This window comes from Corvus moneduloides, chromosome 23, assembly GCF_009650955.1.
Source record: "Corvus moneduloides isolate bCorMon1 chromosome 23, bCorMon1.pri, whole genome shotgun sequence".
Taxonomy (NCBI): Eukaryota; Metazoa; Chordata; class Aves; order Passeriformes; family Corvidae; genus Corvus; species Corvus moneduloides.
The window spans coordinates 3,353,650-3,414,118 of record NC_045498.1 but is presented as its reverse complement, the minus strand read 5'-3'; the positions used below and the strand labels follow the sequence as shown (position 1 = coordinate 3,414,118).

Below are 60,469 nucleotides of genomic sequence, written 5' to 3'. Positions count from 1 at the left end.
GTGGGATCTGCTCCCCGGATTGCACCCTGGGAGCAGTGGGAAGGCTCGTGGAGGAGGCAGGTCCTGCCCCTCAGAGATGCTTTGCTGGTGGTGCTGAGTACAGGGCAGGATGCCAGCACCCGTGTTTGTACACACAGTCTTCTTCCCCCTCAGCCTGCCCCTCTGCTGTGGTTTCACTTGCTCTGCTTGAAAGGCAGATGTGCAGAGTGAGAGCTCAGGTGTGTGAGCCTCTGAGAACTGAGGGAGTAATGAGGATGTACCTCAAGTATAATGGTGCAAACAACCACTAATGTAATTTTGATACCAATTACAGTAATTTGAACAAAGGAGTTGTCCTACCTTTGATTTGCTCTCCTTCTTCCTGGCTGGTTTCATTAAAACCACTTATAGAGATTTGCAGCAGTTCTGTTTGAAGTGCTGTCATCAGGATTTTCATTTTCAGTCACATCAGAAATGGTCGTACAGCAGGCTGGTTATGTTTCACAAATGGATCTGAAGCATGTGGCCATCATTCATTGTGAGAGGCATTTCAGACAGGCTGGTCCTGCTGGTCGTGTGGCTTCTGAGGTGAGTGTCCAGCATTGAGTGCCAGGGAAGAAGCTCCAGAGTGGCCACAGCAATGGCCAGTGCCTGCCCTGGTGCCAGGCTCCCTCCACAGCTTAAGGTCTTCCCAGACCTCCTTCAGCAGCTCCGAGCTGCACTGCACTGAATCCGCAACCCAAACCTTGGTTAATTTGAAGACTAAGTATGTGCCAGTCTGGTTCACACTGCTCCTGAGGAGAGCATCCCTGCACCCCAAATGGGGACCCCAAAGTGCCAATGCACCTTGTGCCTGGATTCCCAGTTTCATGGTGTTTCTTCTATTTATTAAGAGCTTTTTTCATGTTTATATCTTTGTGCTGATCACCATTTAAAATGCATTACCAAGATTTCTAACTTTCTTGGTCCTTCAATAAAAAGGCAGTGAATGCCCTTTAACAATAACAAGGGCACTGAATTGCTGTGGATTTCCATGGAGTGATGCTGCTCTGACTCTTATTCATCAGGCAAATAAGAGATGCAACTTGCATGACACACTGATGAGGAAAGACACTTCAGGACTTACTTGGTAACTCAATCACCACAAAATATTCACCAATTATCCCCCTGTCAAGGGGTGAGGGTGACAGGGAGGTCATGCAGGGTGAGTCTTTTTCATTTGTCCATGATAGAAGAGGGGAATACACTTTGCAAATTATAATTAGCAATTTAATCCAGCTGTGGCTAATTCATAGATGCATTTTGCACTCCAGGACTCAGCACTCGGGCAGACTCTAAATAAGGCACCAGCATGGTGTGTCCTGTTCCCTGAAAGCTCTCCAGTAATTACAGATTACTCACTGCTCAGCAGAGAGCAGGACAGCTTTCCATGCCTGCAGGTGCCTCTGCTCCTCCTGCCACTCTGCCAGGGCAAGATGCAGCCCTGGAGAGAGAGACTGCCAGCTGCCGGCCACACCATCCCCCAGGATAGCTGCCATGGGGATCCTGCCAGCCCTGTCCCAATGATGGAGAGAGGGATCCTCCTCAGTGGTACATCCCAGCCCTGTTCCCATCCCGGCTCAGCATTGGCCAGTGGTGGAAGGGGGTTGGGGAAAGGGCTGCAGCTCAGGGAAGCAATAAATTCTGCTCCATTCTAATGGGGCAGTCCGGGCCCAGAAATAAATTGGTGTATACATTCACAAAAATCCTGCTTGAATAAACAGAAAAGGAGGGAATGCTGGAGAGAGCATCCAATCTGCATCATAATTAGGGAAAAAAATAACAAATGGCAGAAACAACCTGTTCCCATATGCAGCTGCAGTTTGTTCCCCCTGTATCGAACAGCCATGCACCAAGCCTACCAGGAATCTTCTCTGGAAATGTATGAGTGTTTCATGCAATAAGAGCAGGAAAAGAGCCTCTTTTTATGTGTATTGCAGAATCTGCTGTAATGAAGCATCAGAGAGAATTTTGTCAACCAGACACTTACTGCTATCTCCAGCCTGGTACCAGAAGTGGGGGGCTCACTCCTGGAAGAGTCTCAATGAAGAGAGGCCACGTGGGGACAGCAATTAGGCTCTGGATCTGGGGGTTACCCTGGTGTGGGGCTGGGCCTCTGCCCTGTGCAGCGGTTCAGGTCACTGTCACAATTTGGCTACCCAGAGCAGGAAAGTGCACATTCTCAGTGTATGCATTTCAGACATTATTCAATCCCAGACTGACTAATTTATCCATAAACCTTCCTAATGAGTCTGATAGTGTAGGAATGAGAGAAAGCAGCATTGTTATCTGTAAACAGGAGCAGCTGACAGCATGTTTAATCACAGGCTGCACAACAGTGACATCGGTGGAGAACAGGATTAGATACTTCTCCAATTAGTCACACAGCAAAGGCATGAACACAGAGCCTGAGGGTCACTGAACCCAAAACCAAGAGCTCCAAATATCGGAGCCAGGGAGTCCCAGTGAGGGGAAGGCACTTGGAGCCAGGGGCAGGCTGTGCTGGAGCCCTCCCCAACACCCTGAGGGCAGCCAGCATTCGAGGAGAGCCCTGGCACTGCTGCAAAGCCAGCACTAATACTGCAGGCTCTGTGCTGCCTCGAGATCTGCAGGCTGCCTGTGCCTAACAGGATTTTGCAATCCACGGCAAACATACTAATGGGATAGAGAGGTAAAGAGTTCATCCTACTCACTTTTCTCTGCTTCTTTTCTTTTTTTCTGAGCATCTCTCTCCTGGTTTTCTCTGGCTCATCTCTTTCTGAGGTCTGCCGATTAAAAGCATTAATACAAGCCAGAAGTTATTATGTGAATCCTACTTACCACAAAGTAAATGGGATCTAGTGGGCTGCAGCCTTGGAAGCCACGGCCATTGGGTAACAAAGAGTGTTGTCAAGGCCATCAGGGTTCTCTTTCCCCAGCCCCCCATGTCTGGGGAATGTGGCTCCCGGGACTGGAGGGAGCACAGGGAGAAGGGAGCACAGCTGTGGGAGCTGCTGCTGATGTGCCACTGCATGTAAGGGAGCAGTGATGACATGAAAGGTACATTGGTGGGGGCCAGAAGCTCCGCACAAACTGTGGGGAGCTGCTGGATGTGCCAGGCACCACCAGGCAGGAGGGAACAGCCCTGGCACCAGCATAATGGGGGCTGCAGCATTACTGCTGCCACCTCTGCTTCCACAGCAGGCAAGGTTTAGGATGTGCCCTCTCTTCTTCCTGATTCCAAATCTTGGGTTAAACCAGTAGCTGCTCTGTGGTGAAGTCCAGGTGTTTTGATTTATCTCTGAGAGATCTCATTATCAGCCACAGCAGTAGACTCTAACCTTTCATGGCAGGGCCCCTTTGAATTTACTTTCTGCCCCAAGGTACAAGAGAAACCATGAGAAATCAATTTTCTTTCCTCCAAGACCCCCTAGTTTTCAAGAACTTTTAAAGGGCAGACAAACCATAACTGGGACATCTTCTACCTTTAAAAAGGTCCTTCATCATATTAGATTTTGATTAATCAGCCTTCTACCCTTCTGTCCACTGTCACTGTGGAAAGCACTGGAGACCTCCCACCAACCTCGCTCTGCAGAGGGAGAGGGAGGAAGAGAGAGGGAAAGGGAGAAGGAGAGGGAGACAGACTTCGGTGGTTGGGGGAGCCACAGCCACCTATGGGGAAGGCTCCTGTGCTAGCCTGCCCTCCTCGTCCTGCTCCAGCTCCCGTTAGCAGGGAGACACAGCATTGCGCCGGGTGCAGGATGCTCCGTGGGCACTGCCAGTTGCCAGTTCCTGCTCAACTGGTGCCACTGGCTGCCCTGTGGCTGCCTCCAAGCTTTGAGACACTTCTGGGGCTGCAAACCCCAAGACTACCTGACTTGCCCAACCAGTCACCAGGCCCTGGGTGCAATCACCAGGCTCCCAGAGGAGCCTGACACTGTAGGAGACAAGGTGCTTATCCCAGCCCAGGCCTCAGTCAGCAGGCACGGGGGCCCAGGGAGCTCTGCAGGCTCTGGGTGGCAGGAGGCAGCCTCCTCTGCCTGCCAGAAAATATACATAATTCAGGTAAAATATTAATTTAAGACTGTCTGAGCCATGGCAATAACCTAGACATTATGACAATACAGATCAATAAGCCCAGAGAGGATCCTTCACTGAAACATGCTGCAATTGTTCAAACCAAGTCTTAATTGTGACAAGAATTGATTTCTCTTTTCTAATATCCCTGAATTTTAATTAAAAAGTAGTTAAGTAGACAATGCATTTCCAGGATCATTTAGAGGCAGGACAATATCAAGGAGCACACACTTAAAATGCAGAAGTGGTGCCTTGTTAATACAATGGGACCAACCTGGGGAGTTGCTCTGTGCAAGTCAGAGATGCCCATGGCTGAGTAGGGCTCAGGGACACCAGGACCCCCAGGCCAGCAACCACAGCCAGTGCTCCATCCTGGCCTCAGTGCAGACATGGGCACGTTCCCACTTGTTCTCTCCTGCTCCCCAGGGTCCTCCATCCATCTGCATTTCACACCCTCTTGCACACACGAGTGCATCTAATAGCTGTGATTATCCAGCAGACTCCAGCGCTTTGCTTTGCCCTTGTATGTAGCACATGGCAGAGGCTGGCAGGGAGGGCTGGCAGGGAGGGCAGGCAGGGAGGGCAGGACCAGGCAGGGAGCACAGCTGCCACTGCATGAGGGGAGGGCAGTCGCTGCAGCACCAGCTGCCCCAGGAGCTCAGTAGGGTGAGCACAGCCCCCTATTCTCCATGTGCTTCTTGGAATGGTCCCAGGATGTGCCCACAGCGCAGAAGAGCCTGGTAGGAGGGAGTGCTGAAGCCCCTGTGAAGGGAGGGGGTGAACTCCTCCAGCCTTTTTTTTTTTTTTTTTTTAATTCCCGGCAGCGTCTCAGTGGCAGCAGCACAGCACAGTGAGAGTGCAAGGAGCTAGCTGTGAACCAGATATTTCTCAATCATCCTCCATTAGATGGCCCTCCACAGGCCAAAACACCTTAATCTGATTGGAAGGAGACCATTAACATCAGAGACTCCATTAAAAGAAGAAGTGGTCTTTTATCTACTAATCAAGAGTCATAAAGAAAAACATTTTGGAAGACACCCGTAAATGCTCATGAGAAGGAAGGGACTGCATACACCCTGTTCTGAGTTCCCCATGTACAGATTGTCTTGGGGATGGTTTATTATCCCATCCCATTTTGGGAGGTTTCGATCTGTTTTGTTTTGTGCCCGGGGTGGCGGCTGTCACCGCCCCACGCCCCATCCTCCCTGGCTCCGGGGCTACCGTGATGAATGGCAGCCAGGTCAAGGTTTCCAGAAGAAATTGAAGGCGAAAAGAGAGGCAGCCCCTCTCTTCCAGCGCGGGCAGTTCAACTGGACACACGCGCCAGTATCTCAGACCACAGCTCCTGCTGTTTCTGTGGGTTTTGCCTGCTTCTTTTAGGTTTTTCTTTTGCTTCGGCACTGTGACTGAGCTTGCTGGCTCGACTTCTTTTGCTGCTTGGCTGTCAGGAAGCGCAGAGCCAGTGCGTGCCTGCCAGAACCCGAGAAGACCCCACTTCCCGCCAAGGGCTGCCCCCCTTCGCATAGCCTGGACCCAGCTTCCAGCCAACACCAGTGAAAAAGTCCGGGGGCCCTTTTCCCTGCCGTGTTCCAGAGCCGGGCTGCTGCTGCCCAACCCCCGCCGTACCTCCGCCCTTGCTCCGGGTTTGTGCTATACTGTAACTTTTCACCCTCTGCCTGCGGGGAAGTCCTGCCATTCCAACTTGCTTCTCCGGAGGTTCGTACTACAGCTCCTTTTGCTATCCTGGGAGAACACTGAGACCGACTGCCGCAGGGGGCTGGTGAAAGAGCCCCTTCTCCATCGCTCCTTGCCGCCTGCGCTCGCCACCGGCCCCGGGCAGCGAGCGCGGCGGGCCCACAGCGCCCCTGCCGGCTGTGACCGGAACTGCACCGATGGGAAAGCACCTGCAGTCGAGAGAGGCTGGCGCCGGGTTTCTGGTTTTGTTTGTTGTTGCTGCCATTGTTGTTGTTTGTTTGCCTTGTTATACATACGAGTAAAGAACTGTTATTCCCTTTCTCGTATCTTTGCCTGAAAGCCCCTTAATTTCAAAGTTATAACAATTTGGAGAGAAAGAAGTCATATTCTCCATTCCAAAGGAGGCTCCTGCCTTCCTTAACAGACACCTGTTTTTCAAACCAAGACACAGATCCTCCTCTGTATCGATGAACCTACCTGCTGAGTCTTGCTAAAGGCCAGCAGTAGTGGAATTTGGAGCAGCAGCCCAAAGCAGGGAGAGGTCCAGGTTCAAGAGATCTTGTCTCTGCATTAAAAAGGGCTGGAATAGCTTTTGGCCATTCTCACAGAACATGTCTGGTATTTACTCTGCTGGTGGCTATCTAAGTGGTCAGACACTGCAGCGAATCTTCTTTCCCTAGGTCTGATTAGATTAGAGAGCAGCAGTGCTGGAGAGCTTGCTGATATTGCCAGGAAAGCAGAGCAAAGACTGAAGAAGATTCTCAGAAACATCCCTACCCACTATTCCCCCCCAGCCCTTGTTCACGCCAGTCAGAGATGCAGAAGCATCACCCTTGCAAACACAGTCCATTTATTTATATCCCTTGACTCATCAAATAAAAGTCAAACCTTAAACAGTGAGAAATGGTATCCTGGCTCTTTGAAACCCCCAACAACCACACAAGGCTGCATCCCTGCCAAAAGCCACCGTCTGCCTGCCCCTAAAACCTCTCTCCTTGGATTTGCTGGCAAATCCAGCAACCAAGTACTGAACAGCCCCAGAGGGAAGGACAGGGCTGGCTGGCAGTGTCACTGGTCTCAAGGAGGAGTGGGATAGCCCAGACAAGTTCCCTGAAGAATTTGTAGGGCTATAATACATTTTTATGCTGTTAGGCTTTTAATTCATCCAGCTTTGTTACTTTGGGTATTTTGTTCTCTAAATCAAACAGCCCCTATAGTGATAAAACCCTTCATTAACACCACTGGGCTCTTGCCTAAAACAACAGCACATGATCTCCTGCCTTTTAGTTTGATTTTGCTGTCACTTTGGACAGGATTAAAGAGAAATATCTCTACAAATTCTTCCAATATCCTTCAGCAAACATCAGCTTGGACCAAAGAGGACACAGGATGCCGCTGTTAGTAATTCTAAAGAAGCTCTTCCCTTGCAGATGTTTGGGGACCCTTGATGGCACCCCAGGCTTTGAGATACTCACCATGGGCCTGGAGCAGCTGCCAGCCAGCACCGTACTCAGGTACTTAACCAGCCTCCCTTCTTAACAGGGGCTTTTCATCCCTGTTCAAACCCTTTGCAGAGGTGCTGCATGGAGCACACAGATGAAGGAGCTGATGTACAATTTGTGACTCTTCTTGCTCAGACAGAAATTAGCATTTTGCCTTTGAAGGGGAGGAGGCAGTGCTACCTTCTGCTGCAGAACTGGGAGCCAGCAGGACCTGTCCCCACCACGTCAGCAGCCAGAGGGTCTCTCCTGCCACAATCCCTCCGAGCACCTCTCCCAGCCACGGCCATGCCAGGGACAGGACCGAGCCCTCACCACAGCAAGCCCAAAGGCCCTGGAGCTGCCTGCAGCTGCCGTCCTTACCCAGCCCTTTCTCACTCTCATCTGAGCTCACTGTGTTTTTGGCCAACAGCTTGTCTCACCTCAGCCTGCAGTGGGTATAGTTCGGATCGTGCCCTCTGTCAGTGCTGGCCTTGCCACAGTGTGCACAGGCCGGCCTGCCCACATCACCTGCCAAGAAATCCACGGGACATCTTATCCCACTTTCCATTTACTGCTGGGTTTTTGGAGCTGTTCATAATCCAACTAGCTCAAGTGTTGAAGCATCACAGTGACCTTTCCCAAACAAGCCAGAATTTTCCAGCCAGACACCTGGCTTTGTGTCAAGTTCCAGTTCCCCAGCCAGCAAGTCCCAGTGCTTGCCAGTCAGTACATTCACATCCAGTCATTAAGCTCACATCAGCTGTCGGGACGTTGTTGCAGTGCCAGGATGGCTGTGGTCAGTGCTGACAGTTCTCCAGGGCTACCCCACACCTGCAGAAAGGGTTACTTCACCAGACATCCCCAGAAGGGAATGTGGCAGTTGGTCTGGGATGGCTTCCCATCCATTCCCATCTGACAGGAAGGCATGAGGAGCATTGCCTCTGTTTTTGCTGGCCACAAATGTAACTAACTTTGGGCCGCATGCTGCTGGAGCCCTGCAGCACTGCGACCGGAGCCGAGGGAGCAGCCTGTCCCCTGCAATCGGTGTAGGGCTGTGGTTTGTGTTTTGTTTCCTCCTGTAACTCTCTGTTCCTGACCTCGCAACTGTTAACTCTCAGAATCTGACCTTAAGCCTTGCTAAATGAATTTCTCCTCTGTGTTACTGTAAGGGCTGTGCAATGCCAGGAATGATGCTCAGTCAAGGCATGCTGAAGAAGCACAGGGTCTTGGCAGGGCACACTGCATGGACCCGGAGGCACTGCCAGTGGCACAGACCCACACAACGTAACACTTCTGCCTCCCTGCAGTGACAGGGAGCAATGGCAGAAACCTCAAGGAGTTCTGCCAAGCTGAGAAGCAGCAAAGTCCACAGCTGGAACCCAGCGTTGTGCAAAGGCCACAGGAAGGAGCTGGGCCGAGCCGGACCACCAGCACGTGCCACAGGCCAGATGGCTGGGCCACGGTGGGCAGGTCAGACATGGACTGAGAGCTGGCTGCCAAAGCACATCAGCCTCATGGGACACATTCTCTGGCCCTGGCACTGCTCACCCGCCAGCCCAGGCACATCACAGTACTGATGATGTCACAGGAGGCAAGCATGAGCCTTCAGGTGGCACGTAGACTTCAGAGAGAGTGAAGTAACTGAGTATTGACTGAGATGTCCCAGGTGAGCCCTGGATGCACATTACATTCTGCTTAACTCAATAATTACCATTTATATTATCCCTTCCCACACTCTATCAAGCTAAAAGATCTGTAATTAGCTACTTGGTTTAAGTGTAACATTTTAATTAATGCATATTATGAAGTATAATTGCTTCTTAGAGATAACGTTGCCCGTTCTATCACACTGTATCCCTCTGTAATGCTTTAACCAAAATACAAGTTTGTCCCAGTGAGTGAGCAAAGGTCCTACAAATCAGGCACTGGGATGCAAAAGTTCCTCTGCAATGCCAAAAGGAAGCAACAAATGGACAAACAATTCAGTACAACCCCTCTCAGAGCTGTTCCTCCTCTGAGCTCCAGGAGGACATGCCAGGCTGCAGCTCCCACTGCCACATCATCCCCAGTCCAACGGTAGCACCACACCAGGCATCCACAAATGCATTTAACTGCTGATTTATCTTTGATTCCATTTAATTTAGTTGTTAGAAGAGTTTTCGTTTAGGACTGGTGTTTATGGAAGAGTGTCAGCACAGCAGCCCAGGGCAGTTTCAGACCAGACAAGTTCTCTTGCCATGTCATGACAACCCTGAGACACTCACACAAACATAAGATCCCTAAAACTTCCCAAACAAACACCAACCATACAGACACTTAGAGAAAAACCTTGCAAAAGGCACAATAAATTACAGAACTTTTGGCATTGGGCTGAATTAAAATGATAAACTGAAGTTTTCGCTTGCCAAAAGCTGTTTTTATGGTGCTGCAGCAGCAGATGGTCTTTCCTGGAGGTGAAGGATTTTGAAGATTTGCCAGTGCAGAGAGAACCAGAGAGTTAACATATGTATTGTACGACGTAAGAGGAGAGTACCTGGCAGTGCAGCCTGACAGGGCTGGGATGGCTGAGCCCCCACATCCCACAGAGGGCCAGGATCCTCTGCAACTCACAGCTCAGCCCAGGACCTGCTCAGAGGGTGGATTGACCCAATTACCTGCTAATTTGGGTCCCTTCATAATTCTTCAGGAGGGAAACCCAATAGCCACAGCATTCCCTTCATTCACACCAACAGCCTGTTCTGACTCTGTTTTATGAGTCATTAATTCCTAATAAGTAGAAAACTGCCTGATGGGCTTTGGACAAGAATACTGTATCAGAGACAACATACAATATAAATTTACAGCTGTAAACCAGAGTTTGAACATTGACATATCTTTAATAATGATAAATGAAGAGCTTATGGATGCAGCTAAAGTTCACATCAGAATTTTGATTCATGATCACACTGAGCTCAGGTGGAGCCATCAAGCCCAGACCCAGCATCTTGTCCCAGATATGGACACCATCACATCCCTCACCCGCACCCCAGCGACGGTCAGCCCCCCTTTCCCTCCTGTGCTGTTGGGCTGCAGACACAGGGCCTGAGCCCCCTTCCCTGCCAGCCCTGGGAAGCTGTGCCATGGGAAGCACTGAGCTATGTATCATGAGCCAGGGCTGTGACAGCTCCTCAGCCAGCCAGAGAAATGCTAATTGCGAAGCAAGTAATTAGTGGCTATAAAATATGACCAATACAATTACACTGAGGGTTTTTTCCCGTCTGTCCCGAGTCTTGGCACAGAACAGTCTTATACTTAGGTGACAAAACTGACAGGCAGCTCCAGTGAAACAGCCTGTCCTCTCCCTCTGCAGAGGCTCCCCAAGTGTTCTGCACCAATAATTACTAATCAAGTTATTTCTCTCAAGATCAAAAAAGCATTCTGCAGGTAATTTGCCCATAATAGCACAGGCCTGGTGCTGGCAAAGAGCTCCACGCCTGCAGAGCCCAGCAGGTCTGGGATGGCTCCAGTGCCAGCATCACAGACCCTTCCTGAGGGACACCCATCCCAGCTTGGGACCCCTTTGTGTCCCCATGGGCTCTGAACTGCTGCTCCATCCCCAAAAATGGCCACACAACAGCACTCAGTGCATCCCACTACCACCCAGGACCTCCAAGACATTGCGACACGTGTCATGAAGGACTGTTTTAAGGTCACTTAAAGAATCACCAGCAAAGGTGATCCCAACACAGCCAGGATCCCAACACAGTGGGCAATGGGTGGGACAGAGTGAGGAAGCAGCAGTGATTCTGAAATGTTCTGGTCCCTCCAGACTGTCAATGGGCGCAGGGATAAACAATCTGGGAAAGATGAAGGGACACAGGGGCAGCAGTGTGTCTGAGCCATGTCTCTGGAGCTGCAGCCTGCTGCCCCACACCAGACTCACCTGGTGCTCACCTGCATGGGGACATGCCCTTCTCAACACTGCTTCATCCCAGGTGTTGCTGCTGGTGTGCTCAGTGGCACTGTGATGATGTCATCCAGCTGCATTTTCTAAAACTGTTTGGAAAAAAAGCCCATGAGTCTGTAATTTTTCATTACCATACCAACCTGGAGAGCAGCTGAACCACTAATATCAAACAAACAAACAAACAAACCTCATAATAGCTCCTGTCAAGCAGAGACCAATGCTGACGGGTGACCTGTAGCAGCACAGGAGAATAATTTGTGAATTGCCATTGATTTCCAAAATCAAAACATAAATTTTGCTTCGCAATTGAAGTATCAAGGGAAGCTTTGTTTTTAGTAGGTGTTTTGTCTCCCTGTGACTTTTGGGGGGAAATAACATTCACTCCAGCCAAGCCCACAGAACCCTTGTGACACAAACTTGCTGGTTAAACTCAGGCACCTGCTTCTGGGTCTGGCCTGAGTCATTGCAGGGAGTCCTCAGAATTCTCTTCAACACTGGTGTGGCTCCCGAGTCAACCCCATGAGCACCACTAGCCACTCACACCAGCGTGGCAGGAGGGGTCCCAGCCCCCACTGTATTTTGGTGCAGAGCACCCTGCTGCCAGGGAGAATAGTGCAAGACTGCCTCTCCAAGGAGAAGCACTGAAACCTGTCATTTGGGCCCAACTAGGTGCCCACTGATGTTTTTGAAGGGCCCAACACCCTCTCCTCCACCACAGCCCCGTATGCAGCTCCAGCCCACAGTTTCACCCCAACAGCTCCTGTCTGTGACCAACAAACTCCAAGGCTCCCACCCCACCACCTTCCAGCTTGGCTCCACTTTTGGGCAGGAGTTCAGCACATCACTGCGAACCCCAAATCTCCAGAACTCGCCCTGAGCTGCTCCATCTCTTTACCAGAACATCTGCCATGCCACACACACTGCGAGTGCTCTGCGTTTCTCCCGACGGTTCCACTAACAGCATTAGTCCTGCTGCTACCAATGGAGTGTGAGGCAGGACTGAGCCTGCTGATGCCTGGCAATCTGGAAACATGAGAAACCATCTCTCTCTGTCCCAGCACACAAGAGCCACCGGGGCCTCTGAGCAACCCTGCTCAGCCCTGCAGACCCAGCAGCTGGGGATGGCTCTTCCCACAGCAGCAAACACCAGTGGTACCTGCCACTGGTCCACACTGTGCTCTGCTTGCAGCAGCTCCACGTCTGTGTTCTCCTGCATCCGCAGCCTTTTGTCATTATCTAACCCATGACAAACCCATTATGATAGTAAAGATCGGAATCATTGTGATCCCAGGCAGATGCCCAGGACTGGCCCAGAGGAGCAGCAGTGTTTTGCACAAGGCAGTAACAAATTACTGAAGGTCACCTATGATTTATCACTGCCTTGGTTTCCAGACAGTGACACTGTTTCCCCCAGGGAAGCAGCCTTGTGGGTGCCAGCGCATCTGCTCTGACTGAGCCTCTAACATGGATGATTTTGCTTATTTTATTGGATTGGAAGCATCCCCAGTAAGCATGTTGTCTCCTTGTCTGAGTGATGCGTTTGCCATACGACACTGAATTTACATCCCATCCACTGCACACAACTGCTCTGACAACTGGAAAAGGACCATATGGGGTGGGGACACACGCCAGGAACTCAGTCCCAGCAGGGATGAGTCTTTGCTGTGCTCGTGAATATGCCAGAAATGTCTGCAGGTGACAGGCCCTGCCAGAGATAAGACTATGCAGCACTGTGCCGTGCTTTCATCTTCAAAGAGCTTTAAGATGCAAAGAAATTAACGGCAGCTTGTCCTGGGCACGGCTTTTGGCTGTATGGGGGTCCGAGACACCAGGCTGGCACCACAGAGAGACTGCTGGAGCCTGTCTGCAAGTTCGAGCTGCTCTGGCAAGGAACAGACAAGAGGGCAGAGACACCCCAGAGAGCACAGCTGCCTTGGGCACAGGCTCTTGGGAGGCTCCCACTGCAGCTGCCAGTAAGAATGGCTGAAGTGGCACTTGTGCCAGTGCAGTTACCACTACTGAGACCCCACCTTGCCACATATGAGGACAGACCCCTCTGAGCCAGCCCTCCCTCTGTCAGTGCCCCCAAAATGGGCTGGGGTACACCAGCAGGGGCAGGGTCATGGTCACCCAGGGTTTGAAACACATAGCAAACAGCCCTCCACTCACTGGCATGACACCTCCAGATGCTGGAGTCAGGAGCCACGTCCCTTAGTCCCAGCAGCCGCCTGGCCTGTGCCCCTGGTCTTGGTGGGACAACAGCCTGGCCTCACCACCAGAGCCTGGCTTGTCCTTGCCACTGGCTGATTGTGGGGATTGTGGCTCCAGATATCCCTTTCATCTCATCAGAGGCTGCTGGATTTAATTCCCTGCACTTTGGTATAAAGTGAGGGTCCCATCTGGAAAGCAATTTGTGTTTCTCAGAGCAGGCAGTCAGAACATTTCCCATTAAAATGTAAATTTAGCCAAGTTTTCTGGCATCTCTTTTCCTTCCTTAAGGTCAGAAGAATATGAACTTGTATTATTTTTCCATCAATATTATCTTCCCCCTCAGTTTTGTGTTAAGGAAAAAAAGCTGCCTGATACACACCTTTAGCAAATTAAATTTGAATTGAGTCTGACAGCACAACAGGGATCCAGATTACAGGGAGATGTCCTGGCCTAACTGTAGTCATTGCCAAGTTATTTGCAGCGCATTAACCACGGAGGGCACAAGTAGAGCAAACATGGTCTCTGCACTGAATGTTCATCTCGCCAGCGTTCCCAGCTGGCTGCAGGACCAGCCTGTTCCAAACACCAGTGGCACCTTGACAGTGTCTCTCAGGAACATCCTGGATGCTAAGTTTAGTTTTACTGCAATCCCAGCCATCCTCAGCCAGGCACCACAGAGCCCCACTGACCGCTCTCTCTGCCAGCCCTGGGGCTCCCACATCAGCCAGGTGTGGTGCTTACTGCCCTGCCAGCGATCCCCATCCCACCTCCATCCCTGCTCCACCATTGATCCCTGCCCCACCACTCATCTCACCACAGCTGCAGCCACACAGCAGAGGGGAATGGATGTCTGGTAACCAGCAGAGGATTTTGGCCAAACATGCTCAGAACAATGAAACCAACTGCCCTGCTCACTGCAGGTTTTAAAAGATGATATTTCATTATTAAAACCGCAAATCCCTGTGACTCACCATTTCTTTTGCTTTCAGACACGTGGAGGCAGGGAAGCGCTCTCTCCACACCTTGGGAAGCCTATCAGCGTTTGAAGGGTGTTTAGAGGGTACAGCTATACAACAAGGAAAAAAACCTGAAAATTCTCCTCTGCTCACATTGGGCAGGTAACTGCCAGAAGCTTGGGAGCTTCTCGTTCCCCAGAAATCTCATCCAATCAAGCTGTGGCTGATGACAACTTGCACCTGACAGAGCTGCAGCCGGGCCACTCCCAGCCCCTGTAGGCAGAGTTAATGGGGAGCATCACCCCAGACCCTGGGGAGAGTGGGCTCACCAATAAAAATTAATAGTTTCATTGCAATGGGGGATCTAATCCAGTGCTTTCCCTGTCCCGGGCACCAAAGTTCTCCCTAGGGCCGCACATGGCTTTCCTACAGGACTGCCCCTGGAACCCAGCACGTCTTGGACTGCAATGAATGCTCTGTCCCACAGCAGCAGCAAGTGAATCAGCAGTCTCAGCCAGCATTAATTATGCAGAGAATCATTTGCTGGTAAAAAAAAAAAAGTTTTAATTTAATCAAAACTAAATTAATAGTTAATTTAACAATTCCACAGTGAAAAGCCCTTGACCTCTGGACCTCTTCTCCCTGCACGCAGGGACTGCAGCGGCGACATCCCATGGCATGCCAGCACTTCCCCACCTCAACCTGTGCTGCCCAAAGCCCCCTCCCCAGGGACTCCCTGCAGCCATCCCCAAGGCGTCAAGACCAGGGTGGGTAAACCACAGCCATTCTGAAAAGGGAAAAAAATGGAGAAGAGGTGGATGAACACAGACCGTGTTACCTTTAAGCCCCTGAAAAATTCCAGTCCAAATAAATATTTTTTTTAAGGAACCGGAAAATAGGAAGAAGAGCAGTCAGGCAGAACATCCTCCAGAAAAGGGAGCTGAGAGCAAATCTGACTAATGTACCTGGGGTGATCTGGAAGCAGGAATGCTGTCTGAGAAAGACTCTCCAGATGACTTCAAGGTCCCTTCTGTCTTTATCATTTACACTTCTGCAGACTAATTCCTTAAACCGGTATCCTGCGGAAACTTGCCCAGCATTCTGCCAGCTCTGGAGCTGGAAGAAGGGCTGGAGGACAATGTAAGTGGATATGCACGCACAGTGTGCAGAAGGAAACTGGGTTTTTACAATAGGCCTTTGTAGTCTGGGAGGATAAACTCAAAAGAGCATTTCACAGCAGCCTCCTTGTGCAACAGCAAAGCCACGTCTGGGAGCTGCAGGAGAGGCAGAACTGCCCCAGCCAAAGTTGGCTGTCCAGTGGATGCCCCTTTCCACGCACTGTTTCACAGCCCTCTCCTGACACAGATGGACTCACTCCTGCAGCAAAACCAAGAGCTGCAACTCAGCATACCCTGCTGCATACAGGCCTGGCCCAGACAGACAAGATCATTTTTCCTGCCTGTAACCACAGTGAGTGAAAAAACCCCACTCTGAGCTCCCAGCATCTGGCAGGGCAGGCTGGGCTCCATCTAGAATCATCTTACCAAGCTATCTCCTAGTCAAGACATTACAAGAAAATAAATCAGAAGAAGATTAACATAAATATTCTTTTAAAGACTTAATCAGCTGCAAATTGCAATTTTGTGTTTCCAGCTTAATTAGCCCAAGTCTAGTTTTAATTTCATTGGGAAGCAGAACGAGGGCAGTAGCAGCAGCATTACAGATCTCTGGTTGCAGTGATGGAGTAAAACCTCTCCCTGGTTAGGGCTCTTGCATGCCTCAGACAGCAGCATTCCCAATAGCTCCAACAGGGCTGGAAAGGGTCAGACATCGAGCAGCTTCGCCTCCAATCCAACCCTGGCCCAGGCAGCCTGGCCTGGTGTTGCTCGTTTGAGCCATTGCTCCACGAGTTTGAACTGGCTCCGCTAGTGAGGTTCTACAGATGCACTTTTGTTTGCAGGGCAAGTGCTAATTAAAATGCAAACCACGTAACTTCTTCTCTGAGTGCTCACGCCAATGTGACTTCTACAAGGGCTGCAAACACTAGGGACACCCTGGTCTGTGAGTACATTTATGAATGTGTTTATAGTCCCACCTACCAGATTTCCAAAGGTACCTTCCCATTCCAGCAGAAGCTGTGTCTGATCCCCATGTCCTGGCTGGGCTGGGGTATATTTTCACCATGTCCCAGCAGACAGGTCACTGTGTCCTGATGACTCACTATGGCTGCTGGACCCACTACCATGTCCCCCGCCCACAGCACATAGGGCTCTGCAGTCACTCGGTGTAGCAGCAGGGTCCCAGTTTGGGAAGTACCAAGGACACGTGAATAAGCAACAAATCCCGGGTTTGCTTCATGCTGGTGCATTCCAGAGGTGCTGACAGTGCCCCAATGCTGATACACAGGCTTGTCACTTCAGCTGGTGCCCAGCACATCATGCTGACACCACAGTGCCCCACAGACAGCCAGAAGCCAGAGGAAAGAGGGAATTTATAGTACCTGCAGCTTCTGCAAGAGAACGACAGCACTAGCCCTTTCACCCATGCCTGATGCATGGCTCATCCTCTTGATGCTGGTGGTATAAATAAAGCTGTCACTTGCAGGGACACTGAACACCGGCAGCAGGGAATGAGCCACGAGCAGAGGCAGCAGCTGAGATGGTGATACACTTCCCCAGTTTTCTGCCCACCAAGGCTACTCGCAAATGCCACATCAGGTTGTGGCCAAGATGAGGTGCTCCAGGCATCCCAGAGCAGATGCCAGAGCCAGTCCCATTCAGGCAAGCCTGCTCTTCCTTAAGGCTGTGGCTCACTTGGGGGAGCATCACTCCTCACCCAGCTGTAGGAAAGGAGCCCTTCCTGGCTGTGAGGGCACCAGCTCCACCTGCATGTTTCCGAGTCCCTAAGGGAAGGAGGAGGACCTTGCTGCAGCAGAGCCCCCACAGCCAGAGAAGCAGGCTCCTAGAGGCCCCTCAGCTGCATGGTTCAATCGGTGACCATGGCTCAGCTGCTCCACTGGCACACAGCAGAGCCGTGTGCCTCTGCAAGCACAGAGGGCAGGGGCACAGCTGCACCTGGTTATCGATGGTGCAAGATCAGCTTGTCTGAGCAGGGAAATACAGCACTGGGAAAATAGGAAACATTTGGAAAGTGGATGGCAGGTGCGAGTGATGGATGAGCACTGGAGTAGCCCAGCAAGGATGGATGAATAGCTGATGAGCTGAGGGAATGACGCAGGGGCTGCCCACTGTGCAAATCCAGCAGGGAAATTGCTCACTGTGGTGGGAGGTTACAGCAAGCCCCCAAACAGCCTTTACACACCCCCACAGGCACGGGGGCACAAGGGCAGCAGTTCTGGCTCTGCTCAGTGCTGGTGTGAACTGAGGGATGTGGAGAGTCACTGCCCAGGGGACCCTCAGTGCCCCACTCTGCCCCCTCTACTACACCAGACCCTCTGCTCAGAGCAGTGTCTGCCAGCACTGTAGGGACAGGCGGGCAGAACAAGTGGTCCTCCGCACGCAAAAGGAAGTGACCCCTCTGATTTCCCTCAGCGCCTCCATGCCCGAGGATACTTGACTGGGAAAGGCAGGGTAAGAGCAGAGATGCAGAGAAGGGGAAACAGCCAGAGATCCCTCATGCTCTCGCTCTACAAATGACAGTAACTCACCCAGCCTGGTGCTTTGGGAATTTTATAGCAGAAGCTCCAGACAGGCAATGCTGACTCTGGGGTCAGCTGTGTGTGTAGTACAATCCATTGGCAGTGCCTGAAATAGCTGCTTCTGAGCAGTAACAACAGAAAACTCCTCCATGGCCCTCAAGACATTGAGAAAAACCATCCCAGCACAGGCTGTGCAAGGGCTGGGTGCAGGCAGGGGAGTGGCCCTGGCACAGGCCTCACTCACGTCCCACAGGCAGCGCTGGAGACCCCAGTGGAGCTGTTCCACCCAGGGAAAGGATCCTGACTCCACATCCCATGCCACCCCCTCCCTGCTTCCCAACAACTTTACTTTTCAATCAATGACAAATACCAGTGGACACTTTCATCCATTCCCTGTTTACTTCAGCTTAGCACCATTTTAGAGCAAAATCAAGAGAGAATTCTACATTTAAACAAAGGAAGATCATCATGCCAAGAGCTTATTTCATTCTCTGCATTAGGAGGAAGCAGGTTGCTCTGAGCAGCTCTAGCCTAGGTTTTCTGAATACTGTGGATTTTCAGAAGCACTGACAGTTTTATCTCAGTAGTAGGTTTCAATTGCATTTAGAACAGAGAAAAGCAGCCAGAGAACACCACAGCTGTAACACCCTCAAAGCTCCAAACCCCTCTACTCCATGTTTGCTTTCCTTCCAGTGCAGATGGCATGGGATGAGCACTCAGAAGTGGGTGGGGCACACAGTTCTTCCCCACACCATCCTGACAACAGTTTAACTTTCATAATCACTGTATTCACAAAGCCTGATCAGGATAACAGAACAGACATTTGGGAACAATACAGCAGCACAAAGAGGTCAGAAAGGGTTTTCTAGACTTTTTTTTATTTACCTTGACATAACCCATTGACCTTATTAAACAAGGCCATGATCACCCACTCCTGAGTGCACAGGCACACAGTGCCCAGCTCCACCAGCTCCCAGTCCCAAGGGTTAGGAAGATTCTGGTAGCAAGCCATACTTCTTCTTCAAGATGTCAACTGTGGGTGTTAGTGCACTGCAGGGAGAAACAGAGCCATCAGAACAAAGGGTTTGGAGCATTAAACTGCATTTTCTGGGGAAGAGTAATTGGTGAGACACAGGATTGCACTTAGAACTAAGGAGAGCCTGAACTCCAGAAACTACGGCTTCACATAGAAGCCTTGAGAAAGGGGAATTTGAGAGCTCTTGAGGATTTCTGTACGTGCTCGTAATTAAGTTAACATTAATGGAAAGGTGGAACTGCTGTGGGAAGCAAAGCAAAGCAAACAAAGCAGAACAAAACAAAGCAAAGTAATGCATGACCCAACCCTATCCAAAAGCTTTGTTTCATTTAAAGCAAGGGAAAAGCCCCAGCTACACTCACCAGCCAGGCCGGATGATGGAGAATTTCCCCGACACAGATAAGTCAACCACAGTCGACCCCAAGCGACACTCTGGGCTCTGGATGTCTCCTATGGGGCCTCCATCAATGACCAAGGACAACTGAGGCCACAAGTCCTGGAATTCCTGCAAGAGAGCTGTGGGTAACAGTCCTGACAGTGGTTTGTGAGTATCATTTAAATAAAATAAAAATATAGCAACAGAGCAACTCTTGGTTTATTGCTAAAGCTGAGTTCAACTGAGAGAGCCTGGGGCTCTGCCAAACTGCCCCAGTGACATCCCTGAGGGATGAAAGAACCTCACCAACACGGTCAGGGTGCTGCCGTGGGAGCTGATGTTGGCGCTTGTCAAAGCCAGCGGTCCCGAGCAGGCACGTGCCAGGTCTCTCATGAAGGGGTGGTTTGGAATGCGAACACCAACCAGCTGCAGCGAAAGAGAGGAGGGTTTTACACACAGCAACTGGTTTTAATTTGCATTGCCTAAAGTTCTCTTGACTTAAAGCTGAAGCTCTAGAGAACTGACAGATCTACATCTGCTGAACCAGCAATAACCCAAGACTTAAATCAGGCCCTAATGCTGGTTTATGCCATGTCCAGGTCAGTCACAGGGAGCAGGACAACACAGGGACCACTTCTGGGGACAAGTAAGGACAAATGTTACAGCAGCAACACAAAACCAGCCCCCTGCCCCCGAAGCCCTGAGATCAATCCTGTAGCTAAGACTTACTGATGTGAACGGATTCAAGTCTTTATTTAGCTCTTCTGAACGCTGTAAGACCAGGGTCACTGGTCCCGGCAGCAAGTCCCGCAGCAGCTCGTCGGGAACATTCACGTGGCAGTACCTGCAGGGCCAGAGACAGCTGGATCAGGATGTGCACACGGTGTCGGCCGGGCGACTGGACCTCAGGCAGCTCCAGCAATGCCCTCCCATCCCTTCCGTGGGGCTCCGGGTCCGCGAGAGGAGGTGCTGCAGCCCGCCGGGATCTCCGGGCAGCCCCGCGGGCTCCACGGCCCGGCCGCGCTCACCTGTAGAGCCGCTCCACGTCCCCGAGGCAGATGGCGAGCGGCTTCGCACCGTTCCGCCCTTTCAGGCTGTAGATGCTGCGCACGGCGGCCGAGTCCTGGGCCAGGCAGGCCACGCCGTACACCGTGTCCGTGGGCACCGCCACCAGCCCGCCTGCCTGCAAGGCACTGGCCGCGGCCGCCACCGCCTCCCTCCAACCTGCGCGACACCAGGCGTCAGCGGGGCGACCGGGCACCTGCCTTCGCCGGCCGGGGCCTCCACCCTCCGGTCCGGCCCAGCCCAGCTCGACTGGGGGCCTCCCGCCGCCGGCCCAGCCTCCCCCCTCCGCTGGTTCCCCGCGCGCATCGTGAGGGTCGGGCCAGGCCCCGCCGCCGGGCGGCAGCAGCACCAAGCGGGCGCGACCCGGCCCCGGCCCCGGCCCCGGCCCCGGCCCCGCCGCTCCCTCCGCCGCCCGCGCCAGCGCCAGCGCCCTCGCCGCCCGCGCCATGCGGCGCGACTTCCGCCCGCGGCGCCGAGCGATGACACAACATCCGGGCGGCGGGGCGGGGCGGCTCGCTGGTTCCCATGGCGACCGGGGGCGCGCAGGAGTCGCGCGCAGGCCGGCCGGAGACGGAGCGGGAGCGGCGGGTGCGGAGGGGGAACGGGACGGCCAAGGGGCATTGGGGGGTCCGGGGTACCCGCGGCTCCGGCCGTGACCGCGCTCCCCGCCGTCTCCCTGCAGGTTCCAGACGACCCGCAGAGGCTGCGGGAGCTGCTGGAGCTCCGGCAGCGGCACCTGAGGTCCCGCATCGCCGCCTGCGAGGAGCTGACGGCGGCGATGGCCGCGCTGCGGGCGGCGCTGAGTCCCGGCCCGGCGGCGAGCAGCGCGAGGCCCTGAGGAGCCCCGGGAGCGGCGGCGGGACCGAGGATGGGCCTCGCGGAAGGGACGGAGGGGCGCGATCGCTTGGGGCTCCGGGAACGCCCGGTCGGTGCCGAGGGAACACAGGGACCGGTGACGACGGCACCGCCGGGCTCCCCCGCCGTGGCCTTGGATCTCGCTTGGTCTCCCTGCGCTTGTGCTTTATCCCATTAAATTTACACTTCAAAATAAAGTGAGAGGGGCTTGGTTTGTATCTCCCCACACCCTCGCCGTCTGCTCGTAAGGAGGAGGCACAGCCGCCCCCAGCCCCCGTGTGGTCCACAGGTTGATTCTTCCCTGGCTGCTCTGGGATCAGGACCAACCCGAGCCGACGCTGGAGAGGCTGCAGAGGCACAAACCCTGTGTTGTTCTAAGGCCCCTGCTCAACTCCTGCCGAGAGCCAGTCCTGGAGTCAGGCATGACCTGAGCACGAACCAGCTACGGGACGAGGTTGGAGGTCTGGGGTGGGAGATGCCCCGGTTCTGGGTTTCAACTCCCACCTACACCCCACGGCACCAGAGTGGCGAAATTGGGCCAGTGATGGGAGAGGGCGTAGGGTGAAAAGGCAAACGCCACCTTTCAAGGTTGGAATTCGTCTTCCTAAGGGGACAGGGCAGGACGCTCACACTCCTCTGCCACAGAATACTCTCAGGAAAAACTATTATAACACAATGTTTAAATAAGCATTTAATTAGGATTCCATTAGTATTAATATTGCTTTCAATTCCAAAAAGGTTAATTTCCACTTCTTTGCAGATATTTCAAAGTACAATATTAACTTCATACAAAATGAGCAATTAAGCAAACACCATTATTTCACATTCTTCAAAAAATACAAATGCATATTTACTCTTTTGGGTTTTGGAGATGCTCTTCCTTTGGAAGTACTGTACCTGTAACTAACATCTTCACATTGCTCAATGTAAGCACATTTGTTCCCATGTTTCAGAGTTAAATAAATTCCTTTATTACCATACACACATTCTTGAGAAACTGGGGTTTAGTTCAGCCGTCTCCAAAGCCCCAGGCAGTGCAGCCCCCCCAGTCCCGACAGCTCCGCTGGAGCTGCCCCCGGTGTGGAGCCAGGCTGGGGTTTGCCAGCGCTCGGCTGGGTGAGGCAGAACAGAGCAGGGTCAGCCCGAGCAGCAGGAGGACAACAGAGTCACAAACCAGGAACACCAGCGACTGCAACTACAGCACTGCAAGCACACCCTCAAGTCTGCTGGAAAAGGTCATGTGAAAAAAATCTTTAAGAAAAAGTAGAAACTGCATTTATTTGAGGAAGTGTACACTCCATAATGAACCAAATTTTGGCCAGCTTGCACACCACTGCAGCATGGTGTGGGGTTTCACCTAGTTCCAAAAACACACACACTCAGACTATGTACACTACTACATAAATATCCAGTTTAATTTGCATTTCTCAGTGCAGACACAGAATCCACCTTCTAGAACATGTGATAGATATCAAGATAAGACACAAAAAAGTTAAAAGTTCAGCCCTGTCCATGAGAATTGACTACAGATAACATTTATAAAAATTTGACATTGCTTCCAAAATATGTTACGGAAAAAATAGTATACAATTAAAAACTCTGCAGTCAGAAATTCAGGGGTTTATTAAAGACATGCTCTTCTTTTTTGCCTTACAATCCAAACTGACTCCAACAGTTCTGCCCAGCTAGCTCACATAACTCCTGCCAAGAACTTTTCACCCACAGATCTCAAATCATTTCACAGAGACAACACCCTGTCCTTGTTCCATGGGGAGGATCTGAGGCACGGCGAGGTTCTGTGCCTTGCCCGGTGTCTCCCAGCCAGCGGTGGAAGGGAGAACGTGACACCAGATCTCATCTCCTCTGCCCCACTGACTCGGCTGCCTCAGCTCAGGAACCAACTCAGGAACAGCTGCTCATCTCCAATCATCTCCAAGGACAGCTACCCTCAGCTCAGCTCTCCCTGCAGCTCTACACCAAGGGCCTGGCTGGCTCCAGCTCTGAACCCAGTTTATCTTGGAGTAGGAGTGCTGTAAACAGTTCACAGCATTGATGCAGATCAAGGACAATGTTGTGGATGGCTACGGCCACCCCCAAGAAATAAGGCAGTAACAGGACATCAGAAACCATCTTGAAGACAATTTTCAAAGGTGCAACATGCCTGTTTGAGAGCAGCTTGTCACTTGTGTTCCCACGCGGGTGACAGAACGAGGACAGGGGAAGAAGGACACACATCAAGAGACACAGCATGTCCAACAGGGTGACAAGCAGCCCCCAGAAAGTGTGAGAGAAAAGGCTGCTGAAGCACAGTGCTCTCAGAGGGTTATTTGCATAGATTGGACGTTTGCTAACAATGCATAATTTGTCTGGGGCATGGGGGAAGGGCAGCACAACACCCACCACACTTGTTCTGTCAGACAGACACACGGACCACACGGGACAAGGATCTTTAGCTACAGGTATTGCACCAAGTTAAGTGCTCATCTTTGCACACCCCTGTTAACTTTTACTCAGAGCAAAAATAAACTTTGTGAAAGTATATACAAAAGAAATTGCAGCAATTGGGTTAAAGATAAAATAACCTAAAGTGCATTTTAGATACCAGTATGAGGTTCTGCAAACTTGTCTTCCTGGGTACACTCAGCATTACACAAGTGTCCAACTCGTACTTTGTTCCATGTACTTCAGTACCAGCATTCAATCAGTGCTGATTCTCTCCCCCTGACCCCCCCTACAAACCTACAAGCACAAAAAGCAATTTCTCCAGCCTTCAGCTGCATGCCAGGTCTGCTCGTTTGGGTCCTTTACTTGGTGACCAGAGCTACCAAAGTCAGTAACTTGACCCCCTCTACATGTTTAGGCTTCTACACTCATCTAGAAACTACAAGTGACCAAGTAAACCCCCACTAGCACAAAACAAGTGACCTAGAGCAGCGCAGTTTTGCTCTCTGATAATTGAAAGGGTTCATGCAGACTTTGTGGAGGCAGGCATGCTGTTCCCAGAGGCTCCAGCACATGAACTCTTTTCTGGGAATCCAACATCTCACCAGATCTGTAAGGGCAGAAACTCTCCCTTTAATAAACCATGTAGTAGTGAATATGCTAAATGCTGGGGCAGCAAGGAAAGGACAGGAAAATCCCTGGCCTTGCAGAATCTCAGAGCTTTGCTGCAGCTACCCTTTGATCTCCTCCCATCCCAGCATGGCACAGACTGCCCTGGAGCAGAGTCTGATCACACAGCACTGGAGTTGATGCAAATGTGAAAACATCTCAGACACACGCAACACAAACACTCTGGAAAGCAGATGAATGATAAACAACAAAAGCACACACCTGTAAAACACAGTGGATGCACAGCCCATGTGCTCACAGAATCACACACTCCTGCCTCAGTACAAGCTCTTACCAGTCCCACCTGAATTGCAGCCTGCCTGATGCACATATAAGGGGGCAATGGCAAACCCAGTGCACCAAAGAATCAACAGGACATAGTGCTTTTCCTGGAACACATTAAACAAACCCAGTAGCTGTGAAGAGAAACAGCAGATCGACCCTGGACACTGCTGCCCATCACCACGGCTCCACATTGAGCCTCCCAGTTCAGAGACTTTGGTAGTTTCTTCTACTCATTTCAGTCACAAAAAAATTTCTGAAGATGCTCTCTGGTCCAACCAGAAGCATGTTTTAGGTTGACTGAGTCATAAGTAGCAAAAGTTAAAAAAGCCTCCCTGAAGGCTGTGAAGGCTCAGAAGCAGTTGCTAAATTGCCCAGCTGTCACAGTGCAGGCCACATCTGGGACCCTTGTCCCCATAAGAGGTTCCACAACTCCAGGGGAATCTTCACACTCCTGCATCAGCAGCCTCCCACAGGCACACATCCACACCCACTCACACTCAAACACCACAGCTGCACTTTGCCAAAGAAAATGCCCGAGGCCACAGTGAGAGGCACCAGAGGGACCTCCAAGCAGCTCCAGGCAGTGCTCAATCCCCTCCCAAATGGAGCTCTATGCAGAATAGCTGGCAGGAGACTCCTCTGTGAGGACAGTCCTAGCCATGGAGGCTTGGGACTATTTTGTTTGTGTTTGAAGCAGTTCTTGCTGCCATGCAACCCAACTGCAGCACAAAATGAAGCTGTAGGAGAAAAGCAAAGGGGCTACCACCTTGCTGCCCTCCAAGGATTGCCATTACAGGAACAAAACAAGAAATGCTTTGTTAACCTGTTTTGTGGATTCCAAACCCTGTTGCTGCAGGACTTGCAGCCCTGCTATACAACAGCCCTGCACAGCCCTGCCACACACCCAGAGGAAACAACGCCAGCATGTGTGCTGCCCTCAAGTTCATCCCTGCAACTGTCAACACCGAGCTCTCTGCCCTGGCACAGACGTATGGCATGTCCCAGGCACGGAGCATTCCTGGCACAACCATCTGCCCTCACAGGACACTGTTTTTCCCTTCTGCACTTGACTGAAAGCAAGCTGTCCAAGAAGGGAAGACCAGTTCCCTTCAGTCCCTTTCCGTCCATGGCTGGGCAGCGCATTCTCAAGGGAACAGCATGAGAGGTCGCTGAAGCCAGTCTCAGTGTTGGTCAGGCTACACTGAGCATGTCACAGGAGGGTTAAACACCTGCTGATCACCAGGCAGCACTCACAGGGTTCTCCCCTCCTTGGAGGTACAGACAACAGCTCTGATCAAACATAAACAGTGAAAAGATCTCTATCCACTACAGTTTGCATTTCTAAACTGAGTGCAGGGACACTCCCTACTAATTGGCTTTAGTCAATATCTTTGTATCTCACTAATGACAACACTGTAAACTGAATAAAGACTATTTAATATTCTTTCCTTTAACACAAGACTGACAGCCAAAGCCAGAAAGATGGATAAAAACTATAAAATTACATCTTTCAAAATAATGCAGCATAAATAAACCATTTAGAATGAGACTGCATTTATTGCAACATTACAGGCTTTTTGGTGGAAGGGGGGGGGGGTTTGGATTTGATTTACCCTGAGTAGGTTAGAATATAGACTCTCAGTTTGATATGAAAAACTACTCTGCTGCGTAACATCTTTTAGTCAAGAAATAGCCCCGTGCACAAAAAGCTGGCATTGCAGTAGGCTGGAGGCAGAGTCAGGCAGAAATTATATAGCTCACAGGAAAAAAAAGAAGCATGTATGGACAACTGAAGGACAGACTCACTGAATTCAAATTCAAATTCTGAATTTATGTTGAATCTTTCTGAAAATTTTCGTAAGAGTTGTTCTTCACAAAAGATGAGAGTAACCAGCAAAGGCACCATGCTCCCAATTCAACAGTCCCAGGGTTAGGATGATGACTTGTTGCTGAACAGAGCCTAAGAAATCGAAAGAGCAGCAGGCACCAACCTGACCACACCTGGGACTCACTGTACCCTTCGGAGAGGCCAAGAAAACAGATTCTGGAGCCAGAGCCAGCAGCGGCTCTGACTGTGCTTCCATGTTGTGACACAATGTCTGCAACACACTTGAGTCCTAGTGGAATTAAATGAACAGATCTATCAGGGGCACAAGGTACTTGTGCCCTGCTGAAATAAACCCCCCCCAAAGCTCCTGGAGGCTTTATTAAGAGCATTAGTATACAGCAAAACCAGGCACAGTGCTCACCACATGCTCCTCATCAGGTATGTGACAATCGCATCCAAATCACACTGCAGATAAATCCTCTCCTACAGCTATGCCATTTCCTTCCCCTGCAGCCTCCTTTCCTGGGCTCCCCTTTAGTGCATGGTTAGTACAGACATGACAGACAGGAGAAAATTAGAGACCCAAGAAGTTGTAACAAAGACCCACTTGCTGCCAGTACCTTAATCCCAAACATAAGTGATGTGCAATTGGAGACAAAGTAACCCCCCTTTTGCTTTTAAAAATCTTTTTGCACACAAGTAACCTTAATTTCTGTGTTCACATATGACAAGCAAAAGTGACAGACAGTGCAGCCAAAACAGTTCATATATAACTTAGCTATTTCTTTTTTTTTTTTTACCTTTTCTTTTTTAGATAGAATATCAAAGGTGGATGTACCTGGGACGTGACTAAGATGACATCTGTGAAGCAGAAATAAGCCACAAAATTTCCAAAGAGGAAGGAATAAGAATCGATCCTTCAGTTTCTGCTTCTAAGGAGAAGGTTTTATACCCTCCAGGTGCAAAGGAAAATCTGGAACATCTTCACTTAGAGAAGCTGCTACTCAAACCAATTTCTTCCTCACCCTGCAGTAGTGCTTCGATTGGAATTATATTAGATGGGGTTTCAGGACTTTGGAGGGACAGGAAGTCCGATACATCCATGGCACTTAATGTTTCAGTCTGGGAGTCTGAAGGGTTAACTATCTGACTGCTCTGCCCACAAGAAGGAGGAGCAGAGGAGGAAGGAAAGGTCTGAGGCTGCAGCTGGGGAGCTGGCTGCTCCAAAGCTTTTGAATCAGGTGAAGAACATTCCTTCTTAACGGTGGTGGTGGCTTTGTCCTTGGCAGAGTCTCGGCAGGCACACTGGCACTGGCAGGCCTCCTCCTGCTTTATAATAATAACAGGAACGCTGAGACCAATCTGCTGAACAGGGTTTCCTGAAGGTGAAAGAAAAACAAAACACAATGGAGCTACATAATTTCACAGCAGGGAGAGAGAAATTAGCCTTGTTAAATTAGTTCATCATCATGCTTACCTGTGCTACCAGCTACTGGTAATGCAGTGGTAAAAAACACCTTTTCTACTACTTTTGGAACTTGTGGCTTTAAAGAAAAAAACAAACAAACAAGAAAAAAGTGTGAATTGACTCCAATCAAATTTCTATTGCTCAAATTCTAAACAGCTATACACATATTCCAAAAAGACACACAGGAAAACTGGGCTCAAAGTATTGTTTCAGTGGTCCTAGAGATTGGGCATAATATCCCCTGCATTATTTGTTGGCTAACTCAGCTTGCGGGTTTTGACAATTCAATGACTGAATTCTTAAACACTGCTGTGTGTGGTCCCACTGCCTGTACCTGCAGCCACTCACTCGTGTCCACCTGCAGCTGAGAGCCTAAAGTGGCACCAATATTGTCAAAGAGAAAACTCCTGAAGCTTCAGCTATCCAGATTCAATGGAAAACCACAAACATTCTCTTTTCAAAAAAACTCTTTTCATTATCAGTCTAAATTAGGCAGAGACAAAGATTACAAAATGCCTAAACACAGCCTTTACAAGTCTTTTGGGCTTCTATGCATTAAAAGTAATAGATTAAGGCCCACGTATATCCTCAGGCCTGGTGGTGCCATCCTGGATAAACACACTGATACCTGCTGGCAGAAGTCCACCACTGGTGGAAAGAAGAAAGCAACATCTTTCTGCACCCTGGATTTCTCTGTGCTGTATTTACTTCCCTGTCTATTCCAGGGGCTGCACTGGTGACATGTATACACACTAAAATGACAAGCATTATACCACACTACATCCTGGGGTTTATCTTACAGGTTCAACTCCCTCCCTTTTCAAAAGCAAGGGCTTTAGGAGGAATGGTTCAAGCTGTTCCAAAGCCTGTACTGGATGTACTGACCATTTGTTCTTGGCTTTGTGGGGAACCAGTGGCACCATTTAAGATCCATTGTAAGTTCTGCTCTCCCATGACAATGCTGGACTGCAGAATGGCGGTGCTCGGAGAAGGAGTAATGGTTATAGTGGGGTTACTGGTCAAAACAGGGTTTGCACCAACAGGCACAGTCTGAACTACAGCTGGCAGGGGATCAGCAGCACTCGGGGCTGTCGGGGCAGGAGCCCCAGCAACCACTGGCAGTCCCTGTACAATGGGCTGCGGTGGCGGCTGGGTGTGCTGCAGGAAGTCTTGGTGACTGGCTGCAAATGGTGTGCTGCGAGGAACAGGCACTTCTGGGGATTGTAAAACAGTTGCAGGATTCCCAAACGCAGCTGGCTGTGAGCTGGGTGCTATGGAAGAGGGAGCAGCAGGTGCTGCTGAGGCTTGCAGTGCTGCCTGCGCAGGCTCAGGGAGGCCAAGCTGCAGGACCAGGGGGAGGGACAATGAGGTTGCGTCTCCTGCTGGGGGCGGGAGTGCAGCAACCGAGTCCGTGTCGCCATTAAACCCTTCAATCAAGGCAGCTGCTGAAAAAGAAACAGAAAAAATGTATCAGTTCTCATTAGGTCTGAATAAACTGCTTTTTCAATGAACTTACCAGCTAGCTGATGGATTTTTGCCAAGTAAAGCATTACCACATTCCTAACTTCAGACTAGTGCTCAAAAACAACCCTAGGCAGTGAAATCTAAAAGTAGCTGCAAATTCAGGAAGTTGGTAACACTGGGCTCTACACTGAGCCTGATCAGGCTCATCAGCTCTCTCTAATAAGCCTTTTATCAGCCAGGTTGTGCAGCAACTTCAAGAGAGAACCTTGAAAACAGGATGATGTGGACTGCTTGAGAGCTCCAATGGCAGTACTGCAGGACAGTGTGCTGGGTCATCTCCCCTCTCACTGAGTGTCACATGGTCTGTGCACACCATGCATCCCAACATCAATGAATTTCAACACTGAAGGTAAAGTTCTTTTTGCTTCTTAGGAGTTACGTTGGGCATTAAGCTTCAGTCTGAAATGCTGAACTCAGTACATGCATGCAGAGCTGTCACAAAGTTGTCTTTAATAGCAGTGCAGATACAACTGGTACCTGTCTGCTGAGAGTCATCCTGATTTGTAGTGTGGTCTGGGCTCTGAAACATAGACTCAAAGATGCTTGCTGGTGAGATTGTGCTGAGGTCCTGTCCATGAGTCTGACAAACAGAAAACAAAGAGGAAGACATCAGACAGTGCTCTCAGGTATCAAACTGCACAAACCCCAGTCAAGCAGCGTGTGCATGTCAGAAACCTCCTCCAATGAACCAGCCACCTTCAGGAATGGCAACATATATTACTTATATGCTTAGTTTTATTACCGGTAATCAAATTTACCAACATAATGAGCAAATCCCTACAAAAATAAGTAACTTCTTCAAAAGTAAAATATATTCCTCTGCATCCATACTTTGTTTAACCCTTATTTCTTGCAGTACTCAGTCAGAAACAGAAACAGACATTAATGCTTGCAGAACCTTTTCTGGAGCAGAAAAAAGGAGCTCCATATAGACTATATCCTGGACTATGCAATTCTAGTCACCCACACTGCTCGAAGAGCAGAATATATACAAAAGCTGCGCCCTGCTCCCGGCACCACAGCACAAAGAACAACACAGTCTCCTCAGCACCTAATTTTCCTCTATGTAAAATTTAAGCTCAGGCAACACTTATCAAGAAGCAACAACATTGTTATTGTAAAATCAGATGCAGAGCCTTCAACAGCAGGTTGAACTAAGCACTACACATTTTGGAGGACAAAATCAAAACTCCAATGAGGATGAGGCAATTCCAGGACAGTAACTCACTGGATTAGAGCTCTCCCGCAATTCTGAATCTGTTGATATGAGGCTTAAATCACTAAGACAAAGTGAGTGACTTGTATCCTGTAAAAAAGAAAAACAATTTGAATTATATATTAAAAGAATAACGTCATAAATGTTTTAAATGACCTTTTAGAGTCCACACTCTGCTTATATGGGACCCAGGTCTCAGTTCTAAAATCAAAGGAGCAAGATTTTTAAGCAAAGGATATTTAGTAGCTATCAAGGATTCTTAACATCTCTGTCAAAGTACTTCCACAAAGTCATATAAACCCAGAATTTTAAATTAGCATAGGAACAAATCAACTTTTAGAAAATTAAAAAATTAAACCTTCACAGTTAGTGTTTTTAGTTGGTATCTATTTTACTTCACATGTTTATCCCACAGTAGTGATTCCGACTGAAGCACACACAAAGAAAGCAGCCTGATGGATACAACTGCCCACATGCACACGTGGCAAAGTGAGCACTTACAACTCCCTTTGAAAATCCCAGTCTTAAATGTTACACCTTAAGAACAAGCTGCAAACCAAATGATTTCTTCCCCAAGGTATGGTTGGGGAGCATTAGGCAGAAGTGCTACTAACCTCAGACACATTGTTATTGGGAAGTGCATTATAGGTATGTCCCTTCTCATGACCTTTCATGTGACTCTTGAGACTGTACTGGGTACTGAAAGTCTTCTCACAACCATTGCTGGGACAGAAGAAGGGTTTCTCCCCTAGAGGCAGCACAAAACACATTTAACAGACTTAAAAACATACTATCAGACACACACTTCTAAAGCACATGGGAGAGCAGTATTTCATACAAACAAGATGTTTAATGCCCCTTCATGCATTCACTATTCCTGGGAGTCCCGCAGGTGAATGCTTCCATTTCACCATGGGAACTGACACACAACACAATATTTCATTGTTATGCATCATTACTGATACATTTGTGAAAACACATTCATTGAATTCAAGACCGGTCAAGCATAAATATAACTGCGTAAATGGAAAATGTGGACTGGCTTGACGTAGGTGCAGGAGTTTGCACTTGGCCTTTTTAAACTCATGAGGCTCACAGGGGCACACTCCTCCAGCCTGCAAAGGTCTCTCTGGATGCCATCCCCTCCCTCACATGTGTTGCCTGAGCCACTCAGCTTGGTGTCACTCCCATATCACATGTAACTAAGTTCACATTAGGATTCTGAGAGTTAGTATAAACTACATAAGCTCAATTAAAGAAAATTTTGAAAAAACCCCATAGAACTTACCAGTATGTGTTCTAACATGTGTTTTGAGGTGGTGGCTTGCAGCAAAAGCCTTCCCACAGCCATCATGCTCACACCTGAATGAGGCATCACAGGAGAGTCAGCATCAGCCCCCTTCGATGCATTAGCTACAACCTTAGATCATGCTTTGCAATAGTCCCAGGACTCTAAAAAGCACGCCCAAAGCTAAGCTCTGTTTGCAACCAGATATCTCCCAGAAGCTGCTGTGCATGCTACACAGATCGCAGCAGGGCTCTGAGTAGGACTTTAAAATCCAAGCACGAAGGCAGTATTAGGCAGTATTTGAGGGAGTCTCCTTCATGGAATACACATTGCATCCCAGCAGAGAGCAGCAATGTGTTTTAAAAGATGCTCATCGTGGCACAGGTTTACGTTTTAAAAAATACCTTGACTGTTCTTGTCTTTTAGGACAATCACTGCACCCTCTGTTAAAGGCTGCTGTAGGAGCTCAACAACAAACATGCTCCAACGCCAGCCAGCCACGTTCACTTATTTCTCAGGAGAACACCATTCCATTCAGAGCAATAACAGCTGCTTTTTGGCACAGGTGCCTCATTACCTGAGCCACAGAAGCCAGAACTGCCATCCAGCAACTCACCGAAATGGCTTTTCTCCTGTGTGTGTTCGAATGTGCTTCCTCAGGTCACTGTGCGTTGTGAAGTATTTGCTGCAGCCTTCTGATTCACAGTTAAATGTTTTCCCTGTGTGAAGCCTTTGATGTGCTTTCAACCTAAAAAACATGCCAAAAAAATCCCTCTTAGAACTGGCAGGGTAAGAAAGCCCTGGCCTGAGGCAAGCAAGCCATTCTTTCAAATGTGCAGGACAGGATCAAAGGCTTAACATATCCTGAGCAGAAGGTAATGACCTCATGAAACTGCTGTCAGTTCCAAAGTCCTCCAACAAGTCCGAGAGATGCTTGTGCTTATTCACCACCTTCAATGCTATTGGAATATTAAGAAGTTAAGCATGTCACCACAGTTCTGTCATCCTACCCTGTGGACAGCATTGCCACACTTGAGGGGTGTGTACACAGAAGAAGCAAAACAATTGTATTCAAATACAAACACAAAGTAGATGCAACTTGCAGAACAGCAACAGCCATACCTACAAGAAAACTCGCCAGAGCCATCCCACGTATACAGTGGTGAGCACCTTCTCACCTGTACAGTGTATTGAACGCCTTCTCACAGCCCTGCACGTCGCACTCAAATGGTTTCTCCTTGGTATGCACCCGCACATGGATTTTGAGGCTGTAGGAGGTGAGGAAGGCCTTGCCACAGCCCTCCTGGTTGCAGACGAACGTGTACTCCCCACGGTGGGTTTTCTGGTGCGTGCGCAGGTTGCCAGCGGTGCTGTAGGTGCGGGGACAGCCCTCGAAGGTGCACTGGTAGCGCTTAACCTAAGGGACAAAATGCTGCCTGCTTAATAACTTTTAATCATTTCTAGAATCCAGACTGGGTAGAACTGCAGTCAGACATCAAAGACAATGCAACAGATTTTGACCCCAAAGCCCCCCAAAAAATTTACTGCCGCTTAATTCTCTGACAACATTTCTGCTGCACTCTGCAAGGAAGGAGTGGCACATGAGAAAGCAGTTGGCCTTGCAGAACAGGAGTCTAACAGAAGGGGAAAAAGGAAAAACATAATCCGAAATTTTTCTAGCTAAAAATCTGATAAAACAGTTGGAAAGAACATTGAGGAGCCATCAAACTGATGCTTTGAGAGGCCTCCTAAAAACAGAGACTAGACAGGAGTAAGGGAATAAAGGCAGGTATTTATTTGAAAAGCCTTCAAAGGTACCCCTGGGGAGCCAGAGGCCACTGCCAAGATGGACCCCAAGGTGGACGGCAGGGCATGAGTTCTTCACACTTTTATAGGTTTGGTTCATTTGCACAGCAGGGTTAATTCTCCAATTAAAGCTTCAGTTTAATGATGTAATTCCCCTCAGCTTGCCCCCCTTTAGAGGCTTTTGGCTTATACTTTTTGGGTCTAGGACGGTCTGGGTGTCCTTGAAGAGCAGGCCCGGAGAGGCTTTGTTATGTCTACCTAGCACGAGAGAACAGAAATTAACAGGCTACAAGAAACTTCAGAGTTACACACTGGGCAGTGCAGGATTTGAAAAATAGAAAAGTTAAAACCTAAGGCATCAAAACCTGTCCACTACCCACATGTGTAGCACCTGCACTTCAGTCCAATGCTTCTAGCAGAGCTACTTATTTGTGGAGCAGGGAGACAAAGGAAAATGCAGTCACAACGCTCAAATTCACTGCCCTGTGTGCTGAATTCCCATCAACACCTTGAGCGAAATAGTTTTTACCATCTCCCATGGTCTAACCACCAGTCCATTCATTACTTCACTTTATCCCAAAGCAGCCTTCATTGAGCCTTGCTCTTTCCTTCTGTGGTTACTGAAACAGCCAGTGCCTGAAGTGTAACGGATCACATCAGGTTACAAGGACACCCAAATACAGGTGTCACAGATTTCTCAGTAAGCCATCAAGATCCCTAGGACAATTTCACATGGAATTAGATTTGGTACCTTCCCCACTTCTGCAACAGGCACAAGGGATCGTTTAGAAGCTTCCAGTGTGCAAGTGGTAACACCTAATGAAATCTCATCCTCTCTTGTGAAGCACAAGGAATACACCACCTAATCTGCCTGAATAAAGTTATCCTCCATCATTAACTACCAAACTGATGACTTTCATTTGACTGTCACAGTTCAGAAACCTCAACACCTAAAGATGATTGAAGAGCCCAAGAGAGGACTTGGCAAGTCACACCAGCTATAAATCAGGTTCTAGACAGTTCTCCATAACAAAAGAGAAATAGTTTCTTGGTTACTTCCAACCTGCTTTGCAGGGGAAAAAGCTGCCAGCAGGGCCTCTTTAAGAAAATTCTATAAAGTTGAGTGATCTTTTGTGTATCTCAATCCATGGTCTCTTGTTGCTCCCACAACAGGCTAGCATTCACCTTTGCCTGGCCTCAATAAAACCTTCCTATCTGGAGAACATTAAAGCATGTGAGACATACAAGAAACCTTTACACAGAGCACAGAAATACCATAATATGCTGGGTTTGGCTGTGGTAGAGTTCATCTTCACACATATGGGGCATGTTCTGGATTTGTGCTCAACACAGGGCTGATGATATAGAGACGGATTTTTTTACTGCTTCTCATTCTGCCCCACCAGTAAGGGGCTAAGGGTACACAGGGAGTGGGGAGGGGACACGGCTGGGACAGCTGACCATGACTGATCTAGGGATATCTCAGACCATGTGATGTCATGTTCAGTATAGAGAGCTGGGGAAGGATGAGGAAGGGGAAACATTTTGTGTTCCCCAGTCTGTGTTAGGCCTGCTGGAGCCCAGCTGTCCTGGGCATGGCTGAGCTTCTGCCTGCCAGGGGAAGCAGGGAATTCATCCCTTCACATTTTCAACTAGTCACTCAGCATTCTCAGAGAAGGAAACAGTAATTTCACTCTAAAGCAATTTGCCCTTAATTTACAGTTCAAATCAGGCAGAAGTGACCACTAAATGCCCAAGAATTACAGCATGGTTACAATGCAGTTAGGAAGTTTGGTTGTGCTGAGCCAGCCACAACGTGGGAGCACAGGCCAGTAACACACCAACATCAGAAAGCACATTTTATTACATGAGGAGGGTACCTCATCCTCCCCTGGGGTCAGCAGATCCAGTACAATTCGCGTATCAGTGCTGAAGTAAATGTTCCCTGTTACAGCTTTAAGGCAGTTGGAAATTAACACTTTACAGAACATTCTCCCCAATAATTCCCATGGTACACAAGGGATCTGACACAGGCAGGAACTACCTGAAAATGAAGGGAGGGTTCTGTAAAGCTTTCTAGGTGTTTACATGTAGGTCTAGAAGAAAAAGGACACTATTAATTACAGATTAAGCTGTTTGGTTCCCAGCTGTCACTGCCTATGTGTAAGGGAGGGTGGCAGTAGCAACATCAGTTTAATGGTCTGAACTCTTAACAATCGTCTTGCAGTGCTCTGTTCCCTCTAAAGGCCAAATAAAGGTCAAATCTTTATTTCACAAATCCTTCTGAGCACACCACAGACAGCAGCAATAACACCACCACATTTTGAGCAAAACAAATCTTTCTGTGAAGCATCACAGCGTTTAATTCCCTTTTCACATCAGCACATCAACACACTGCACATTGCTTATACACACAAACAGCACTGCTTATATACACAAAACCATCAGAGACTGATTTGAAAGCCTCACAGGTACAGCAGCAAGAGCTCCAGGCTGCCACAGCACCCAAGCACAACAGAAAACAAACAAGGCAGCAGAGGCGAAGCCCCAGACAGGCAGGACAGCGCCCAGGTGCTTCGAGACTGTGGCTTTTGGCCAGGGACAGTGAGCTGCTGCCTCTGCCAGGGGGACGCTGGAAGAGCCGTAATCCAGCACTTACCTCAGAAACGGGAACTCATTGTGCAATAGCCAACAGGGCTGGAGGAAGCGGAGCCTCACACCCTGGTTCAAAGTCTAAAGTAACTGCTCCGTTTGCCTTTACCTCCTCCTGAGCTTACAATATTCCCCCTAAATGGCTAATTTTTCTGTGTCATCACTGAACAAAGAATAACTGAATTTGAAATACTGTAATCATGTTTGTTCTTACCAACACAATTACAGTGAGAGACATACAATAGAACAAAAAAAAGCCAAACGTCACTAAAGTGCAAAAACCCCTTTTTAGCTTCATAAATGCCTTAAGACTGACTTGAAAATTTAAGACTTTAAAACCGTTATCTCAAGTGTTAAAACTGCTGCAGATATTTTGGAAGTACCAAAGAATGGAGTTGCTGATTTTCAGAGATAAGCCAGATGTTTGGGAGCTTTAGAACTTTCCTTTCCCCACCTCCAGACAACTTATCAGACCTTTGAAACAGCAGGCAAAAAGGCATTTCACAAGATAGAAGTTTCACACGTGCTCAGGTCTCAGTGCCGCTGCTTTCACATTATGGTATCATTGCCCTCTACTCTGGGATATTAATTCCAGAAATGGAAAATAAATTCATATAAAGGATTTCATTAGGAAATTCCACATCTCACAAGCCTTCTCTAAAAAGCAAGGATGAAAAAATAAAGGCGCCCTTTCCAGTTTAATTGCACGTGCAGCCATTGACCCTGTTTAGCTCCCACCCGCTGCTCTGGGAGCGGCTCAGGGTCCCACAAAGAAGAGAGAAAGTACATACATGACTGACAGAAAAAGTGAATTACTTCAGCAGGTACAGGCTGCAGCAGCTGCTAACATCAGTAACTGACAAAAGGAGACTCAAACAGGCTCACTGAACACACCTTAGTCCAGAAGTTGCCCAGCTGCAGAGATGACACCCCGCTCCCCCCACCCAGCCATGATGGTGACAGTTCTCTGCCAAGGGACAGGATTTAGTGTCACAGCCAGGGCTCAGGGCTGCAGCGCTCTCCCTCTCAGTTACACAAGTAGTTGATGCTGCTACTGCTGACACTGGTGCAGACACTTGGACTCATCACCCCTCACATAACTCAGGAGGGCCAAAAAAAGAGCACTAAGCTGTCCCTGAGCTGGTGTCACAGTCAACTTCCCTTTGCTCTTGCACCCAAGAAGAAGAGGCCCAGGACAAGCCCTCACCACCGTGTGTCCAGATAGAATTCACCAGGGAAACAGAATTAAGAGTAAACTCCTTAATTTTAACCATGCAGGCTGACCTGAGCTTTCAAAATACATCAAATAGCAGCTTAAAGCTTCCCTCTTCTCTCACATTTTCTCTGTGACACAATAAAACTACAAGTAATTTAAAGTTTGGCATCTCCAGCTCCCAGCAGTGGCCTGGACCTTAACTGTGACCTGAATGTGCTTTTCTTGAGAATGTGGCCAATCCCAGAGTTAACAGCTCAGGTTTTCAGCTACCTCTGAACTCACAGAATAATGACCCAACCAGAAGAAAACCAGAAGATTGCTAAAATTACACACGTCACTGCCACAAACATGTGGCAGTGCCACACCCTCCTGCCATCCAGTGCCACAAAGTGCCTTCTGGCAGGCTCCTAGGGCAGCAGGTGGTGTCAGAGGGAAAAGGGATGCTCCTGGCAGCTCTGCTGGGACTTGGTTCTCCCCAGCACACAGCGAAGCTGGAAGTGAGGAGAGCAGATTTAGTGGAGGGCAATTCACTACGTTACACAAAACCCCTGGAAAACAAGCAAAACTACTGCACATCTCCTGAAAAACAGCCTTGGCAAAGCACATTTTCAATGCCTTTAAGGTCAGAAGAGTGCATAAAACCCGCAATCACGTTTAGCTACTCACTTCCTTACGCTTGGTTTCTGGGCACTCAGACTGCAAAGTGAGCGTTGCTCCTTCGATGTTTCTTGGCATGGGAGTTGAACCAGGATTTATTGTTAGATGAATCTGATCTGGAGAAATAATATGTTGCACATAACCCTGTGACATTCCTTCATGATCTGCTATTAAATGAAATCCTTCTTCATGACCCTCTGGTAAAAAAGGCAAGTGATCACCACACTGTCCTTCATCCTCCTCATCTTCCAGCACACTGTGGTCCTGCTCTATGAGCACAGTTGTCCTGTCATAGACCGTCCCGGACGAGGAGGACACCAGCCCGTTTTTGTCAGCAAACCTCATCATATTGTCATCTTGGGCTAAGTCGTCTTCCTCCACTTCATAGTAGATGACGTTGCCCTCGGGGCTGTTCTCGCCCATGGCTCCGCGCCTCTCACCGCGCTACCGGGAGCTCCGGCCGGAACGGCTCATCTGCAACACAAGGACGGGCGGGGGGGTCAGGCGGCTCGGCCGGGCCCGGGCCCCGCTCCACTCACAGGCCCAGCCCCAGGGCAGCCGGTGGCGGCGGGGCCGGGCCGGGCCGAGCGCCGCGGTCCCGCCCCGAGCGCGGCACTACCCCCGCCCGGCCCGGTCCCGCGGAGAGCCACTACTGGTGGCTGCACGAGCCTCACTGGTCTGCTATGGCCTGGCCTGGCCTGGCCTGGCCTGGTCCGGCTCGGCTCGGCCCGTCCTTCCTCCTTCCCCTGTCCCCCTCGCCCCCCCTCCCCCCCCCGCTCACCGGGTGCCGGCGGCAGCTCCTTCCCCGCCCCAGCGGCACCATGATCGCCGCGACCCACTTCCGCTTCCGGCCGCGCGCGGCCCGCCGGGAGCACCGCGCCCGCCGCGGGAGCTCACGGGAGGAGGCGGAGCACAGCGCCCCCGTGCGGCCGCACGCGACTGACGGCCGCCACCGGGCAGAGGCCGGGAAAAGGCTCCAGATGTTTTTATTTAAAGAGCAGGAACTTAAACATTCTCAGGTTTTTTAGCAAGTTAAATAAAATATAGTGTAAATATCAGCTGTCATATTTTTTACTTGTCTACATACAGCTTATTGAGAAACTTTATATACTTTACAGCGTAATCAGGTGTCAAAATGCCTGATCTCTGCCTTCAAAAGCAATAGATTGTATAAAATATTGTGATATCAAAAAAAGTGCCAGTATAATGTACAAAAAATATTTTTACAGTAATTCAATGTCTAAAAGTCAGATTAAATGCATCTGATATTCATGGTAAATCATCTCTCACAAGGAACTGATGGATAAATTGCTGAGCTTTCCTCTTCTCAGCTATGTCAGGCGTGGGATGTCCAGGAGGAGGTCGGAGTAACAAGCCACCAAATACACTGGCTGCAGGGAAAAGCCACACAGACACACAGTGAGAGCCCAGTGGTAGCAGCAGGATATCACGGGGCATTCCACCAACCCCAATCCCAGGAAAGGGTGCCTGGCTTTGGAATGAGGTAGAATAATGCTGATGATCCCCATAGCTCTGGGTCACTTTCCCAGGCTCCTGCTTTTCTATGTACTATTCACTTAAAATAAAAGGTTCAAAGCAGTACAAGCCATGACTGCACTCGGGTATTAAGTGTTTTATTGCCCTAACTGTGCAGCCCCCTGAATAGAGGGTTATTTTGCTTGCCTTACCAAGAATATTCACATCCAAATGGTTTTTCCCTGAATTCTTCAGTAGTTCTCGTAGAAATGCCATCAGATATTCAAATACATTTTTATGGCACACTGGTAGGTCAGAGATAATCTGAGGAGGGAAAACGCCAACATTTATATTGCAGACACAGCAGTGGCTTCCAGCTGCACCTGCTCCCAACATCCCCCTGTCTGCAGGTGCCAACAGCTCTTCATAACCCAGAAGCACCAGTTCCAGATCCTTTCTATTAACAGATGATTAAGTTACTGAGAGCAAAACCCAGTGACTGGGTTTAGCAGAGGACAGTTTGCCTCCTCTCCCTCTGGAATTGGAGCTGGTCCCTCAGGGAAGCCAGCAATACCTGGCAGCTCAGCCCGTAGTTGCTGGCACTCTCCAGACAGGAGCTGTAGAACCTGCAGCAGATGACAGGCTCGGGCAAGCTCTCCAGGAAGAGCAGCAGGGCCTCTGCCACTGAGTGGTTGCTGCCCACTGATCCAAACATGGTTAAGGAAGAGCACAGCACGATCTAGGCTGGTCCTATTTCTGCTGAAAAATGAATGAACTTTTGGTTAGGTGTCCCAGAACTCTGTCTACAGCTCACAGCTTTGGGTTAATCCCCTGGCCTCCAGACAAGCTGTTGCTGTTGGCAGTCGGACACTTGTGTAACTCACTGACATTGCCAGGACTCAACAGAGGCTTTCGGGGCGATGGCTCGAAGCCACGAGGAAATGCAGAGCTCAGTTACCCCAGGAAGAGAGACAGCAACTTAAAAACCTCTCTGAATTTTGGTCACTCTGGCATAGTGAGCCCTCCTGGACATCAGTCTAAAAGGATACGGAAAGTATCATACATTCCCTTGTCCAAACAGTCTCGGATTTGCTCAAATTCGGATCTGAGGCCTGGCTGCTGAAACAGGTCCTCCTGCAAAGACAAGCCTTTATCAGTCCAAGGAAAATAGAAGAATTTTGAGTAAATAGAACAATGTCCTTATAATCTGCCTGGAAAATCTTTCCAAATTGGTGGTTATCACCCAAGTTTCAGCACAAACAGCTCTAGGAAGGCTGTGGCACTGCAGTGAGAGCAGTGCAGGAGGACACTGCTGATGCCTGGACACATAGACACAGTCACCAGCACCAAACACTACAGCCTGGGGCATCGGGATCACTTATCTCTCATGGCCTTTGACCAAACACACTCAGCTCGCAGTGATTGGTATTACCAGTATCTTCTTCAAAACTTAACCTAATGCAAACATCTCATTCTGTGTTTCCAGTGCCAACCTGCTGGGAAGCGTTGCGATTCAAGTGATCCACCATCATCCACAGCTCTTTTGGGATGTCTGTAGGCTTTTCATCTTGGGCAGGATCATCACTCATGTCTACTGGCATCAGGGTCTGAGGGAGGGCAGTGTGGGCAGGAAGGAGACAAACAAAACGTAGCTAGCCAAGTTCTTATTCAACTTGGCAAAAATACTTCACAAAGCTTATACCTGAGAACTGAAACTTTTTAATAAAAATAGGCAGGCCTTAGCATCTAGTTTTAATGCTCTTGTGTGTTTGGAAGGGAATCTTGTCTTTAACTCACAAGTTTCCGAATGGATTCTGCTGACATGTCCTGGATTGGTTCCCTCATGTAACACAGTGTATGGATGGGAGACCCAAAGCAACTTGGCAAATAGTTGCCTGTTACGGAGAGAAAATAATCTTTCCCTCTGACAAGATGTAAGACTAAGATATCTTCAAGTTTTTCCTCTCCAGAGTTTAAGCGAGTAGCTGTTGATTTATTAACAAACACCTCCAGCTCAACTGTGATCTCAGCATCTGCCAGATGATAAAAAACCCAGACTCAGTTACAACCAGTATTAAACCAACAGCCTGCAAACAGGCACAGCGCTCTCAGAAGTGTAGAGGAAACTAAGCCAGAAGGGGACAATATTAACATGAGACAAACAAGGAGGAGCTCACCTGAGAGCAAGAAGCCCTTACTGGGATTAGCAGTCAGCCACTCCTTGCAGTAGGTTTCCTCATCTGGTTTGCTGATAAATTCGAACTGGCAGGGCACTTGGCCATTGCGGATTGTAAACCTCTCTACGTGCAGCTGCATGTATTTAACATCCTTGAAATGGATCTAGAAACAAATATCAGTCAACATCATCAGCCGATTCCACCTTGCTGAGCAGCAATTCCTGTCCTATGGTTTAATTATTAAGCAGCAAGACAACTAGATTAACCCCTTGCTCCCACATCCCATCTCTTCCAGGACTGCATAGGATCACACTTGCTTACTCTGAATGCCGAAGTCCTTTGCATCAGTGGGCCCTTTAAAACAAATGCTCCCCTCAAATAACTACAATAAAATTGAGAACAAGATAGCTGTAGCCTCAAGTGTCTCCTAGGCTTATCTTTATAGTCCCAACACACAAAGCAAACGCTGGTTTGTGACCTTCTCCAGATCCTTATGATTTTACATTCTATGTTTGAAAGCACAAGTCAGAGCAAGGGTCACAAACCACCTTTTTACTTTCTCTCTTCCCACCTCAGGGAATGACACACCCTGTGTTTCAGCCTTGGACTGTGAATGGAATTCACTGGCATCTAAACAGGAACAAAGATTCCCGGGGCTTGTAAACAGAGAGCAGCTGAAAGTCAAAATATTCTACTTTTTGGAACCAGACCCCAGGGCCTAGAATCCATCTTCTACTGCTGGGGTCTAGGGTTTCTCAGTTCCTTCAGGGAGTGCTGGCACATGACCATGCCCTACCTCTCTGCAGGACAGTGTCACCGAGGGAATGTTGGCATTCTCCAGCTTATCCAGGGAGCGGACTATTTCCTCAAAGGCTTTTCGATAGAGCTCCTCATTCACAACCTTCACCTGAAAAGGACACACACTGCAACAGCTAGCATTTGTTGTGCCTCTGCAGAACAGCTGGAACACAGCTGGAAACATGGGAAGTAATTTGATTTTAGCAGCACACTGGAGTATACAACACAGGGAATGGGCAGAGCTGCTTGGAGCACTAATCTCCAAGATCTTCTCATGATCCAACAGTAAAGGACCTTGCCATACCAGCAAGAGTCACTCAGTCAGTACTAAATTAACCTTTTATTTTTTCCCCTCAGAAGAAATCAGAAGTTTGACAACACACTACTGTGTTCCCAAAGAACACCAACAGATACTCAGGCCTCGTCCATCTTAACTGCAGTATCATTTACACAACCCTTGCTTACTATGATCAACAATCCCATCTCCATATATGATCCAGCCCACCTTTCAAGCCATTGTTTTCTGCGAATGCCATAAAAGCAGGAGAGAGAAATCAGCACCCACGGGATGAGGTCAGCAGAGTTACTTCATCCAGCACTGACATACTTACCCCAATATCAAACACAGAGCTCACTGGCTTGTGGTCACTGAGCTTCAGAGCCATGTGGCTGCGATAGCTCAGCTGGGCAATGTTCTGCCCTTTCCAGAGTATTCGATCACACCACGCTGGAACACGACACTTCTCACTAAAACAGAGGGAAAAATCACCGTTTCCAGGCACAGTTCAAGTGCAGTAACAACACGGGGCAGAACACTGCTTGCCCAGAGATCAGGGTTTCCTGCCATGGCCTGGAGCTCATTCTCTATCAAAGTGTGTTTTTAACAATTTCTTTACATAGATACAAAAAGCTTGAGTTTCTACTATAAGGTATCTCCAGTGCACGCTTTACTTCCTACTTCTTCAAAGGTGCAAGATACAATTAACGTACAAAGCAATACTCAGGTATTTTTGACCATAAGAGCCATGAAAAATAAAAACTCAGGCTCTACATTTAAAGTTTGCATTTATTGTTTTCACTGACAGCTGCACAGATTTAATTTCTGCACTTGCAACTGAAGTTCCTGGTTTGCTAAGACTAGAGGAGCTGCTCTGTGTATAGAGCATTACAAGAAAGATGGTTCTCGTAGGCTTTTGAAGAACAGCACAGCTGACTCCATGTCAACCCTGACTGGTCTCACCTGAACAGGTACAGGAGAGATCAGCAAAAATGAGATCCTAAAAATTTTGCTTGGGAAAAAAACCAACAAACCAGACAAAAGAGAATTTAACTGGCTAAAAGGATTAATTAACTTTGTACACCTCTAAGAGGAAACCTAATAGGATTATTACTGGGAAAAAAATATTGGGAATATCTGACAAATAGTTGTGGGAGAAAAACAACGTAAATAGACAAAAACAGGAGATGAATTTTGGAGCGAAGGGAGACAACCAGAAATAATCTCAGAACTGTTCCTATTTACAGCATTAGACCTGCAATTTTTTTTAGCCTTGTTTTTACTTCCCTCAGTGATAAGACCAGCCATTTGTAGCATCACATCTGAGACAATCACTGTACCTTGTGTCCCAGTCATCACAGCCAGCATCATACTTGTATGTTGGCTGGAAAGAGATCTCTCCCTCTGTGAAGCCTTCAAAGGCTGCATTTGCCTTCATTTGCCTCTTCAGCTACAAAAGAAGAAAAGATGAAAACTTTAATTTTAGAGAAGCTCAAGCACAATTTCCATATGGAGTAAAAAGGAGACACTGAGCACAGAAAAGGCCAAGGAGTTGTGTGGTTTGTACCAAGCAGCCTTAACACCATGTGCAGGTAGGTGAGACATCAGTACCTGGTCATACTGGCAAAGCTCTAGAAATGCTTTCTCCTCTACAAGCTGCTTCACTTTTGCCACATCCAGTTCCTCCAGCCGATAATTGAGGTCCCCCAGCCATAGGATCACACTGAAAGAGAACATACACCAGAATGTGCAGAGGCCTGAAGCTGCCCCAGAGTGCAGCTGGCCGTGGGCAGCAGCTCCACTATGCAGCTCTGGGGCTCTCCCCATCACAACCCCTCTGATGAGAGCAGCCATAGCTGCTCTTATCAGGAATAACAAGAGTGAAAACTTGAAAGAGAAGCTACCGTTTCTATTTCTGATGTTATTAATCACTGTTCTGCATGTTTGTCACTATCTCTTAATAACTGGCGCTGTTATTATTCCATGGTGACTGAATTCCACAGCTGGGGAAGTCAGTGCTTATTCCTGCCCCATTCCCACTCCAGGCTTGAGAATAAAACAAGGCTTGGGAGAGCATAAGGCGACAAGCAACCTGTCAGAACTATGTGGGTGAGCCCTGTCCAAACCAGGTAAAGCATTTCCAGCTCTTCCAGCTGATGTTATGCCACTGAGCCCCCCTCCTCGTCCCTGGCACATTCACAAGGTGCTCCCTTGCACATGCCATAATTCCCACAGCCAGATGGGAAGCATACTCGTGTTTGCCAATAGTGAGAGGGGGCAAATTTGGATCCGACTGGCAGAACTGCATCCGAGAGCAGATGTCTTTGAAGTCCTGGTTCCTCCGCTCGTATTCCTCTGTGTGAGCTGCGAGGTGAGAATTCACAATGCACATGCTGGTGTTATGGAATTTAAACCTGATGGCAACACCACCTTTGTTACCCTGAAAGATAAAGACAAAGACATTGGTCAGAAGCTTCTACACTGCAGATGAGTTACGAGCACTGGACAAGCCAGAAGACTTTGAGACAGACTGTTTATTCCAGAGGAAGGAATAGGCTGAAAATCCTAATTAGTGATTACTGCATTGAACATTAGCAAGCACCTGGCAGTCCCTCTTGCAGTGCCCTGAGCTGGCATGGGGATAGGACTATCTGCTTCTAGAGGCAGCCACAGCCTTAGCTGGAGGAATAACCGTTGCATCCAAGGAGAGGGGCTCTTCCAAATCTCACCCCTTCTCATGCAGTTACCATTCTTACCATCCTCCCCATGATTCCAGTTCCCACAGTCTCAGCTTCTACCTCAGAGATGTTCAAAGCAAGGTCTGCCTTCACATACAACAGGAGCATGATCCCCACCAGACGCACAAGTTTCACCTGAAAAACAGACCCTGGTCCATTCAATGCTGTAATGGAAGAAGTTTTGCTGAGAGAAGGCACATTGCCCCCCATCCATAACATGGGTCACCAAAAAGAAAGTTTCAAGATCATCCAGTGCACCAGCAGGGCTCACAGTGCACAGGCCCTCAGCAGCACAGCCCAGGAAGGACCTGGGAGCAACATCAGTAAAGGAAGTTGAAGCCCAAAGCAAGAGCCACAGCACATGCATAAGCCCATGGAAGGAGCTTCCCTTCAACAGCAGAGACAAGAGATGAAGCAGACCTGTAGAGCAGGAGCTAAAACATAAGCAGTATTCCTAACAAAATACCTTCACAATTCATTCCCCCATGCATCGTAGGCAGGCATGGAAGAAGGTACAAAATTTCCTATTCTCCTTCCCCAAGACAGCAGAAGCTCCCTTTGAGTGGGGAAGCCTGGCTCTGTTTCCCATCCTGCCCCTGCCTCAGCACCCTGCACAGAAACACTACCTATAGAACATGCAGAGCCTCTGGAAGACACAGTCACTGACAACAAGAGAAAGTAGAGGGAAAAGAGGCCCAAGTGGAAAATTACTCCACACTCAAACCTCCCCAAAAGCCACATTTACCTTTGCATATTTGGCATCTGGGTGAAGACTATCAGTTACAGCTTTAAACCATTCTTCTTCCTTCGGTGTGTCATTGAAAAAGAAGGCTTCTTTAGTCAGATCAAGCTCCTGGAAACTGTGTTAGAGAAAGGAACCCATGGATGCATGCATTTGTTTGTAACTGTCCAACCCCTGAAGAACTAAATCAGCTTATACTCACTAAATTTATACCTGAAAACTCAAATTCAGTTATATTGATTGTAGATGTATGTTAAATGTAAAGCTAAACTACTGTCATTATTACATCAAATGGCATTAAGGATTTTGTAACTCTGAGAGGCCAAACGCTACCAGACCACCAGCCCTTACCAGCTGTGGACACACCCACCCCGGAGCCGTGCAATGCACTACAGCAGTGTCAACATTCCTGTGGTGTCCTGGCTGAACTCCTCTGTGGGACAGATCCACCAGCACAGTCCAGATTTGTGAGGATGGGCCAGGGATAGACACTCACCCCACGCAGTAAATGTCAGGAGGGTCAGCATCACACCTCAGCCAAGGCTGGAGGCTCTCCATGGGCGACTGACCATTCACATTGTATGTCCCGACAAAAACCCTGCAAAGACAGTGACAGAATCCCAGAGCTGCAAACTGCAGAGCCCAGGAAATAGCACTGCTATTAACCAGGTAAATAATGTTCCATATAACTAACCTGTTGCCAGGGAAAATTAAGAAACGTGACAAAGTTTAAGTCCCTAAAATGATTTAGCTACAGCTGCACCTTTACAGACACATTTTTACAGAAGGACACATTGTTATACACAAAGTATTAAAGAAATAACAAAAATAAGACGGTATCTGTGCAGTAGCAGTTTGAAATTATAAATTCACAGAATGAAATGCATAAAACAATTTCAAACACAGTAAAGTTTTGGTCCTAATTATATATTTCACTCAAGCTCTTTCTTACGAGCTTATTGGAACAACTACATGGATAAGCAGTGGACAAAAATGGAGAGGGAGAAGGCTGGAGTGTGCAGAGCTGATGCATTTCCAGACACAAATAAGCACAGAAAAAAGTGATTTCCAAAAGGCCATTTCCTCCACAAGAACCATGAGGCAAGTCTTGATAGAGACATGAATGAAATTCTGCTCTGCTCATGCCTAAACGTGGAAGGAAAACTATTCTGGAAAGTATGGATCATACTTTTCTACAGAAATTCCTGTTTGTGGGGACACAGGATGGACTAGATGAGTTATTCTGACAGTCTATGCTAAGTTACAACCCACAAAAGTAAGTTCTTCTCAAGAACGATCATTACCTGTAGTTCCGGATGTGTGTGTAGGAGTCCTCCATTTGTACAAGCTGAGATTTAATGATAGTATCTCTTAGTCCAAACTTTGGTTCTGATAAGATTGAGGCCTTGTTCGAAGCCATGACACGGGAGGCCCGAACCTGTTCAGTTCTCACTTCAGGCTTGAGTTTGTTTTGCCTGCAAATGAAAGCAAAACTGCAGATGAAGCCCAGGCTATCCCCACACCCTAACTAGCACATTTCTGCCACTGAGGCCTTAATTCAAATTTTTCTGTCTGTTCACTAAAGACAGATAACATTTGGGATAAGCCAAGAAGACTGAAAAGAGCATTTCTTAGCAGGGTTGAAATCTCCAGACAAAACCAGTTTAACTAACTGAAACAACAAATGGTTTTCACCATCTTGCTGCAGCCTGTTGACACAGAGCAGGCCTTACTCACACCTGGAAAATGAAACAAAACCTGTACATCTTCCCTGCTTACTGGAGCAAGGAGAGGGAAATCTCATCTCCCTCTGCCTCTGCTCAGCCCTTCTGACCTCAGCCAGAAAATGAAGAACTGTGTTTGTTTGTAAAGCCTTCTGGTGGATATCTTCCAGCTCTGCCCAGAGTGGGTGGAGGTAGAGGTGGTTTTACTTTGTGTCTCCTGGCTCTGCAAACTCCTTTTGCAAAGGAATAATGCCACAGCTTGGGAATTCCCACCAGCAATTGGATGGTATAAATTTAAGGTCAGCAACCTGCATACCAGTGCCAAGGACAGCACATGGACAGACTCTGAATTATATGCATCAGGGTCCACAAAGTCCTGGGAACTGGAAAATGAAACTGTAACATTTTAAGAGTGTATCTATGAGACACAGTGGCTGTAAGCCAAAGCTCTCTGAATTCAAAATAAACAGTGCTAGCAGGCCCCGTCCCACTAAACAGCCAAAATATGCCCAAACAGGGGACTGACAGTATTGTGTCTGAGGGAGTGGAATGAAATTTCCACTAATGTTTTGACAGCATGCTTATGCTGAACTTTTTTCTCTCTTAACTAGAACCTGCAGATTCTCATCTCAAAAAGTTGCCAGCTTCTGCTCTGACCCCCTCACCTCTGTGCACTGACCCACCACGGCTACCAGCAGATGGAACTGCTAACATGGCCACAGGATTGCTGCAGCGGGTGAGTGCAGAGCTCACCCACTGGCACCAGAGACACTCCCTTCCCTTCCCCTCAGTGTCCAGGAAACCCACATCACCAGAAAAACCCATATCACCAAGAAGCTCAAAGAGCTCTCTGTACATTCTGATTCTTTCTCTAGACATCAAAGCACCAACCATTTACCAAACCCAGTTCATTCCATCCTTACACAATCACCCAGGATCCAGAAGGCTGGTGGTCTCTGTGTTTACTGTCACTATACTGAGACCCTGTGAGGAGGGAGGCACAACTAAACCAGCACAGAAATGTGGCCACCACTTTTACTCCTCACTTGACCTTCCACAAGGAGTTGCTGATGTGCACAGCTCACTTCAGCTGCAGCACCAAAACTGAACATGACAGAGACGCTGTACCTGGGAGCGCTTCTATCACTGCTGTCGTGGCTGCAGCTCTGACTGACTGCAGCTTTTCTTCCATTTTGTTTGACACCTTCAGAGCCAACCGCTTCTGGAAAAAAAAAAAACCAAAAAGTTTCACTTTAACCACAAAGTGTTCTTCAATTTATCAACATGCTTATGTAAACACTGGCAAAAATCTGTGGGCAGAAAATAATTTAGATTTGTGTGGAAAAACAAAGTACCCCACAGTCTCTCTTTCAGCTATCTGACAGATTTAGCTTACTCTGACCCAACTGTTTTGTGATGATGCAGCTTCCCCTGCAGAGGAAGAAATGACAGGAGCCACAGAGAGCAGCAGAACCACTGTCTGCTGTGGGAGCACTTGCTGCTGGCTCTCCTTTACAGCTAAGCTGAAGCAGGACTTAGCAGCACAAAATCCAGGGCTTTATCCCAGGAATCTGAAAAATGTATGTTAATAGCAGATTTTTCCTTTCTGAAGCAAGACAGGAAGTACAAAGAAAGGGGGAAAAAAGGGGAAACAAACACACCACACAGTAGCATTTAAAGGGTTTCTACCTATATGTAAATACCCAGCAAGGCACAGGTGTCTCCCCCCTCAAGACACCTCAAGGGCCGTACAGAGTCACACCACGGACCCACTGAACCTCAGCAGAAACACCTGCCTCAATGCAAACTGCACACTCCTAAAAGAATAACAGGGCTGCTACCACACAAATCGAACTAACCACAGGAGTGACACTAAACACATCACACTACCTTAGCAAAATTTGACCAGTCTTTCAGCATTTTGTTTCAGTTACAATATTCTGCTCCTACAAGTTGCAAAATAACAGTTAAAAAAAAGGATTCCAGGGAAGGTCTCTGTGTTTAAGATGCAAAACCAGCAATCTTAAAATCATGCTCCTTACCACACAAATCTAATGATGAGGTAGAAATTGTTAAGATTGTTGGTTTCTAGGCATTCAGCTGAGCTTCTTCTTCAGTGAACACAGCCCAGAAAAAATTAAGATGTTATTGCTGTCACAGAACATTCTGCAGAACAAGAGCGCAAAACAGAAATAGAACTTGCAGTAGTTCACCCGGCCCTTGGGATACAAACCAGCTGGCAAGAAGTGGCCAAATTCTCAGCCTGGAAAACCTCTTCTGCCCAAGAGCCCTCTGAGAATAGACTGTGTAAGAGGATTTATCAGTGCCTGGATGCAGAAGAGCATGTGACTGAAACCTCACTGCAGATCACACAGCTCAAGTCAAGTAGAATTGACCAGGAGCACACAGAGATGCACTGGGAAGTATGGGCCTGGGGACCTGGGACACAGCAGTTTCTCCATGGGCATTACTCAATTACTACTCCTTGGACCTCTGCAAGCTCTCCCGATAACAGCCATGCAACATCCCCTTGAGAGTGAGTGACAGGAACCAACCTGAATCTTCACCTCAGTGGACACTGGTTACTTTTGTGCCAAGAGCAGATTCCCAGGCTTTATTACCCACATGGGTCCATGCCACTCGCCAGTATGCAGAAGGCATTATTGCAGAATGGAAAGACGTGTGAGCCTGCTGCTGACACAACTGCTACATGATCCAAAGATCGGAGTTATACATCACATCATGCATTTTAGCCTCGTGGGCGGAAATCAGCTTTAGGTAGCAACCTCCTAAGAAAGAGATTAGCTTTGGAAGAGGGCTGTTTTCTTTAGATAAATTTATATCTAGCCACAGATTTCTGTAGTCAGAGGAATCTATATGGTAACACTCTGAAGTGGAATAATGACCTTGTTCAATAATTGAACTGAGCACAGAAATACAGAGGAACATGCAGAGATTACAGGAGGTCTCAATTGCACAGGATTTGTAGTTAAATGATATTCAAGCAGTAATAAAGGCATTAATGTTAAAAATGTGCAGTGACATTATAGTATTGTTCTACAGCAGGAAAATGTATCATATCTCCTGGATAAAACAGGATTCATGCTTAGCGTCCAAAGGGGAGAATTAAATTAGCCTTCATGCAATGAGAGCAGCCCAGCCTAAACGCAGCAGGGTACAGCAAAATGCCAACATTCAGGTTTTGAATCCCACACTGACTTCCAGGAACTGCTGTAGCTCTGAATCTTCTCACACGCGCGCTCTTCAAAGCGGGAAACGCCACCAAGCACCGTGAGCGGCGGGGCCGGTGCAGCCCGCGCCCACCCACGGAGGAGGCGGCGGGAGAGCGCGGCCTGCCCGGCAGAGGCGACCCGGGCGCACGGGGTGAGCACCGGGCGGCAAAGCCGCCGGAGTCCCGGCAGCCAGCGCCCGGCAGCAGCTCCGCGCCCGCTGCCCGCGACGGAGCGGCCCCGAAGCGCCGCCGGAGCAGCCGGAGCCGCGACGGAGCTGCCCCTCCGCCTCCCTCCCGCCCGCCGCCGCGCCGCGGAGCTCCGGGAGCGCCGGGCGGGCGGTCAGCCCCGCCCCAGCCCCGGCCTCACTTCCCGGGACACACGCCGGCCGGGCAGCACGGTCCCCCCACCCGCCCCGGCGGGTCCCCGCGCTCACCTCGGCGGGCCCGCCCGCCCGCGGACATCGCCGCAGCTCGGCGCCACGGCCGCCCCGGCCCCAGCCCGGCCCCAGGGCCCGCCCCGGCCCGCCCCGGCCCGCCCCCGGGAGCCGCAACGCCGCAGCCCCGCGCCCGTTCGGCCTCGGGCCCGCAGAGCAGCCGCTGCCTGCGGCACAGAGCATCCGCCTCTGCCCCCCAAAACACCGACCATCGCTGCTGAGCTGCCTGACGACGGGGAATCGCGACCCACGACAGTGCTGGGCGAGTTTCAGCAGAGAGAGGTCAACGCTGCTCTTCCACACGCAGGAGAGACGAGCAGTCGCAACACCTGCCCGGCCAGACCCGTACGTGCACAGTCACATCCGCACGCATGGAGCTCGTACCTGGGCTGCACCTGCTGACCTCCTGCAGGAACGTGCGTGTGTGGGAGCCGAAGGGCAGCTGCACTCTCAGTCGATCGTCTGCTGAGCTGATCTGGACAGTCACGTCAGAGCCTGAGGACATCGGGAGAAAGAGCTCCTGTGGGTCGTGACAAGCCTTCGCAAACTCAGCGTTTCTTCATTCTACAACGGTGGGTGTGTGCATGCACTCAGCCTTTGGCAACATTTTGCCATGCGTTCTTACCATGTTCCTTTCCAAAATTTTACATGAGAATGCCACTTAAAATATAAAAATAATAATTTATAAAAATTTTTATTCTGCTTGTTCAGTGACAATAATTAATCTTCCAGCAGCAGTTGAAAGGCATATGAAAAATTAGTTCCCTTGGTTGAACGGGGGTGACGATGCTCATTAGCACCAACTAACAATGGCCAACAGCATGGCAACTGCCCCAGGAGCCACAGGGCACAACCCCTCCCCAGTCAACTCCCCCAGATCAAGAGCCCTCCACTCCTGCCCCACTGTGTGCAGCTGGCACAGGGCCCAGAGCACCTGTAATGCAGGCACTAAAGCAACCCCAGAACTCACCAATGACATGAAGGTCACTGTCAAGTACAACTGCAAAAGTAAGACAAAGTTCAGTTGAAAGCTAAGCAACAGATTTGCAGACTATGCTGATACTTTGAGGTTAGTGAGCTCAGCAACTTCTCCAAACTCCAAACGTTCCTTGCAGGAACAGAGGCAGGCAGAACAAACCTGCTGGGCAGGGGCTGTGGCTGGGGCCTGATGGGACATAGGTACTCTGGTCCTCACAGGGCCCTGCCAGAGATACCGTGTGATGCACAAGTTTCACCAAGGATTACAAACTGAAGAAAAAATGTGAAGGCAGAATAGATTGCAATTTTCAGGAAGTAGAACAGCAAAATATGGACTCCAAACCCCTTCATCCCATTCTTTGGAACTGGCCGCTGAGCCACCACAGTGTGTCAGTACCTTCTTCCACTGCAAACCCATCGCTGATGGGGATCACTCTCTCCAGTGAGACATCCTCAGCTGTGATGGCCATCCGCCGGTGAGTGTACACATAGATCCTGCAAGCACAGAGCAGACTTGGAGGTAAAGCCTCCTCAATTCTGGCATGTCTGTAGACAGACAAGCACAGACCCCATCCCACCCAGCAGCACCTGCTAGCACAGCCTCATGCAAATCCCAAAGTAACTCCTCAACCACGTGCCCACCCACCTGCTCACCCCATCGCTTAAATAATGTGTTCACATTACTGGCAGAGCAGAGCAGCTCATGGGCCTGGGGCTTCTCACTGACCACCCATAACATCAAGGCACCATGCCCTCAAACTGCTGCCCTACAAGACTGCACCCTGGTGATGGGAGGGGGTTCTCAGGCGGCTGTCGAGGCTCGTGAGAGACCCGGAGAGTTCCCTCAGATGCTCTCCCCGCCCGCCCCGCGCTCCCGTCCGGCACCCACGCGTGCTGCCCGCGGCACTCCACCAGGCCCAGCAGCCGGCTCTCCACACTCTCTCCCGACGCCAGCAGGCCCTGCACTGCCTGCGGCTGCGGGTCAAGGAACGGTGGGACAAGCGGCAGGGAGCGGGGACAGAGCGGACGGAGCGAAGATCGGCGGGAAGGAGCGGGGGGGAGGGGCAGGGACAAACCGGAGGGAGCGGGGACGGAGCGGAGGGAGCGCGGCGGGGACAACGGGAGGGAGCATCGGGAACAAATCGGAGGGGACGGGGACAGACCGGCGGGAGCGCGGCGGCACCGCGGGGACGGGCGGGAGCGGGGAGAGGGGCCCCGCCACCCCGCACGGCTCCGCGCCACCGGGGCCGATCAAAGGATACGATCCGGCAGGTCGCCCCCCTCGCTAGGCTCTCCTGGATGGCGACCGACTGGTCCATCTCCGCCCCGGCAGCGCGCCGGACGGCGCTCCCCGGGGCCGGCACCCAGCGGCTTCCCCGGCAGCGGCTGCGCGCTCTGGGCGGCTGTCGCGACACGATGCAACGCGGCGGCGGCGGCTCCCCCCAGCAGGGCCGCCCCCGCTGCCGCTCCGTTATCGCTCCGCTCCGGCCGCGGGACGGGCACGGAGCCGCCGGAAATAACGGGGCCGCCACAGGAACCACCGGCGGGAACGGTCGCGCCCGGGAGGGACGGCAGCCGAGAGGATGCTGCACGGCGGGATGCGAACGACGGGGGAGGCACGGCACGGCCCTACCCGGCGGCAACTCCTGCGGCCGAACCCCGCGCCTCCGGTCGGCCCTTCCCGGAAGGAAAGGGAGACGGAGAGGAGGAACCTCTCGGGTTGGCAGACATGGGAAAGGTTAATTTCCATGGAAAATCGCGAGATGCTCTTACTTTCAGTAGCACCTTGAAATTTTTTTTTTTTTTTTTTTTAATTTCAAGACGACCCAGCACAGGAGCCGGGTTAGTCTGCAAATCAATTAATGCGGAGTGTGGGAGTAGGTGCTATAAAATATCACCAGAGCCTTTTGCACTGTAGAGACGGAGTTTGGCCTAAATCAGCTCCTTCCACAAATGTAGGAGATGTAGGTCAAAAGACAGGGAAAATCCGAGTGGTCTTGGCTAGTGACAGCTCTGCACCACTTCCCCAGTCCCTCTCTGCTCACCAACGGACAAGGGAACAGTCTGAAATAGCTGCTATAAGCACCAAACCTTACAAGAATTGTGGTGCTGGGCTGTGTTTTTTGAGACAGAGGAACCCTTGACATGGATACGCTGACACTGGCCTGAAACAAGTTAAACGCATGCCCCAAACGCTGAACTGCGGTTTCGTTGTACCAGAACAGACACTGCAACGTGGGAAGGGCCGGTTGTGGTAGAATGACGCGTTTTCCATGCAGCCCCACATCCGCTCCCGCTGCTGCTCGCACGGCAGCACCCCGTTAGGGCTGGCAGTGCTCCATGAGGGCCAGCACCGCAGAGCCTTCCTGCCGGGAAAGTACGCAGGGCTCCAAGGGCTCAAACCTGCCCAGCCCAGCTCTCCCTCCCTCCCACAGGTCACACTGTGCTCAGCCACACTCAAAACACCAGCACCAAAGGGGCCTGACACAAAGATTTTAATATTTTGCAGTCTTTTCTCTAAGGAACCAGTGGCAGCAGAGGACAGGGCTGGCAGGGAACAGCACCGTGCGTGTGTGCTCAAGCGGCAGCGCATTGACTGCAGGTAATTCTGCCTGACCAGCTCCACCCGTGCCCTGTGTGCTGCAAGAACAGGCTGGGGGAGCGCCAGGGGTGGTTCATGCCCCAGGCTAATGGTCACCTCTGGGCTCTGCCTTAAGCAGTAGAGAACCATAGATGCGAAGCAGAATTATGAGACACTTTTAGCTTAATCTCATTTCCCTGCCTAAGACTGGGAGATGAAACATAAAGTTACTATTTTACCTACACAGGCAAGAAGCATTTTGTTGCCAGAGCACTTTGGAACTAACAGGTCAGAGGGGGTGCAGGGAGACTGTGCCACAACTAGGTCATTGATTAGAGCAGCCCCTGTGCCTCAGTCAAGGCAGAATTTTCTGGTTTTTAAGGAGAACTAATACCCTCATTCCATCTCCTGAGGTCCCCCATTCCAGCAGCACAGAAGCACACACTGCACCACTCCCAGGATCCACAGTTAGCTGGCAGATCTCTCAGACCTACAGGATTTGGACAGGGCAGAATCCCTTGGCGTAGCTTTCTGAGTGCATAGATTAAGTGCTTTTCCTCTGGATACACAGGGGGAATCTTGTTTTCAAGTATTTAAAATTTACTGAAATTCCAGGACTCACCCATCCTGGGATGGTGTAGGATTCAGAGAGCAGCTTAAGGCTAGGGTATAGGATCAGCAGTGGGGCCCTGCACAGGACCCTGAAGGGTGTGCAGCTGCCCATGAGCAGACGCAGAGGGCCCCAGACACCTTGTTTGTGGGACAGGGACAGTACAGAGGGAATTTGCTAGCAAACTTGGCCAAAGTCGGAGAGCAGCAGGATCCTACTGAGTTCTGCAGAGCTCTGCTGCAGGAGAGGCTGCAGAGCCTCCCAACTGCTGCCTAACTCCAGAGGGAAGTGGAGACCCCATAATTCAAGAGAAGGACCACCCCACACGACATGACCTTCAGGAGTGGGACCAATGTCACCTGCCCAGCGCTATTGACGTGAACTTTGCCGTCCAGTTTCAGACAGCTGACTTTTGGGGTGGCCAGGCAGCACTCCTGGTAACAGGCAGCCTTCATCCCACCAGCACAGGCTGGTTTGGCAGCCTTGCAGGCTTTGCTACATCCTGCCATGTAATTCAAGCCCATCTTCTTCATCTGGAAGGAGAGAGATATTAGCCTGGGGCTCATGCCGAGCCTTTAGTATTCGTATTACAGGAACACAGTGCTCTGCAGCCCAGGCCATACCTCACAGAAGTCCTGCCCCAAAATGCATCTAGTGACAGTCTTCCTGCCTTTGAAACACTTGTCCCCATGACAGGAAAACACTGCACACACTTTACCCTATGAGAGAAAGAACCAGGGAGACACCATATGTCCATCAGACTCCCAGGACAAAAACTGCATTTCAGACAGCCCTTCACTCCCGAGGGCTCCTCTCCACCCTCCTCCTCCCCACCCCCCCTCCCCTTTCTTCTGGTATTTGTGCTCTCTTAAGAATTTTAGATCCAGAGATAAAGGAGTACTCTAAAACTGCAAGAAACTACTGAAAGACTAGCAGAGCACACAAGTTTCAAGCCTCTTTTTTCTTCCTCTTAACAGGGCTCTGCAAAGATAAGCACATTCCCCACCACTAGGCTCAGGAAAGGGCTGCAGAGTCCGGTGGGTCCTGCACCCTCTGTGCAGCTGCAGGAAGGCTCATCCCCGTGGTCAGGTCAAACTACCTGAGCTGATGCAAGTGCTGGGCTGGGGAACAGGCCTGATGGACAGGGATAAGGCCCACTGGATAGGGCTCCTTATGGACTCCTTACTTCCAGTGCTTGTTCAGGATTTGTTGCCCTTCCAGAGTCAGCTTTTTACGCCATAAAGCAAGTGGAGGTGAGACCTTTTCCTGTCCCCTGCTCAGGTGGGAGCTCAGCTGTCCCGGCAGCCACAGACCCCAGAACCCATGGATGCAGCAGCCTCTGCTCCTGCGGTACCTACATTTTGCGGGGAAGGCCAAGGGGTGCTGGTGGTCGTCAGTGACACGGTGGTGGGTGGCAGGTCACCTGTAAACACATGAGGAGCCCTGTGAGGCTGCACCCAGCATACAGCCTGCACAGGGCCCTCCACAGTCACATAGGGCCGGATTCACCAGCATGGCTCATACTGTGGTCAGAGCTGCCAGGGCCACCCTGCCCCTCACCCAGCTCCAAGGACAGAGTGAGCCCCAGGGCAGAAGAGATGCAGTGGTGCAGCCACAGCCCCTCCACGATGGGTTCTGCCCACCCATCTCCCACCTCTGCCGCAGAACAAAGCTCGGCCGGTACCGTAGGCACTGGCGTTGAGCCTCAGGCAGAGCGGGCCAGCGCAGCACTCCAGGGCACACTGCTGCCTGCTCACACTGGCGTTGGTCCTGCACAGCTCCGCGTCACATCTGCTGCTGCACCTGGCTGTGTAGTTTGTGCTGGAGAAACGATAAAGCTGCAACAGGCAAAGTCAAAGGATAAAGTGAATGTGAAGAGGTACCACCATAAAAGAGCAGAAATAAGTGACAGACTGTCAGAGAGAAATAGGAAATGGACATGGACACAGACTTAATGGAACACTGTGGATTACTGAGATAAAGAAAGGGAAGGCTTTCCCTGTTGCAGCCCCCTTGCATCTCCATACCTCGCAGTAAGTCTCATTATGGCAGGTGATTGTTCCATTGGCATGGGCTTCATCCTGGTAACACCTCTCTCCGGAGCACTGAAAGCTCTGGCAGGTTTGCTGGAGAGACAGCAGCGTGTTACCTTGCAGCAAAGCCTCCTCGCACAGCACTGCAGGGCTGTCCCCAGCCACAGCCTCACTGTCTGGAGGGGCCACCCCCACCTGGCCACCCGCTGTGCTCCCTTCCACCACAGGAGATGCTCCCATGGCACTCCTGGATCTTGTGACCGACCAGCTGGGCAAGTGACACTGTCCATAGGGCTGCAATGGCCCAGCAATACCCCTCTTTCCATTCTTTCCCTTACCATTGTCTCTTCTGCTCCCTTCGTAGAGGTGTTGGTGGCCACCAAAGAGGCATTGTTGGCGGAGGCCAGCACTATGGCATTCTTGGTGGCCGCTGAGGTGTTCTTCATGGCTGTGGCCACCACTGAGGTGTTCTTGGTGGCTGCCAACACATTGTTGGTGGCCTTGTCTACCACCGAGGTGTTCTTGGTGGCCACCAAGGTGTTGCTGGCAGTGGCCACCACTGCGGCATTCTTGGTGGCGGCCATCACCATGGCATTCTTGGTGACCACCATGACTGCAGCATTCTGGGTGGTCACTGAAGTGTTCTTGGTGGCCACAGCCACCAATGAGGCCTTCTTGGTGGTCACCGCCCCTACCGAGGCGTTCTTTGTGGGCACTGAGGTGTTCTTGTTGGCTGTGGCCACCACCGAGGTGTTCTTGGTAGCCATCACCATGGTGTTGGCAGCTGTGCTGTGCTCTGAAAAACACAAAGCTCCTGCTTGGTGAAGGAAACACCAAGGAAAAACGTGCTCAGTGAGCCCCATATCCCTTTCCGAGCCATGGCACAGTACAGAAGGACCTGTGGGAAGCATCTGTCACACTGTGATTAGGAGGTGAAATGGCAGTCAGTGACAGAATGTCCCCAATAGGGTCCACTTGCAGCCACCAACTAGGCAGCCCAAGAAGCAGGTCAGAGCCAACAGCCCACCACAGCAGCACTATGGACAGATGTTACAACAGCTTCTTCCTCCCACTTCCAGCCATATTGCCTGGGAAGAACAGGCTTTTATGGGGGTTAAACCATGAGGAAAGATTCCTCACCTGTCCAGCAGCTCTGTCCTACAGAGCACAGCCTGGAGAGGACAAACACAAAGTCCCTGGTGCACCACACTGCCTTTGTCCCACTCCCCACAGGCCCCTAGATTTCCCCTTGGGATACAGAACTCACCTACTGTGGCAAGAGAGTCTTGAAGACAGAGTTGCAGAGCCAAGATGCAGAGCAGCAAGCCTGGAACCAAGTGGGAATGACTGAGACCACCACACCTGCTGTCTGCTTTACCCACAGCCCAAAGAGCCTCCCCAGCAGCACAGGCAACTCATCCTTGAAACAGATAAGCAGGGATACTCCTCCACCTTCCCAAAGCCCCAGGTGACCAGCAGCCACCCTTCACCCCAGGGAGGCCTCTGGCACAGCTCCCAACAACTGAAGCAGCGATGGAGCCAGGATGGGGGATGGACAGGCACTGCTCTCTGTGCTGCACAAGAGCCCCATTACCTTGAAAGCAGGGGACGAGCCATTGGTGTTTAGCCATCCTTATCCACCAGCAGCTGCACCCAGACCTGGCAGAAGGAGGCACAGTCAGAGCTGCTCCCCTAAGGTGCAGGGCAGACAGCCCAGTACAGGTCTGTGCTCTACCTCCAGTGCTCAGCCCTGGGACAACCAGTCACCCCCTCCTGAGAGACTCCCCAAATCCACCGAGGCTGCTGTGGTGGCTGATGGGGAGCAGGAGCCATGGGGAACTGTGTGTGCTGTTGGTGTGGCAACAACCCTCCCCAGAGCTCACAGGCAGCACAGCCCTGCAGGCAGCTACCAGGAGCAGGAGTCAGGGTGACACAGTGAAAAAGTGCCACCATGCAGCAGTTTGCTGCTGCAAGTGAAGATGCGACCTGGCTCTCCATTCTCTATTTTCATTCCAAACATTTACTTGTTTTGCTAAGGAAATGGTGGAGATATGACTCCAAATAGGCTCCAAAGCCAAATTCTCCAAGGAGAATGGCAATACTACCCTCCTGTTTTATGATTTAGGCTGAGTCACCATTCCCCCAGGACCCGGAGGGGCTGAAGCTCACGAAAAGACCTCCAAGGCCATTCCCTCAGAGTGACAGAAAAGACAGTGCCAGCTGGCACCTCACCCTGCAAACCAGCACAGCCACCACCCAGAACAG

The 60,469-nt window shown here is 49.9% G+C and overlaps 3 protein-coding genes and 1 long non-coding RNA gene across 8 annotated transcripts; 1 reads left to right on the top strand and 3 right to left on the bottom strand.

The window, feature by feature from the left end:
- Positions 1–18,398: 18,398 nt before the first annotated feature.
- On the bottom strand, positions 18,399–20,946 carry YRDC (yrdC N6-threonylcarbamoyltransferase domain containing). The gene is made up of 5 exons (XM_032132395.1): positions 20,462–20,946; positions 20,163–20,277; positions 19,740–19,859; positions 19,420–19,562; positions 18,399–19,071 (listed from the first exon to the last, which is right to left on the bottom strand). The coding sequence occupies exons 1-5, from the start codon at positions 20,944–20,946 to the stop codon at positions 19,008–19,010; spliced, it is 927 nt and encodes a 308-aa protein (XP_031988286.1). The 3' UTR covers positions 18,399–19,007.
- A 52-nt stretch (positions 20,947–20,998) lies between these two features.
- On the top strand, positions 20,999–21,581 carry LOC116454907. The gene is made up of 2 exons (XR_004244236.1): positions 20,999–21,086; positions 21,181–21,581. It is a non-coding gene; the product is annotated as an uncharacterized LOC116454907 (long non-coding RNA).
- A 437-nt stretch (positions 21,582–22,018) lies between these two features.
- MTF1 (metal regulatory transcription factor 1) lies at positions 22,019–39,280 on the bottom strand. Of its 2 annotated transcripts, none has more exons than XM_032132056.1 (11): positions 39,186–39,280; positions 38,414–38,878; positions 33,252–33,490; positions 32,690–32,821; positions 32,074–32,147; positions 31,400–31,533; positions 30,798–30,875; positions 30,047–30,149; positions 28,931–29,490; positions 28,055–28,121; positions 22,019–27,956 (listed from the first exon to the last, which is right to left on the bottom strand). In XM_032132056.1, the coding sequence occupies exons 2-11, from the start codon at positions 38,825–38,827 to the stop codon at positions 27,562–27,564; spliced, it is 2,196 nt and encodes a 731-aa protein (XP_031987947.1). In that variant the 5' UTR covers positions 38,828–38,878; positions 39,186–39,280; the 3' UTR covers positions 22,019–27,561. The 2 variants fall into 2 exon arrangements, with proteins under 2 accessions (XP_031987947.1, XP_031987948.1); XM_032132057.1 differs by having other exon boundaries at positions 28,931–29,487.
- Positions 39,281–39,373: 93 nt separating this feature from the next.
- Positions 39,374–54,658, bottom strand: INPP5B (inositol polyphosphate-5-phosphatase B). 4 transcript variants are annotated; one of them, XM_032132052.1, is made up of 22 exons: positions 54,243–54,658; positions 53,870–53,949; positions 53,378–53,475; positions 52,973–53,002; positions 52,387–52,497; positions 49,465–49,558; positions 47,917–48,087; positions 47,109–47,210; positions 46,616–46,730; positions 45,889–46,005; positions 45,385–45,572; positions 44,744–44,855; positions 44,473–44,582; positions 43,467–43,602; positions 42,854–42,964; positions 42,058–42,220; positions 41,678–41,913; positions 41,374–41,487; positions 40,930–41,014; positions 40,455–40,582; positions 40,093–40,204; positions 39,674–39,795 (listed from the first exon to the last, which is right to left on the bottom strand). In XM_032132052.1, exons 1-22 carry the CDS (start codon positions 54,297–54,299, stop codon positions 39,674–39,676), a joined length of 2,592 nt encoding a protein of 863 aa, XP_031987943.1. In that variant the 5' UTR covers positions 54,300–54,658. The 4 variants fall into 4 exon arrangements, with proteins under 4 accessions (XP_031987944.1, XP_031987946.1, XP_031987945.1 ...); XM_032132053.1 differs by lacking the exon at positions 52,973–53,002 and having other exon boundaries at positions 39,374–39,795; XM_032132055.1 differs by lacking the exons at positions 52,387–52,497; positions 52,973–53,002; positions 53,378–53,475; positions 53,870–53,949; positions 54,243–54,658 and adding exons at positions 50,227–50,282; positions 50,379–50,479 and having other exon boundaries at positions 39,374–39,795.
- Between the last annotated feature and the right edge of the window lie 5,811 nt (positions 54,659–60,469).

Bases quoted from the DNA above. Each gene is read 5' to 3' on its own strand.
- YRDC (XM_032132395.1), bottom strand. From the start codon at position 20,946: ATGGCGCGGGCGGCGAGGGCGCTGGCGCTGGCGCGGGCGGCGGAGGGA. The intron at 20,278-20,461 runs GTGAGCGCGGCC...CTGGCCCTGCAG, and splicing joins GACGTGGAGCGGCTCTACAG to GTACTGCCACGTGAATGTTC. The intron at 19,563-19,739 runs GTGAGGTTCTTT...GCTCTCTTGCAG, and splicing joins GCAGCACCCTGACCGTGTTG to GAATTCCAGGACTTGTGGCC.
- MTF1 (XM_032132056.1), bottom strand. From the start codon at position 38,827: ATGGGCGAGAACAGCCCCGAGGGCAACGTCATCTACTATGAAGTGGAG. The intron at 31,534-32,073 runs GTAAGTTCTATG...TGCTGCCTCTAG, and splicing joins ACATGTTAGAACACATACTG to GGGAGAAACCCTTCTTCTGT. The intron at 30,150-30,797 runs GTGAGTTACTGT...TCTGTTTGTCAG, and splicing joins TGCGGGAGAGCTCTAATCCA to ACTCATGGACAGGACCTCAG.
- INPP5B (XM_032132052.1), bottom strand. From the start codon at position 54,299: ATGGACCAGTCGGTCGCCATCCAGGAGAGCCTAGCGAGGGGGGCGACC. The intron at 44,856-45,384 runs GTATGCTTCCCA...GTTCTCTTTCAG, and splicing joins CTCACTATTGGCAAACACGA to TGTGATCCTATGGCTGGGGG. The intron at 42,221-42,853 runs GTAGGGCATGGT...ATTTGTTTCTAG, and splicing joins TGACACTGTCCTGCAGAGAG to ATCCATTTCAAGGATGTTAA.